The 72,089-nt window shown below is 40.9% G+C and overlaps 1 long non-coding RNA gene across 1 annotated transcript; it reads left to right on the forward strand.

Annotated features, from left to right (window-relative positions):
- Window positions 1–25,510: 25,510 nt before the first annotated feature.
- LOC140483530 (uncharacterized) lies at window positions 25,511–35,336 on the forward strand. Its single transcript, XR_011962006.1, has 3 exons — window positions 25,511–25,727; window positions 30,197–30,310; window positions 32,201–35,336. It is a non-coding gene; the product is annotated as an uncharacterized lncRNA (long non-coding RNA).
- Window positions 35,337–72,089: the final 36,753 nt, after the last annotated feature.

The following is a 72,089-nucleotide window of genomic DNA, read 5'->3' on the forward strand; positions in this document are numbered from 1 at the left end:
CAGCTATGGAGGGGTTGTCTTTTTTCTAGATAGATTAGGTTTCCCACAGTGTGGAAACAGGTCCTTTGGCATAACAAGTCCATACTGACCCTTCAAAGAGTAACCCACCCAGAGCCATTTCCCTTTGACTAATGCACCTAACACTATGGGCAATTTAGCATGGCCAATTCACCCAATCTGCACATCTTTGGACTGTGGGAGGAAACTGGAGCACCTAGAGGAAATCCTTGCAGACTAGGGGAGAATGTGCAAACTCTACACCGAGAGTCGCACGAGGTTGGAATCAAACCTGGGTCCATGGTGCTGTGAGGCAGCAGTGCTAACCACTGAGCCACCGTGCGACCCACTTATGATGAGGAGTTGAATAGGTTGGGCCTGTAGTCATTGGAGTTTAGAAAAAAGTTTATACATACAAGATTCTTAGGGGATCAACCGTTATTTCCCTTGTGGGGATATCTAAAACTCAAGAGCATGATCTCAGAATAAGATGCTACCTATTGAAGATGACAATAAGGAGAAATTTCTACTCTCAGAGGGTAGCAAATCTATGGAATTCTTTACTGCGGAGGGCTGTGGGAGGATTGGTCATTAAGTGTATTCAAGCTGAGATAGACAGGTTTTTAATTGGTAAGGAAATCAAGGCTTTTAGGGAAAAAGCAAGAATGTAGAGTGATGTATTTTAGATTAGCCATGATCCAATTTAATGGCAGAGCAGACTTGATAGGCTGAATTATCTACTTTTACTCTTATGTCTTATGGTCTCATCACATCAACATGCCTTCTCTTCCTCCAATGCACTTCGCATTTCAACTTTTCAAAACTTTACTTTGGAGCCTGGGGACACCAATAACTTACATCCTTCTGCCAAGTCACTTTACATGCAGAGGCACACATGCATCTCATATCTGTATAAGATGCACTATATGGCTTATAGCTTGTTTTCTTAGCACACAGAATGTTAAAGTGTTCAGTTACAAGCTGCCAGCTTCTGTGGCTTGCATTGTTCTTTAGAGCTAGAGAGTGAAGCAGGCAGCTTGTCACAGTGGGCACATTGAATTATCAAAAGGATGGACATGCTCCTACACACCATCAAGCTAGTCAATATCACACCTGCAACATATGCCAGCAGTTTATGTGACAAATACATTTGCATATATTTTGAACAAATGCCCTTGTGTGAAAGACAAACGGCAGTGGTCTGAGTGGGTGAATGTGGATTATTGTCACTTGGATTCCAGCCTCAGTCAATCGAGGGGCTCATCTGATTCTAGTTCAGACGTTTAGCCTCGGTCAATCAGGTGCTTAATCCTACTGCTGTCCTTATATCCATGTCTTTGCAGGAATTGGGTCCATGTCAGTCCTGCAGGTCAAACACAACCACTCCAGGGATTGAGGTAGGCCAGTTGGAGGTCTATGGAGACATCAGTGCAGGGGATTTATCTTGCTTTAAGACAAAGGACATGATTGAGTCTGACATGGAAAACCGGTTAGTGAGGATGTAGGTGTGGAAGAGGTGCTGCGGTGTACCCAGTGAGTAAACAGGAAGCACAGAGAGCTGGAAAGTTTGGTCATTTGGGAGAGTGAAGTGAGTGAGGAATGTTGAATGGACATGTCACAACAGTGCGAGTTGTAGTCCATGAGCCTCTGTTGGAGGTGTGTGCCGAGGCACAGTTAGAGTGAGCGATGGCCTTGTGAGTATGAGGTAGCAGAGAAAGATACTTCCCATGGGGAGAACAGAAAATCACTGACCTTCATCCTGCACTGCTGGGCATCTTGATTCACCCAGGATGTAGTAGTAACCTGGGCTGCAATTTGCGTCCAAGCTGGTTTAGTCTGGTGGTGTAGTCTCCTGTGGCAGATCAAAGAAAGATTACCCTCCATTCTGCCATTCAGTCTACTAAGACCTCCGCACCCCTATCCACAAAGAGGGGAGTGAGCATTCCTTCCTTCTGTACCATGCTGTCAGTGATAATGATTGAACATCACAACACGTCGGCCAGTTCCTTGCAGTATTTGAAGTGTTGAAGTGACTGGGTTTCAAATTTGGCACCGGCATTACGAAAATTGAAATGTTCCAACAATGGCAGCACTTCCACTTCTCCTGCCAAGCGATTCCATGAGATCTATGCCAAAGAGACCTGTTAGATGATTGTTGATATGAAGAGCTGATGAATGCATGAGAAAAGTAGCTGTGAACAATGGCAGACCAGAAATAATCTCCCTTAACAATCTCACACTTTAACAGATAGTGGGAAAATTCTGCTCTCTGTTCCAGGCATGTCACAGCATGGGAATCTTTAGTATACATCACGCGTGAAACTGCTGGCAGTGCTCTGTATGTTAGTGAAAAAAAATGATCTTATCTACTTGAAAATAGGATCAGTTTAATAATATCATCTTATCCACGCCATCATCCTAGGTATGATAAACATAAAGAGGGCTGGAGTTTAATTTGGCTGCTAATTATTAATGATTGCTGGCTACCTGTTCATGTAATTATGCAGTACAAAAGGAAATGATCATAGCTTCATCCCCAGGCCAAATCTTTGCAAGAACGGTCCAATTGGGTCCCACTCCCCAGGTATTCCCTCATATTCTGTGTGCAACATCTTCTTCTCATTTCCCCTCTACTTATCATGGCAATCATTTTAAATCATGACCTCTAGTTATTGATCCATTTGCCAAAGAGCATATCTCCCAATTGTTCAATCAAAAGCCTCTTTAAATTTGAACACTCTATCTTCTGTTACACCCCATCCCCTAACACCATGACAATTTCTCTCTGAGGAGAATGATCTCAGTCTTTCTATTCTCACCACATAATTGAATTGAATTCTCTCATCCATAATCTCATTCTGGGAAATCTCCTCTTTACTCTTTCCAAAAGTTGATATCCTTCCCAGAGCATGGTGCAATATTTCAGCAGTTATTCTTAAATGCTTAATCTAACTTGCTTATTTACATATTCAGTGCTCCCAATTTATAAAAACAAGTATCTCATCCACTTTCTCAAAGTTTCTCAACTTGCAGTGTTATGCATAAAGATTTGTGAAAACGTCGACCAAATTTCCCCAAATAGTACCATTTAAATTGTACTGTCTCTCCAGGTTGTTTATCTTAAACATCACTTCACACATATTCATTAAATGTTTGTATCTGCCATGTGTTGCCCATTTCACAAGTCAGGCTATGGCTTCCTGAAGTCTACTACTTTCATTCTCACTCTTTAATATATTGTAAAATTTTGTGTCATCTGTAAATATCAAAATTGAATTCCTCAAACTGAGGTTCTGATTACTTATATATAACCAGAAAGACTACACACAGCAGCAACTTTCATTTATAAAGTAGCTTTATGAAAGTAAAATGATCCAAGGCACTACACACACAATCAAATGAGATTTGACAACACATTGCATAAGGAAATATCTGAGCAAAATCTTGATCCAAGATGTTTTTAAGGTGGATCTTAAAGAAGGAATGAGAGTTAGAAAGATGAGGACATTATGGAGGTAATTCCAGAACTTAGGATCATGGCAGTTGAATAGCGATCAAAGATGGGCCAATTGAAATTGGAAAACATCTGTAAGTGAGAATTAGAAGAGTGCAAAGGTATGGGCGAGGGGTGATACTGTGAACCTAGAGGATATCACAAAAAAAGGAAGGGTATGGTCATGGAAGGGTTTGAAAAAAGATAAGAATTTGAAAATGGAGATGTTCCTTAACTGGACATCATTGGAAATTGGAGAAAGTAGAGGAGGTTCAAGAGTGGACCTTAGTAACAGTTATTACATGTACATCAGAATTTTGATCAGTGTTAAAATTGTGAATGTTATAACTAGGGAGCAGGCCAAGAGTCATTGGAAATCAGTCTCGAGACCACAAAAGGTTTGCCTGGGGTTTCAACCACAACAGCAGAAATGAATCAGGGATGTTATGGGATCAAATATGACATCAATATTGCCAACGGTCTTTTCAGCCTCTGATATTTGAAAGCGAGGGGAGGACAGGGAATGGAAGGCCTAATCTTACATTTATTTTTGGTTAAGTCCAATTCACATTGGGGTTTTTTGGAGGGATTTTTGTTGTGAAGCCTAGTGAGATTGCTCACTATATCTTACCAACCCCTGTGGCATCCGTCATGTCCAATTCCAACTCTGCACCAAGCACCAGAACAGTTCATCACTCAGCAGATACCCATCCAAAGACTGTCATCTCTTGCATCTGTGCCATCTTTGAAAGAAAACTGTGTACTACCCTGATAAGTGCTGGCATTCCAAAGCTACCCTGCTCAGTTACAGAAAGAATCCAAATACGTTGGAGAAGATGAAGATGAAATTGTGATTCTCTGGCAAGGACCTGAAGGACCTGGTGATTTGGGTGGGGAGTGGGGTCCTCTTCCTGGAGGACTGGCTGTGGAGGCCACAACACCATATCCTATAAGCCTGGTCCAAGATCTCCACTTAGGTCAGTACTATTCCCACAGTTTGGAAGAGCAGCCAGAGGTGCATTAAGAAGGTCAATGACATTTTCTACTGTGCCACAGCTAAGTGCCACATGCTCCTCTCTACAGCCTCACACTACTGCACACCCCTCCCACTAAGGGTCATGGTCTGCTATTCTCACTACTTTCTGCAACATCTTCCCTCACTCAGTCTTAACTATCTCCCTAAACATCCCACACCACTAACCCTGCATGCTCTCTGCACCGCCTACTCACTTCCTCAGAATGTCTCACCACCTTTCAACCACCAGGACTAATCGCCCTTTGAGGAGAGAACCCCAATGGGCAGAAAACCACAGGAAATGACTGGCACTACTGCTGTGGAGATGTAGTGACATCAATATCCCAAAACCCAAGCATGTTCCACTACTCATTCCACTGTATTGATTGCAATAAGCCCATTGTCAGTCTCATTTGCCCACCACATCTAACCAATGGCCACGATGTCTACTCCTTCTATATCTTTCAGATACCCCCAGCATGCCTACCACCACCATAGTGAAACAGCCAACTCTCCCAGAGGTCACCTCTGAGGACCAGAGTATCAAGGCCTCAGAGGAAGTATCAACACGGCTGTCTCCTGAGCCTTCTACCACCTTAGACACTCTGTGGGAAATTAGGCTTAAGTGTCTCATTTTGAAGAGCACATCATTGGCACAGTTCTGCAGCTAGCCAAGAAAGAAATATTCCAGGCTGCTGGCACTTGGAACACGGCCATAGATCATCAGTCTCTTTAAAAGCAGTAACTTCAGTAGGGCCTGTAGTCACCTTCCCTCACAGATTGTGTCACTTGCCCAGTCCACTCAGTGTCATCATACACTTTCTTCTCTATTACACATTTCAATTTTTAGCATGATGGAAGATGACAGTATTCACTCCTGAGCCAGTCGCTCGCGGCATCCCCATCATTATATCGATCTCCCCTCCCATCCTCAAACATCTAAATCCCTTGTCTGGTTGCCCTTCCCATAAACCCCATAGGTTTCTCACCTCCCCAAGTCCCCACGCAAATCATATACATCAGCCTCTATCTGCCTACTTTTCCCCCTCAGTCCCAGGCATGTGAGGTGACCATTCCAAAGGGGCAGTGATTCACTGAAGCAGGGGTGTTCCTGACCATTGACAAGTAGCGTTCCCCCATGCCAACATGAGCCCCCTAGCAGGTATGGTCATGTTCCTTCACAATTGTCATCCTCCCTTTGCCCAACCTCCCAGCCCATTTCTGAAGCCTTTGTGTTAACTATGGGCCATCCCACTGAGCAAACTAGCCAGACAACCCAAGATGTTCACAAAATCTATCTTTAATTGGCAACATACCACCGCTTAGTAAGAAACTTGCCACACTATTTGTCAAAAGCTTGTTGAGATGCTTCTGATATGGACATGGACCTCTCGTCATATTTTGCCACAAACTTGCCATAACCTAAATCACTCAGACCCGAATGAGATTCCACCTGAAGCTTTTAATAGAGATTGAAGATCCTAATCCTTCCGTCTTCCCAATATAGAGTCATGCAGCATATATTGTACAGGGGAAGGAATTGGGACACGGACAGTAGCACAAATGGGCCATAGGGATGGGATGATATCAGGCAGTGCTACAGATGTAAGCTTTTAAATCCTGCACTGGGATTTTGTTTCAATGTTCTTGATGAGTGATGTATGAATGGTCCAGTTAGATTATCAGGAGACATCTTAACTAAATTTATTCTGAAAGTCATAATGATCCTTTGTATATATTATATGAAAGACTCTTACACTCTTCACATGTTAGGTGCCTTTGATGTGTTGGAATCGTTAGGCTGCCATACTTAATAATACAAGAATAGCCAGAAGATGTTGTTTAATGTAACTGATACCTAGCATTGCCTTAGTACTGCATCATGCAACATCTTTTTGGATAAATACAGCTTATGAATTTATCATGTTGTTTATCTCTCATTACAGTTACAGCCATCATATAACAGACTGAGTTTGTGATTACAGGAGTTTAGGAATGAATTACTTCCATATGTTGTCCTATGATATCCAAAAAACAAACAGTTTTCCTTCACTAAAATAATCAGAAAATTCCATTGAATTGGACAGAAAATTAAGTGAACAGATTTTCTATTACTCTTAGGGTATCGTTACATTGCCAATTTCATGTCAATGCAAATAGGTTTTGAGTGAAAATGCTCTGAAAGTAGTAATGTAACCCTGGAGACTGATCCCATGTGAAAAACAAGCAGTGGAAAATCTTATTTATTTTTCTTTCATGGAAAGTGGCCAGCATTTGTTTCCCATCCCTGAGCTGTTTGGTCATATCAGAGAGTAGTTAAAAGATTACTGTGGACCTGGAGTTGCAATTAAACCAGGCCAGATAAGGACAGTAAGTGGACCAGTTGGGCTTTTGGAATAATTGACGATAGTTTCATGATCATCACTACTGAGAATAGCTTTCAACACCAGATAGTTATATAATTCATTTCAATGTAATTTTCACCAGCTGCCATGATCACATTTGAATTCATGCCTTCACACATCAATTAGATGGATGTATTACTTGCCCTGTGATATGGATGCTCAGCCATTGTCTCCCCTCCTCTGGCAAACTAACCCCATCGCCACCTCAACGCTTTCCCCCACCCTCCACTTGGGCTTGGCACTGTAAATCCCAAGTGTAGAAAATAGACAAGTTTTAAAAGTGTTAACTTAGTCTGAAGGCACTTTACAAGTTACTGGAAAGTCATTTTAATATTTTGAGTAAGTAGACCTACTCACATCCTCAAAATATAAAGAGCCGACTGGCTGGGAGCAAAACTGTGTGAGATTCTTAAAATACATTCATGTGATATGGGCATCGCCAGCGAGCCCAGGATTTATTGCTCATCCCTAATTGCCCTGAGGAACTCGGTGGTGAGCTATCTTCCGGAGCAATTGCAGCTCTTGGAGGAACACCCATAATGTTGCAAGGAAGGGAGTTCTGAGATTTTGATCTAACTATTCTAATTCCATTTTGGCCCATAACCTTGTTTGTCCTGGCTTCCCAAGTGCACATCTAAATACTTCTTAAATTTTATGAGGGTTTTTTCCTCAACCAACTTTTCAGGCAGTGAGCTCCAGATTCCCACCACATTATGGGTGAAAAATACTTTCCTTACATCTGCTTGAAACTCCTGCACCTTATCTTAAATGTATCCTTCCTGTTCATTGGTCACTCCTATAAGGGGAAAAGTCTCTACTTTGTCTATCCTGTCTGTGTCCCACATAATTTTATACATGTCAATCATGTTCCCCTCAATCTCCTCTGCTGCAAGGAAAACAAGGAGTAAGTGAGGACTGCAGATGCTGGCAATCGAAGTCGAAGAGTGTGGTGCTAGAAAAGCACAGCAGGTCAGGCAGCATCCGAGGAGCAGGAGAATTGACATTTCGGACATGAGCCCTTCATCAGGAATGAAGCTTATGGGCTGGGGGCGGGGCTGAGAGATAAATGGGAGGGGGGCAGGGCTGTGGGGAAGCAGCTGGGAATGTGATAGGTTGATGAAGGTGCAGGTGGAAAAGGTAATAGATCGGATAGGAGGGTGGAGCAGAAAAGTGGGCAGTAAGATGGACAGGTCAAGAGGGTGGTTCTGAGTTGAAAGCTTGGGGCTGGGATGAGGTGGGGGGAGGGGAAATTAGGAAACTGATGAAATCGACATTGATCCTGTGTGATTGCAGAGTCCCAAGATGGCAGATGAGCCATTCCTCCTCCAGGTGTCGGGTGGTAAGGGTTTGGCGATGGAAGAGGCCCAGGACCTACATGTCCTTGATGGAGTGGGAGGGGGAGTTGAAGTGTTCAGCCACAGGGAGGTGGGGTTGATTGGCACACGTGTCCCAGAGATGTTCTCTGAAAAGATCCGCAAGTTGATTTTCTGTCTATCCAGTGTAGAGGAGACCACATCAGGTGCAACTATACAGTACAGTCATATAGTCATAGAGACATATAGCACAGAAACAGATCCTTCGGCCCAATGTGTTCATACTGACCAGATATCCCAACCCAATCCAGTCCCATTTGCCAGCACTTGGCCCATATTCCTCAAAAACCTTCCTATTCATATATCCATCCAGATTCCTTTTAAATGTTGCAATCGTACTAGCCTCTACCACTTTCGCTGGTAACTCATTTCATACACGTACCACCCTCTGCGTGAAAACGTTGCCCCTTAGGTCGGTTTTATATCTTCCCCTTCTCACCCTAAACTTATGCCCTCTAGTTCTGGACTCCCACACCCCAGGGAAAAGGCTTTGTCTATTTATCCTATCCATGTCCCTCATGATTTTATAAACCTCTATAAGGTCACCCCTCAGGGAAAACAGCCCCAGCCTATTCAACCTCTCCCTTATAGTTCAAATCCCCCAACCCTGCCAACATCCTTGTAAATCTTTTCTGAACCCTTTCATGTTTCACAACATCTTTCTGATAGGAAGGAGACCAGAATTGCACACAATATTCCAACAGTTACCTAACCAATGTCCAGTACAGCTACAACATGGCCTCCCAACTCCTGTACTCAATACTCTGACCAAGAAAGGAAAGCATACCAAACACCTTCTTCACTATCCTATCTACCTGAGACTCCACTTTCAAGAAGCTATGAACCTGCACTCCAAGGTCTCTTTGTTCAGCAACACTCCCTTGGACCTTACCATTACGTGTGTAAGTCCTGCTAAGATTTGCTTTCCCAAAATGTAGCACCTCACATTTATTTAATTCAAACTCCATCTGCCACTTCTCAGCCCATTTGACCATCTGATCAAGATCAGGTGACGTGTGCATGGAAGTATAGGTACATTTCTGTCAGATGCGGAAAGATCTTTTGGGGCCTTGGATGGAGGTGAGGGGTGAGGTGTGGATGCATTTCGCATACCCTGCAATGGCAGGGCAAGGTACTGGGGGGTTGGGGGTGGGGAGTGAGGATCTTATGAGGGAGTCATAGAGGGAATGATCTCTCCAGAATGCAGATAGGGGTGGGGAGGGAAATCTATCCACCACTTGGGATATATTTTTCTCCCCATCCCTTTCTGCTTTCTGGAGAGACCATTCCCTCCGCATCTACCTTGTCAGGTCCACGCTCCCCAGCACCTTTTAATAGCTTCTTCCCTTTGACAGCTGTTAAACTAATTGACCTAAATTTCCTGCTTTCTGTCTCGCTCCCTTTTTTGAATAAAGGAGTCACATTTGCTATTTTCCATTCTAATAGAACTTTAATTTGGAGAATTTTGGAAAATTAAAAACCATGCATCAACTCATTCATTAATCACTTTACCATAAGAGTTCTTTAGGGAAGCATCCTCAGTTCAATTTACTTTAGTTGCTTCATCAATGACATTCACTTCCTCATAAAATTAAGTGTGGTGTTACTGTTCACTATTCCTCTTACAATAAACCGAAGCCATTCCATAGTGGACCCTGAATAACAGTCCAGATTTGGGCTGACAAGCAGTGGCAAATAATAATGCCCCACAAATATTATAGAATGATAACCTTGTAGAACGGAATGTCCAGTAATACCATCAATCACAAATACTTCATCAACAACATCATGAGGTATGGCATTGACCAAAAACTCATTCCCATGACCACTAGAACAAGGCAGTGACTGGGTGCTCTGTGATAAGTGACTCAAAATCCTGGCCATTCAAATCTTATCCACTATCTATAAGGTTTAAGTCAGGAGCTGCAAAACTATTCAGAAAACTGAACATAGGACAGGGAAAGTCAAGCCTGCTCTGCTATTCAATGTCATCGTGGCTTCAACTCCACTTTCTTGCCCTCTCTTTACATCCCTTGAGCAACCAAAAATCTATCTGTTCCAGCCTTAAATGCATTCAACAATTGAAACTCCAGAACTTCTACATTAGAGAATGCTAAAGGTTCACACATCTTTATTTGAGTGGCAAAGTTGGACTTCAACTCAGTCCTAAATGATCAGCTCTTTACCCTGAGATTGTACCCCCATGTTTTTGATTCCCTGACTAACAGAACAGTCTCTCAGCAGTTACCTCATCAAGCCCTTTCAGAATATTGTATATTTCTATGTGATCAACTCACATTCATCTAACCTCCAGCGAATAGATCTCATTTGCTCAGTCTCCCATCACAGAGCAACCCCATCATGCCAGGTGCTAATTTAGTGAACATTGCTATACTGTCTCTGAAGCAAATATATCTTCTATTAAATGTGGAGGCCAAAAATGCACACAGAATTGCAGGTAGAGTCTCACCAAAATCCTGTACAATTATAATACAATGTATTTATTCCTGTACTCTAAACTTTGAGTAATAAAGGCCAACCTATCATTGCTTTCCTAATTGTTTGCTATACCTGCATACTAACTTACTGAATGCCTTGTATAAGTACAATTGTTGAACATCACAATTACATGCCACGTGTTTAAAATGGGAACATATATTCCAATGCAATGTGCTGTTATCCATTTACATATATCACAGAGATGTCATCAAAATCAAATGAATTTCAAGCCAAAGAGACAGCTACATTAGCATTGGACACAAACACAAATTTTAAAAATTACTCTGCTTTGCTATTCTAATAACCAAAGTGAACTGCCCTTCATTATAATCCACCAGCCATCTTGTTGCCCATCCCCTTAACCTGTGTACACCTCTTTGCAGCTTACTTGTGTACTTTCCACAGCTTACCTTTCCAGCTAGCTTTGTATTGTCAGCAAACTTAGATACTTTGTGTTTCTACTTCAAAGTCATTAATATCAATAATAAATAGCAATGACCTGTGTATTGGTGCAATGTTTTGTGATACTTGCAGAATCTACTGCAGTAATTGCCAAGATTACGACAGCAACATATAGTCTGCCTTGCTCCAACCTCTAACCACAAGAAGAACAAAAGCAGCACCATCTCTAATTTTCCACTGAAGTCACCCGGTACTCTGACTTGGTCATCTATCTTTTTATTATTATTGGATCAACATTCCAGACTTCTCCAATTGTGGGACATCACCGGGAGTTCTACGGCGATTCAAGGAATGTGTGAACTACCATCTTCTCAGACCCTGCAGAATAAATGAATATACATATAAGTAAATCTCAAACTAATAGTTCAAGGAGCATATGAACAAGAATAGGCCATTCATCCTGACTGATCATCCACTCCAATGCCTTTTCCAGAACTATCTCCTTTATATCATTGCCATTTAGAAATTGGTCAATCTCTTCTTCAAACATACTGAATGACACAACTTTCAGGTTGAGCTAGAGAATTAAAAAGGTTCACAATACTCTGAGTATAAACATTCTCCTCATTTCAGTTCTAAGTGGCTTTCCCTACTTTTGAAATTATGTCTCCTAATTCTGGACAACGTATTTGCATCTACCTTGTCTATTCCTTTTAGTATTAGATTAGATTTGATGCCCTACAGTATGGAAACAGTCCCTCCGGCTCAACAAATCCACGCTGATCCTTCGAAGAGTAACCCACCCAGACCCATTCCCCTCCCCTATATTTACCTCTAACTTTGCAATTTAGCATAGCCAATTCACCTGATCTGCACATCTTGGGATTGTGGGAGGAAACTGGAACACCTGGATGAAACCCACGCAGACACGGGGAGAATGTCTATTATAAGTAGTATAACCAACAGAAACAATTTCTTAAGTAAGGAAAACCACTTAGAACTGAAATATGCAGAATTCTTTTAAAAATATTTATCCATTTAAGCATTTTGTTTCAATGAAATCACCTCTCATTCTTCGATATCGCAGATGAAGTTAGCCTAATCTCTCATCATGGAATAGGATTACCAGGAAACTTAGAGAATAGGAGCAGGAGCAGGCCATTCAGCCCACCAAGCTTGTTATACCATTCTGCATGATCATGGCTTCTATCTCAACACCATTTTCCAGCTTTCTCCCCATACCACTTGGCACTTGCAGCTTTTAGAAATCTATTGCTATTTCACCTCCACTGCTTTCTGAGGTAGAGTTTTCCACAGTTTCCCTATGAAGAAACTGCTCCTCATCTCAGTCTGAAATGGCATATATATCCTGAGACTGTGACCCCCTTGCTGTGACTCTGGGGAAAGCATCATCCCTGCATCCAGTCTGCAGCCTTGTTAGAAAGTTACATCTTTCAATGAGATCACCTCTCATTCCTCAAAACGCTCATGAATTCAGGCCCAGTGAACCAAATATTTCCTGTCATTCCAGGAATCTGTCTGGTGAACTTTTGTTGCACTCCCTCTATGTCATGTATATATTTTCTTAAGTTAGGAGACCAAACTAACACACAGTACTCCCAGTGTGGTCTCACCTTGCCCTGTACAGAAATCTCAGTAAGACTTCCTTGGGCCTATACTCAAGTATTTCTGTAGTTAAGACCTGTACACCATTTGACTTTCTAACTGTTTGTTACACCTATGCATTCAATGACTGATGTACAAGCACTCCATTTTCGTATCAACATTTCCCAACTTGTCACTATTTAAATAACATTCTTTCAGTCTGTTTTCCCTACCAAAGAGGACACCTTTATATTTCTCAACATCATATTGCATCTATTATGTATTTGTGCATTCAACTTGTCTAAATCGCCCTGAAGCTTTTTTATGTCCTTTTCACCACTCTCACACCTACCTATTTTTGTCATTGGCAAACTTGGAAATATTACATTGGATTCCTTCGTCCAGGTACCTGACGTACCTTCACCTTCCACTCTGAAAATGACACTTTCAGTCACACTCTTCATTTCTTGACTGTTGACTGAATCTTATTCATATTTTGATTTTGCATGATAATCTTTTAAGTCATACTTTATCAAAAGCTTTCAGAAAATTCAAATACACCACATCCATGGATTCTCCGTCATCTACTCTACATCTATTGATGTCCTTAAAAAGCTTCAGCAGATTTGTCAAATACAATTTCCCCTTCAAATACCCATGTTGACTTTGTGTAATATTGGTGGTATTTTTTAAGTATTCTCTTATCACATATTTTATGACAGACTCCAACATTTTTCCTACTACTGATGCTAGAATAAACATTCTGTAATTCCCAGTTTTCTCCTTTCCTCCCTTTTTTTAAACAGAGGGGTTACATTTGCCACTCTTCAATCCGTCTGGACTTTTCCAGAATCTACAGAATTTGGAAAATGGCAACCAATTTATCCACTAATCACATGGCCACTTCCTTTAGTACAATGGGATGTAAATTTCAGGAGTTTCATCACCTTAATGTTTCCAGCACTTTTTTTCAGCAATATTAATTTCCTTCAATTCTTCCTTCACAAAGGACGGCTGCCTCCATAGCACTTCTAGGAAAGTTTTTGTGTCTTGTTCAAAATTATTAATTTCCTTGTTCTCCATTATCAATTCTCCTATTTTAGACTACAAGGGGCTTATATCTCTCTTCACTAATATTGCACTTTTTACATTCTTAACAAAGTTTTTTGCACCTGCTTTTATGTTCATTGAACACTTTATTTTTCTCTTCGTATGCAACCTTTATATCCACGTGTGCTGAATTCCAAAGTTTGCCAGTCCTTAGACTTGCTCCATTTTCTGAGCAAATTTATATTTTCACTTTGAATCTGATAGTAGCCTTAATTTATTTTATCAACCATAGTTGGGCCACTTTTCCTGTTATTGCTTTTTTTGCCGACAATGAATTTTTAACTGCTGCAATGCATACATTAATTGCTTAAATATGAAGTTTTGACTGTCTGCTATCATGCGTTTTAATGAAGTTACCCAACCTCTTGTATTCAACTCACCCCTTATGCCTTTGTAGTTTACTTTGTTCAGATTTAGGGCCCTAGATTTGGATTGGATTGGATCAAGGAATTTGGTTTGGAGCAACTTCAGTGAACCTTCATTGCACTCCCTGTATAGCAATAGCCAGACATAGAGAGACTAAAATTGCATGCAATAGTGCAAGTGCAATCCAACCAACATTCTATCTATTTGAAGTAAGAATTTGCTACTCCTCTACTCAAACTTACTTCCTAATTGCTTGCTGTACCTACTCATTGGCTTTTGATCACCAAAACACCAAAGGCGAAATCTTGAGGGCAAAGCAAAAGTGAACAGTTGGACCCTGAAGGTAATAGTAGGAAATATGTTTATGTTGCGGATATTGGGGTATGTGAGTTTGCACCAATGCCACATCAATTCTACATACAGAGGAATCTCGATTAACTGGCATTTGATTCTCCAAATTTCGGATTATCCGGCAAGATCACAAGGTCCCGATGCTTGGCTAACCCATGTTATTTGACATTCTATTAACCGAACAAAATACTACCCACCCATGTCCTTCGCATATTTGAGGTTCCTCTGTATATGTTTAAAAGTAGAGATGACTAAGGCAGTATGGTGGCCCAGTGGTTAACACTGCTGCCTCACACCACCAGGGACTCAGGTTCAATTTGACCCTCGTGTGACTGCGTGGAGTTTGTACATTCTGCCCGTGTCTGCATGGGTTTTCTCCAGGTGCTCTAGTTTCCCCCTGCAGTCAAAGGATGTGCAGGTTAGATGGACTGGCCGTCCTACATTGCCCATGGTCATAGAGCCATAGAGATGTACAGCACAGAAACAGACCCTTTGGTCCAACTCATCCATGCTGACTAGATATCCTAAACTTCCTGATGAAGGGCTTTTACCTCAAAAGTCGATGTTCCTGCTCTTCAGACGCTGCCTGACCTGCTGTGCTTTTCCAGCACCACACTCTCGACTCTAATCTCCAGAATCTGCTGGACACTTTCGCCTAGACATCCTGACCTAATCATATCCCTCTAAATCCTTCCTATTCATGTACCCATCCAGATGCTTTTTAAGTGCTGTAATTGTATCAGCCTCCACCACTTAGTCTGGCAGCTCATTCCATACACACACCCAGGATAGATGAATTTACCTTGGGAAATGCAGGACTACAGGGATAGAGTTGGGGGGATGGGGAGTGGGGAGCGGTCGTGTGGTAGGTCTGGGTAGGATGCTCTTTGGAGAGTCAGTGTGGACTGAATGAGCCAAATGACCTCTTCCACACTGTAGCCATTCTATAATTCTATGTCGAGGACAATGAAGAGGAATATTGCACCATAGTAACACAGAATGCCTTTGGGGACTTTGCCCATAAGAACGTATGAACTCGAAGCAGGAGTAGGCAATTCAGCTCCTTGGGTTTGCTCCATCATTCAATATAATCATGGCTGATCTCACCTCGACTTCAAATCCAATTTCTTGCGCACTCACCATACTTGTTTACTCTATTACTAAATAAAAGTCTGTCAATCTCCTCCTTAAATTTATTCACTGTCCTGACGTCCACTGCTCTCTGGAGTAGTGAATTCCACAGATTCAAGATGCTTTGAGAGAAGTAATTCCTCCTCATCTTTGTTTTAAATCTGCCATCCCTTAGCCTAAAACTATGACCTCTCATTCTAGATTACTCCACAAGGGGAAATATCCACTCGATGTCCACTTTGTCATTACCCTATAGCATTATATACATCTCAAAAAGATATTTCATTATTCTAAACTCTGGTGAGTATAGGCATCAACTGCTCAATCTTCCCTTATAAGACAAACTTTTCATTTCTGGAATCAATCTCGTGAACTTTCTCTGAACTGCCTCCAATGCAATTACATCCTTCCTCAAGTAAGGGGACCAAAACTGTATGCAGTACTCCAGATGTGGTCTCACTAATGCTTTATACAATTGCACCAGTACTTCCTTACTTTAATATTCCACTCATTTAGCAATAAATGCCAAAAATTCCACTTGCCTTCCATGGTAATCTAAGAGCTCTGAGCATTACATAAGCCAGACTGACATTAAACAGTCGTCCTGGAGTTGCATGGTAATGATATTTGCAACATGTTCGAAAGAAAAGGAAACTGTGAGTTCTGTTATTTGATTAGAAGAACTGAAAGGCTAAAGATTGAATGTTTAAGGAATTGAATAATTAGAGCAGTTTGTAAGGGTGGTACAATTCCTAATAATAGGTAGCAGTCTCAATACATTGGATATCTCTGACTAGAAAAGAAAACCAGTTGGTTTCTACCTGCAATAGCAGAGTAGGTTTATTATGACAGCAGACTCTGGCTCATAAGCCCTGATGGTATAGCTTTACTAATGTCAATCTGAAACATTATTACATGTAAAAGAAAAGTTTATAAATTCAATTCATAGGAAAGGAAGTAAATCTGAGTGTGCTGAAAAATAGTATTCACATATGTTTATCAATAAAAATATCTGCAACCAATCAAGTCACCCTGTCCTAAACATTTTTACCTCCAACTCCTTCAAGCCAAGATAAGATCATCGCTCATATCAATGAAAGACTGCGAACATGCGCTTGATACCACAGTCACCTTGGTCATTGATTTCATCTCCTTTACCATTAAATGGCAACAGCATGAGCTGGCTGCCCAAGTTTACTGGACAACTGCGATTTTCACAAAACAGTAAGTCACTGAAGCAAGTGCAGGTTAGGTGAATTGGTCATGCTAAATTGCCCAAAGTATTCACGAATGTGTAGGTTGAGCGCATTAGTCGGGGTAAATACAGGATAATAGGGCAGGGGAATGGGTCTGGATGGGTTACTCTTCGGAGGGTCAGTGAGGACTTGTTGGACCGGAGGGCCTGTTTCCACACTGTAGGGATTCTATGATCTGACTGTTAGGTTCCTTCCTTTCATCTGCACTACCAAATGCTTCTCTTCATCTATGGTCTACCTAGGCACACACACTAAGTGTATCCTGTACATGGGTTGCAAACATTATTGCTAGGTTCTAGCTCCCTGTAAAGCATCACTATTACTATCTGAGTGGCTATTTGGACATCCAATAACAGGAAAGGAATAAACTTAAGAATATTGGGTCCAAGAGACCCCTTCATAGAGGTCTTCCCTTGCAATACTATGCAATTTTTTTTTGTTGTTTGTTTCTAAGTTGAGTAAGGAAGGGAACAAAACTAAAAGGAGCAGATTTTCATTAATGTTGCAGCTTATTCTTCATATATTATTCAGGGCTGTTCACGAATTCAAAATAGAGTTGGTATTAACAGCTATATCTTGAAAAGGCCTGCCCACCAAGTGTTTGCAGTGTGGCCTGCTTCAGACTGTATATCCCATTAATATTGAAATCATGGCAGTAAGAGCTATATTTAATTGTTGTAAAACCCCATTTGGTTCATTAATATTCTTTAGGGAAGGAAATCAGCTGCCCTAATCCCATGTGGCCAATGTGATGCCAGTCCTACTGTAATATGATTGACACAAGGATCCTCTCAAATGATCTGGAGAATCACTCAATTAAGAGTATGTTTGCTGGATAACATGTTCTGGCCTTATTACAGGTGCCTTCATCCAATGAGAGAATAAATTTACAAAAATAACTCTAACTTGTCATTTCAGATTCTAATTGGTTAGAGTGTGAACACTTCAAACTGTTCCAGTGCCAATAGAATGGGTGAGGCCCAACAGAAGAATGGTTGAAATATTTTTATTCCAACAAAATATTCTGGCTGCTCAATTACCAGGAACCCAGTCTTGTGGGTGGCTCGGAAGCTCAGTGGTTAGCACTGCTGCCTCACAGTGCCAGGGACCCAGGTTCGATTCCTGCCTTGGGTGACTATCTGTGTGGAGTTGGCATATTCTCCCCATGTCTGCATGGGTTTCCTCTGGGTGCTTCAGTTTCCTCCCGCAAAAGATGTGGAGGCCATGTTAAATTGTCCATAGTGTTAGGTGCATTAGTTATGGGTAAATATAGGGTACGGGAATGGTGTGGACTTGTTGGGCTGAAGGGCCTGTTTCCATACTTTAGGGAATCTAACCTCTGCAATGGTACCACACCATCCCCTCCAGTTTAGCTTTCCTGGCTGGTGATTATCCCATTTCAATCTTGAGGCGTGTTGGTAAACACAGATATTTGGTCTATGGTGTTACTGGACTGCGTTATCTTATTGTCAGGGTAACTGAGAAGGGGTAGAACGGTTTTCCTTTTTTGACTGCAACAAGCTTTTTTTAAAAAATTCTCTTTTCAATTCAGTGAGTGCCGTGCTGTATAAATAAACACTATAACGGCAAATGACACACGCAGCAGGTTTTTTTGTAAGATTTTTTTAAAAAGAGAATGGTATTGTTAACTGACAACTGATCTGGATAAAAATCATAAATTCTTAGACAGGTTCAGGAAAGTTTAATTGATTGGTTTTGGTAGACTGATGTTTTGGAAACTTTAGATGGGTCTCAAGGATTTCTCTGAATTCTGGATTTGCAAAGTTGATGTTTAATTTCTATTTAGTTTTCTGGAGTCAGCAGTTGTTGGTTGATTCTTATAAACACTGCCCAAGGTATATGAATAGTCAAACAACAAGTAGGAGTCAAGCTTGCAGGAAAGCTCAAGAGTAAGAAAGAGAAATCTAAGTATGGAGAAAGCAGCTTTGTTAAAAATCCAAAAGACAGTTCATTGGCCGACCACATGACACTTCACCACTGACCAGATTCCCAAACATGGTCATAGTAAATTGATTCCAAATCTATGGTATGGATATGATTAGATTATGGCTCGAAGTGTTCCTTTCTCAAGTATGGTTCATTGTCAATTATTAATTGTTCATTGCCTAATGGCTTGTTGCACACTCAGAGGAATACAATGACTTAATAACACATACTAATGTTCCTGAGTTTGCCATTTTCTTCCACGTTTGTTCAGAAACCTTTCAGCTATTGTACATAGAATGAACACTAACTCTCATCTTCTGCCAAGTATATAGTGCTATTCTCTGAAAAATATGACTTCATTGCCACAAACATCAATCCTCCTTATGTATCCCATCAAACTGGATGACATTTACGTCTTTATTAGATTAGATTACTTACAGTGTGGAAACAGGCCCTTCAGCCCAACAAGTCCACACCGCCCCGCTGAAGCGCAACCCACCCATACCCCTACATCTACCCCTTACCTAACACTATGGGCAATTTAACATGGCCAATTCTACCTGACTTGCACATCTTTGGACTGTGGGAGGAAACCAGAGCACCCGGAGGAAACCCACGCAGACACAGGGAGAATGTGCAAACTCCACACAGTCAGTCGCCTGAGGCAGGAATTGAACCCGGGTCTCTGGTGCTGTGAGGCAGCAGTGCTAACCACTGTGCCACCATGCCACCCACCGTGTCGTAACATCATTCTATTTGGCATTATGTGGTTTGGTTGATAGTTTGGTGAAAGTGTGCATTGACTTTTATGTAGGGTGTTCTTTTGGTCAGATTACCTCAAAATGCTACTGTTCATCAACTGGAAATGATTATGCCAATTGCAGTTGATTAACAAGTAGACCTTCCGTTTTTGGTATCTTTTAAAATGAGGTTTTAAATGAGTTTTAACAAAGTTGAGTTTCTCTTTAAAGGACTTATCAAAGAATTAGAATTTTCGACTCACCATCTCGCACTCACCAAGGCACTGAAGACAAGACCAACTGCCAGGACACAGTCTCCCCGCAAATGGTTAGTAGGCCCAGCTTGCTGGCCTAACCACAGACATACCTCACCTGGAAAAAGAAAAACTGTCTCATGTGCAACAATGCCCTACAGTTGTATAATTTCTATTCATGATTCGTAGCCTAACCCAACCTATCAAGTTTGAAATAATTTATTGTCAGGAACAGAAATTTGCCACCCTTACCTGGTCTTGCCTCTATATGACTTCGATGTGTTGACTCTTAATTGTCCTCTGAAGTATTCTACTAAACTACTCAGCTGCATAAAAAAACTGCGACAATGTCTAAAGCAAGGAATGAAACTCATAGACAACACAGCATCAGCCTAGGCACTAGAAATAACAATGGGAAACTCAACCCTACCAACCCTACAAATTTCTCCTCATTAGTATCCAGGAGCTTGAGCCAAAATGGAAGAGTTGTCCAACAGACCAGTGCAGCAACAACCTAACATGATCATAGTCATAGATTCATACCTTACAGAAAATGTCCTAGGCACCACTATTATGATCCCTGGGTATGCCCTGTCTCACTGGATGGATAGACCCAGAAGAGGTAGTGGCAGAGTGTTATGCAATCAGAGGGAATTTCTTGCTGATTACCACATACCATTCTTCCTTCAGCAGTTGAAGAACAGTCTTCACTCATGCTAAAAACTGCCTGGGAGCAGCATTGAGGATGGTAGGTCACAGAATGTACTCTGGATGGGAAACTTCAATGTCCATTACCAAGACTGGCTTGGTAGTGTCATGACTGAGTCAGCTGGTCTACAGCAAGTGGTGAAGGAACCATCCAGGGGCAAAGACCTACTTGACCTCATCCTCACCAATCTATTTGCTGCAGATGCATCTGTCCATGACAGTATTGTTTGGAGTTACCTATGGACAACCACTGTGGAGACAAAGTCCTATCTTTACATTGAGAATAGCATCCATTGTGCGGCGTGGCCGTACCAGCATGCTAAATGGGCAACCTTCCATCAGATCATGCAACTCAATATTGCATATAATGAAGTGCCATGGGCCATCATCAGCTGTTGAATTCTATCCAACCAAAATCTGCAACCTCAAAGACTGGCAAAAGTGAGGACTGCAGATGCTGGAAAACAGAATCTAGATTAGAGTGGTGCTGGAAAAGCACAGCAGATCAGGCAGCATTCGAGGAGCAGGAAAACTGATGTTTCAGGCAAAATCCCTGATGAATGCAGCATGACCTGCTGTGCTTTTCTAGCACCACTCTAATCAACTTCAAAGCCTGGCATATCCCCCAGTCTATCATTATGATCAAGTCATAATGTCAATCATGGTTCAATGAAGAGCAGAGGAGGACTTCTAGGGATATCAGTAAATCTGATAGCACCAGGCATACCTAAAAATGAGCTGTCAACTTGGTGGAGCCATAACACAGAACTATCTACATTCCAAATAATGGAAGAAGCAAGAAATGGACGGGGCAAAACAATCCCACAATCCACAGATCAGATCATTGCTCTACAGTACTCCCATATCCAGTCATGGATCGCGACAGCAATAAACAGGCAGAGGATACTCCACAAATGTCTTTATACTCAATGATGGGGGAGCCTCTCACATCAGGGCTGAAAACAAGCATTTGCATCCATTTTCAGTAAGAAGTTCTGAGCAGATGAGTCATCCTCCTTCTGAGGTCCCCAGCATTATAGATGCCAGTATTCAACTAATTTGACTCACTTCTGTAATATCAGTAAATAGCTTCAGATGGTGGTGATTATTAATGTGCTATTGTATTCACTCAGCAACAATCTGCTCACTGATGCTGAGTTGGATTCCGGGAAGGTCAACATCATCAAGAGTAAAGCAGTCAGGTTCATTAACTCCTATCTGTCATATGCAACATTCACTCCCTTCAGCACTGATTCACAGTAGCACAACTTGTACCATTAATAAGATGCATTTCAGGAACTTAGTAACTCAGCAGTTTCTAAATCACCTAGAAGGACAAAGGCGGCAGATACATGGGAACATCACCACCTGCAAGTTTCTTTCCAGGCCATTCACCACCCTAAATTGGAAATATGTCATTGTTACTTCATTGTTGCTGGGTCAAAATCCAAGAACTTGCTCCCTAACAGCATTGCAAGTGTCTCCACACCCCTGGGACTGCAGCACTTCAAAAAGACATTCACCATCACCTGGAACTGGAAATGGGCGATAAGTGTTGGCCCAGCTAGAGACAGCCACATCCCATGAATTAATAAAGAAAATCTAGTGCTTTTGCTATTTTCTATATTTCTATTAAAACACCCTTCTGTACCCATTTACAAAGCAAATGGACACACTTTTAAACTTTTCTGAGTAACTGACACTGATTACTTTGGATCATTGTCGTAGTCTTCCTCTGAACCATTTTCAATATCTTGATTATACATTCCATTTGAAGAAAACAAAACTGGATGTATATTCTCAATACAATCTAACCAAGATTCACTTTTGGTTTGGAGAGTTATATTTGTCTCCGAAGTCTGATGGTATGTTAACTATAATTTCTCCATAGACACTGTATGTCCCACTCAGCATTTCTTATGTTTTTTGATTTTATTTCTGACTTTAGTCCTATGATGCCTCTGCCTGTCAAGACCATTTATGCAATTGCACTGAAATGTCTGTGCCAGGATGTCACAGGTGCATACACACAGAACAGCTTGGAAACCTTAAAGATGGCCTTGTGGAGCCATACTTTACATTACAAATTTAGCAAAAGAAGGAAGTGTCTTCTGCTTTGCAACATCTTTAGTTGGCACTTTATGGCATGGTGCTTATGTCAGGTCACAGCATCTGCAGGGACTGGATAAGAATTTTTGGGACTGGTAGACTCAAGCTGCATGGCAAAAACTGCTAGAGAAACTCAGCAGACCTGGCAGCATCTGTGGGAAGAAAGCAGTGTTTCAATGTGGTGACACCAGTTCTGATGAAGAGTCATCTGCTCTGAAACATTAATTCTGCTTTCTTGCCACAAATGTTTCCAGTCCTGCTGCAGCAATTTTTGCTTTTGTTTCAGATCTCCAGCTTCTGTTTTGTTGCTTTGCTTTGATTCCTTCTTTGGCCTTTTACCCATGTTACATGGGGTCACCACAAAGCTGGTTGTTCATATCACCAAAAGCTGGTTGTTCATATTTGCATTTGATAGGCAACTCTACAATGGAAGCTGCCCTTCCACCCATTAACTCTTTCCATTTTTCTAGAATGGAGACCAATACCAACATATGCTGACTTGTTAGCAAAAGGGGCATGTTAATCCTGGAATGAGATTTGAGCCTAGTCCCTTCCATCTCAGAGGCATGAGAGCTAGCCACTAAGGCTCTCCAACTCTTTGTTTTAATTTTACATTATGTTGTGTAAATTCAATGTGGTGCTGAATTTGGAGTGCAAAGTTGAAGTAGTCATTTCCTATTAAAATGAAACTGGAATGGGTTAAATGAAGGATATTGTTGTTTTATTCTCTCACGGGATATAGGCATTGCTGGCTTTAGATACCCTTGAGAAGGTGGTGGTGAACTGCCTTCTTGAAACACAATAGTATCAGTAAATCCACAAAGCTTGCAGGGAGGGAGTTCCAAGACTTAAGTCCAGTGACACCGAAATTGCAGTTATGTTTTTTCAAGTGACATGGAAGGGAACTTGCAAGCAGTATTCCCATATATCTGCTGCCCTTGTCTTTCTAAATGATGGTGATCTTGGGTTTGGAAGGTGTTGTCTAAGGAACTTTGGTGAGTTTCTGCAGTGCATCCTGTAGATGTTACATACTACTGCTACTGAGCATTAGTGGTGGAGGGAATGGATCTTTTTGGATGTGGTGCCAGTCAAATGGGCTACTTTGTCCTGGATATTGTCCTGAATGAAGTCTAATGCAGCTGCACACTTTTGGTTTCAAATGCAGATGAGGTTAGTTGGTCGCCATCAGTGCTCTCAACTCTCATTTAGGTCCCAAGCAGACATTTCCTCATACATTATTTCCATGGCCAGTGAGCTATATTAAGAGACAACATCATCAGCTTCATCTGGTGTGGATAGGGACATCATCCCTCCAGGTGGATGAAGTCTGGAACAGTGGAAGTGATAGATAGTCCCAGCAAGAGGACAAGGCCCCTGAAGACTAACACTAGCAAGATGTAGAACACACCCAGGGCACTCTCCTGACTAAGCACACCTGTAGCCTATGGACCCTGAACAATATTGGCGCTCACTAAGTATCATTCCATTGTTTGTTATCAAACTTAGTGACAAAATAGAAATGACTGACAGACTACCAACACAAAGGAAGAAACCTGAAGAAGATGGAGTTTTGTAATATTAATTGAGCCTTTCCTCCCTGTTATGTGTAATGATCACTTTAAATACTTAGGATATCTGACTACTTTTAAAAATTTTAATATTTTACTAACTCAATAATCAATACAGGGATCACTGTCACCATTTTAGAGATTAAAGTGGGTGGAGATTTGTTTTGCCCTGTTCTGAACATGTCTGATATTTTGGAAGTTATGATGGATAATTTTGTTAAAATTGTATTCTGAAGAGCATATTAAATGGCCAAATGTTGGGATTTGGATTTCATAACTTTGACTGCTTAATTTAATTAGATGACTATCTCTTCAAAATTCATCAAAAAAAATAGAGAACACACAAGCAGTGGATCGGGGACTCAAAGCATTCCTTCTTGGGTCTTTTGCTGTGGCGAATATTATCAGCATCTGAATTATGGTATATGTGCATTGAGTTATAATTGACATTTTAAAGCTTCCCTGTGAATGTTATTTTACAATGAAACATAGCAACGTTCGACTAAAACTAAGTCAACTCAATTATATTTCTTTGTGGTTAAAGTTAGGAATAGCGTTCTGAGCTACTGAACCCTGTGGAAGCAGTAAATGATAACATTGCTCCGATTAAATTATGTCTCATTTACATTAGTTAACTTGCAAATTAATATGTTTATCCCTTTACAAGTTACCCGCACTATATTAATGAGAATATATTAAACTGGCAAGGAATACAAACTCTTTGTGACTTTATATAAATTTCTAACTGGTTTGTACACGGGTAGATTTTTCCCCTAAGGGAAGCACTACCCGAAGCACTGTTTAGCTCCGCGCTCCCACGGGCCCAGTGTGGGCCTTGTGAAACAGCCAAATATTTATCTGAAAAAATGTTACCAGTACAGTTGTTTAAATGAATTTCTCTGTTGGAAAATCTTACTGTCGAACCAGTTATTTCGTTTCTAAAAGTGCGCAAGAATACCTCTGTGCACGCCTTTTAATGAGTGAATAGAGATTAGCATGCAACATTATACCCAGGTAGAACGCTGCTAGAAGTTCGCTACTTTCTGAGACATTTAGAAACGTTGTTTCTTCTTTCCAATATATTTGCTATTGATAAACACAACGGTGTGTCAGCCCTCTGAAAGTTTAGATTGACGACTTCCTGTTTCTGGGATGTTGTAAAAACTCAGGACATTATTGCTGGAGAGGGGAGCAGCGGGTTCAGTGCTTAAACCCTTTGATAAATATCATCAAATAACTGCGGCAAGGAATAGGTATCTTACTCCCACTGCAAGCGAGCGGGAGTGGCGGAGATATCGACGGGAGGGCTTATGCTCAGTGAAGGACAGAAGCAGCGAACAATCAATGCGCTCGCCAGTTTACCTCAAAGATTGACACTTAAAATGGCTTCAGAGTTTTGTAAGTAATCTGCTGTTAATGTATGGGCGGCCTGTTACTGTAAAACTGAGCTCGGCGCTGCCCTTCCCCATTCCCAGCCCGATGCCAAGCTAGAAAATCCTCAAATTGGGTGACACTGAAAGAGGCAATCCTGGTCAAAGTGAGGGAATGAAACAATATGCCAGCTGCTGATACAAAGCCTTTAAGACGTCCCGAGCTAAACGACAGCAAGTCAAGGCTACATTAAAACTAAGATGAATTCTTCCATCAATAACCCGGGGAATTTGTTTCAAATTCGGAATTCTGTGTCAGGGACCATCCGGCGTGTCTGCGATGTATTTATAAATAGTTTTCACCGTTATCTCAGCAGGATGAGTTCCAACCACCTCTCTTCAAACACACCACCGTGCTCCGAGTCGGTTGATGTGGTGCCTCAGCGCCCGAGAACGTGATCACGGGATCAATGGCGCAAAAGGGAATGGGTGGAAAAAGATCAGAGAGAAAGGGCCACATTTATATATTTCAAGTCCCTAGTGTAGACTCAAAACAAAAACAAGCCAGCACAGAACTTCTCTCTCCGGTAAACAAAAGAATAGGAATGGAAGTGTGATGTTTAATTGTTCTTTGCAAGGGAATGCTGCTTGTTATCTTACATTAGGCAATTTACTTAATTACTGAACATTGCCAACATGAAACTCATGCCTCACAAGGATACGCTTAGTACCATCTTAGTATAACAACGCCATGTTTAACGAAATTTCATGTTAGCAAATTACCAGATCCAGTATATTGTTTTAGAAATAACAGCGTTCACTTTGGTGCCTTTGGTTAAATTTACTGTCAGCTTTATAATAGCATCAGAATCACCTGAAACTGTCATTGTTTTGACAGCAATGGGAAGGGCAGTGATACTTGGATCTGTGTCCCTCGACTTTATTGCACAAACTTTGCCTTTTTATTTGAAGGTCTGGTTTGCTAGTTCCTTGACCACCTCTTCATTATATATTTTGCGGACTTCGCTTCAGAGACTTGGAGTTGTCAGGTTACACTCTAAGCACCATTTCCAATTTCTTTCGGGCTTGTTTGAATCCCTCAGTGGTCACACGCGGTTACTTTACTGCTCTCCGTCTTTATTTTGTTTAAAACAGTCTGCTAACTTAGTATTTTTATTCTTGCTCTAACATCACATCGCGCAAAGGGGCACACTGTAGCTAAACCCTTATAAACTTTCAGTCCCATGAGACCAAGAGAATATTTGTAATGCAGAGTAGGGAACAGTTGGTTACAGAAATACTCCATACGGCGGCGTCCAGGATGTGCAGGAGCCTGTAACAATACATTCAAGAACTAGTTTCAAGGACTGAGAGTTGAATTTGTCGATTGTTCTACTTCCACACACAGCCAACCCATTTTACATTTGATAGGTGTTAGTCCAGCCGGAAGTTTGGAACATTTGTCTTTGAAAGCAGCAATGTTTATACAGTTCAGAGGCAGGGCTGAACACCTTCGCGCTTGTGTGCAGTTACCTGGTACAACAGAGTGTAATGGTTCCCTTTACTATCTTTAGCGTTTTGGACAAACGTCCACCAGTTCCTGGATATATTTAAACCGTGATTACAGAGAACGACGGAATAAGTCCTCAGCTCTAAACTATAGTTTTACTTTGGAATTATGAGGTTACTCACATTAACCACAATCATGATAAATACCTGTATGCAAAATGAAGCTTCAAACAATTCAAAAATCCGCGAGAAATCTCATATTTATTACATGTTGCCAGTGGATCTTCCGATAGTCCTTGCGTGGTGTTTGCATATTTTACTGGGTCATCAGTATGTGGGACATTTAGTACAGTCATAGATCAGGCCTTTCATCTTTAACTACCCTATACTTCTGATGGATTTGATCTGTCACATCGAGATTTTCAATTACTCGATTTCCCCTCCACAGCCACCTTTTCTCAAAAAAAAACCCCAAGGTTTTATTTTATTTGAAACAGTTTGGATCAAAATAACATTTCATAAGATGCCATCTGCAATGGCTTCTGATGACCCTTCCCAACCATCAACACAATTACTTAGTTCATTCGGGTACTTTCAGACCATTCAAATGGTAGCAAAGCACAGCCTTGTCACTCCCACCCACCATGAGAAACATCACAATGTTCTTACTGATTGCTCTTGCTGATGCAATCCTGTACTTTCTACCATAGTGACGGTGCTTTTGGTTAAGGTGTAACAACCAAGTATAGATTCCTTTGCCACCTTTTGTCCATCACTTCATTTCACTATAAATCATAACGTTTATTTTACAATTTTAATCTTGACGTTATTATGCAAGTAAAATCATGCTGCAGTATTGGCAACTTGAAAGGAAAATTCGGCATATATAAACATGATTTACTGGTGATGTAATAATTTCTCTCGGATAGTTTAAATAAACACATTAGCAAAAGAATTTCAGACATGCCCAGATGCACATTGAAGTTGACTGGCATGAAGCAGGGTTTGAAAAGTGGTGAAACATCTCACTATTTAATACATGTCTTTGCTCCCATACCGTGTAAATTACAGGATAATAGTGTGCAGACGATAGCAGGCTCTGTTTATACAATCTATTTCTTCACACAAGTTCCCATTGCTTTTTGTAGCCTTTGCTGTATGTGGTGGTTCTCTGATCCTGCTGACCTCAGCCATGTGTTTTCACTTTTTGTTCTGATCTCAATTCCATGACCAGCGGGGAATGAAATACAAATTGAATAGTAGCCATTCAAAGGCTAGTCTTTTCAAACTGCTTTTAAGTCTTCTTTGTCTTGTCTATGAAGCAATAGTCTAGAACTAAATGCGATGGACTTTACAGACTCAATTACCACAGCTGTTAATGTACACGCTATAGCGAAGGAACATCACTCTCGAACGCAATCGCACTATATGGTATATACAAAAGAACAAATAGCCTGTAGATTGTTTCATTAAACTCGGGGCTACCTTACCTTTCAATCTCACCTCCATTTCGGCATTTTACGTTCGAAAAAAGTACTTTTATTTGCTTTGGTGTAAACTGGATGCGTCTGTCGTAGTTAATTCTCCTCCTCTCCCCTTTTGCAGTTGTAACATGTTAATCGAAACTTAAGGCAAAACTAGCAACAGTAATTTTCAAAAAGTCGCACCCCGCAAAAACGAAATAACATAGAACCAATAATGGTCAAAGTCAGTGTATTTTTGCGGGTGACATTATATTAGTGTTACAGATGTATCTTCGTGAGCTCCCCCCCCCCCCCCCCCCCCCATGGAGAACTGCTTTGCGTGTTATACAAGAGGCAGGGTTTGTTTATTCAGCTTCTTTCCTGGAAGGGCAGCTTGGAGAAGTTAAAACATTCTTTATGTTCACTGCAGGCATGGTTTTTCTCTTTCCCCCCACCCCACCCCCAGTTCTTCAGTTCTGGTAAGGAGCTTGTAAACGAACAAACACTGACATTTACCCACGGTTGTTGGAAATACTGAAATAACAATATTTCTAAACGCTAGCAGTACAGAAAAGGCAGCCGCCTTTCTCTCAGCAGGGAGTTTGGTACGATTCGCTTCATTACAAACGTCGAATGGAGTTGCTCCGAATCAAACAGCTCAAGTTACTGCTAAATCCATGACACTCTTTTGAACTGCTCTGAAGAAACGATGCTCGAAATTATTAACCACGAAACGAAAGCGCTGGTTTATTTTGAGTAAAATTCTCCCATAGCCTAAGAAGTCTCCTTTAAGGATGTGAATGTGCACAGGATTGAGGGAAGAATTTCCGAAGATGAAGATGATAGTGCGAAATAATTTAAATTTGTTGATCAGATTAGTATAGAGGCAAACATGCAGCCATATGTGCGGTTGTAACCTGAGCTGATTAACGTAACGAATAACGAAGGGGTTATGACAGTCACTAAGATGTGCAGCTAATGTTTGGAAAGCCCACAGGCTTAACTTTAAAATTTCATGCAATTGTTTCTTCTGCACAACAGTCATGTAAACTTCCCTTGGTTTATGTAGCCTGGTTTTCATTGCTTTAGCTTTGCAAGGTTTGCTTTTGTTTAGTTTATTAGCCCAGAGGGATACCCAAACTAAACATCTGGGATGAATATTTTGGAGTCGGATTTCGCAGTTATCTAACAACATTATTCAAACCCACTGGAAGCTGCACAGCTTTATGAACCAGTTTACTACAGAATTGTGGCATTGAATTGGGGTGGGGGGGGGGGTGGTTCTTGTAAACTAAATGATCTATACTGAAACTATATTCATGCACAGAGTACCGTTGCACTTTGGACAGTTTGGCCGGAAGGTCGCAGAGTAAATTGTGATTGGGGAAATTGCACCTTGAAAATCAAATTTCAAATCGCTGGGTGTGATTTATGTCTATCCATGTCAAAATCTCGTCTTTTACACGTAAATGCCTAAATATACAGGCACGTACTGTTTATGCTGTCTCCTGTATTTGCCTTGCAGAGAAAACACAAACCATTGCAAATTAGCTGTATCGCCATGCTCATGTTCAAAAGCAGATGGTGCGACTGAAATAATGAAATTGTAATTGAACAAGATTTTCTGAATTTCCCCAAGGTAAATGTTTTATTTTAATTGTCATGCGCTTCCGGTGTTGTTTCTTCCGCTAGATAATTGTGCCAGTTCATCAACTGAGAGGGACCTGCACTGTCCCAGTTCCAGTTCTTAAAGGTCTAAAGTGATGTGCCACAGCCCCCCATCTCCCAACCTTCCAATGTGTGGGCTTGTTTTCAGCAAAGAAAGGGCAGTGCCCTCTGTGGGAGAAATTAAGTCTTTAGCGTGGTCTGCAAATTTTAAATAGTCCATGCAGATTCTTAACTGGAGGGGTGTCGTCAAACACTGAGCGACGTATGTCCTGAATATGAAATCAAGTTATTTGGAAACAATTTGGTAATTAACTCTCGTTTCAATGCTCACTCAGAAATAACGACATATCAGAGCACGAATGCGCGATACATAATGAATTTTAAATTTAATTTTAAAACCCTGCAATTTAAAATTAGTTTAATGGCAAATATGTAATCACAATCGATTTTTATTTCAAATATCCACCTGGTTTACTAATGTTCTGTATAGAAAAAATCTGTTGTCCTTACCTGGTCTGGTCTTGATGTAAATCCAAACCCAAATCAATATATTATACTGTGATAGAAAAGTCAACATGAAGGCGTCAATCTTACTCGTGGACTTTAAATAGACAGGCGCTTTGACTTCGAATGGATACAATGCACAACTGCATATGAGATGGGAATGAAACAATTAGTAACAGAGGACTTTCATGCAATGGAATAACTTTACAGTAAACTGGTTGGTAAGGCCAGATTTGTTGATTCCATTGGTTCAATATAACCAGTAAAAACCCTACTCGTTCATTACTGTCCTTCAGGGAAGGAGATCTGCCAGTCTTACCGGGTCTGGCCTGTATGTGACTCCAGACCCACAGCGATTTGGTTGAATCTTAAACTCCCTCGGAAATGTCTTAGCAAGCTACTCAATGACAAAAAGATGGGCACAAATGCTGGCTTAGGTAGTCATTCCCACATCCAATAATTTTTTTAAAAAAGGCTTACTTATTCCTGATTAGGAAGATGCTGATAAAGTAAATTCTGACACTATTGTGCGTTAAGAGACTATCCCAAGGAACGCAGAAACAGGACAGTCCATTGATGCTCGATTACATCGGGACTCGTCAGTATATGAACTCCTCTTCTGTGTTCCTTAAATTCTTTAAAGCCTTTACCTGACACAATTTCGTCTAACAATCATTTCACGTCTGGAACCTGAATTCACTCCAGATTGAACGAACGGCTCCTATTCTACAAGGATACAATGATTTTCTAAAATCGAGGTTTAGAATTAAATTTATCATTGCAAATGTGGTGATTTCGTTAAGTAAACGAAACCTTTAGGTATTGTCACTGAACTGGCAACCTAGAAATCCAGATTCACTTTCTGGGAACACGGGTTCGAGTCTCGCCATGATACATCGTGAAATCTAAATTTAGTTTTAAAACCCTGCAATTTAAAGCAAGTTTAATGGCAAATATGTAATCACAATCGATTTTCATTTCAAAAGTCCACCTGGTTTACTAATGTTCTGTATGGAAAAAATCTGCTGTCCTGAGCTGGTCTGGCCTTAATGTAAATCCAAACCCAAATCAATGCAGCCCTCTGAAACTGCTCGGCTATTCTGTTCTAGGGCAACCAGAAGTGGGCAACAAATTCTAATCTTCCCAATAGCACCTACAACTCATGTTTTTAAAATATTTTTAGAAGTCTTCTGATGTAGAATTCTGGATACCTTAAGCACGGTTCGGTGCTAAGGTAACAGCGGGTGATCTAAGGCAAAAGTGCTGGGATCCAAATTAAGTGATTTAGTGATTCATGACAACAGTTATCACACGGGTTCTTCCAAATGTTTACTTACAATTGTCTGTTCTTCCACAGGAATCCCCTCACTCCCCCGTCACTGACATACGGCATTATGCATAAAGTGGACTGAGCAGAAAGCTTTTTAAACGTTAAGGAATGCATTGGAGATGATATTGGATCGCACGGTGTTCGCCTGATCTCTGCCAGCTGTTGGCAAAATGTCACGGTAACAGATTGCCATGACATTCAAGGCTCAAGGCTATGGGCCTAGTCCAAGAAAGTGGGACCAATGTTGATCGTAATATTTTGGTGGTACATTTGGATGGGCCAATAGCGTCTTCTGTATTGTATGATTCCTTGAGTTAGATAACTGATAACATATAATTATATACTACGTTATACAGTCTCTGTTTATAAGTTATCTTCAAAATACACATAAATATACAGAGGATACTTCCCACTTAGTCTCCAACCACACATCTAACTTGCCCCTATCCTCAAAAAAACCACAGCTAGGAAAGGGGTTACAGCTTCACTGTCTTCAATGGTTTGGTAAAATAACAAATGGCTAACATTGAGTGCATTGCAGTTATGTGAGAATCGCAATCAATCAAATTGCTTATTTATCCCGTGTACTGGTTGTAATTTTTGAACATTTCAATGGCGTCAAATAAGGAAAGGTGACTATTCACGACTCATACGGCAGACTTCTTCATTTAGTTACTACTCTTTTGACTGTTTCAACTCTTTCCTTAAACTTCATTCCAGATTTTCTTATATCTTTCGTTTTCATGGCCTCTCAAAATATACGTTTTCTGTATCGCTGTACACATCCATCCCGTCAAGCTAGTTATCTAACTCGCCAACTTACTGAGTTCTCTGAGATGTTTCCTTTTTCTGGGGGAGAAAGAACAATGCAAGTTGCTATCTTTGTTTCTCTAACCTTAATTGTGCAAGTTTCTTATACCTCTGCCCATTCAGAACTAAGAAATAAGGTATTGGGGCTTTATTCTATACTCAAGTCATACAAATGATATAGAAGATGGGTTAATGATACAGAAGATGGTATTAGTAATAACATTAGCAAATTTGCTAATGATACTAAGTTGGGTGGCAGGGTGAAATGTGAGGAGGATGTTAGGAGATTACAGGGTGACCTGGACAGGTTAGGTGAGTGGTCAGAGGCATGGCAGATGCAGTTTAATGTGGATAAATGTATGGTTATCCACTTTGGTGGCAAGAACAGGAAGGCAGATTACTACCTAAATGGCATGCAGGTACAGCAGGTAATGAAGAAGGCTAATAGCATGCTGGCCTTCATAACAAGAGGGATCGAGTATAGAAGCAAAGAGGTTCTTCTGCAGCTGTACAGGGCCTTGGTGAGACCACACCTGGAGTACTGTGTGCAGTTCTGGTCTCCAAATTTGAGGAAAGACATTCTGGCTATTGAGGGAGTGCAGCTTGGGTTCACGAGGTCAAATTCTGGAATGGCGGGACTACCTTACACTGAAAGACTGGAGCGACTGGGCTTGTATACCCTTGAGTTTAGAAGGCTGAGAGAGGATCTGATTGAGAGATATAAGATTATTAAAGGATTGGACACTCTGGAGGCAGGAGACATGTTTCTGCTGATGGGCGAGTGCTGAACCAGAGGACACAGCTTAAAAATACTGGTAGACCATTTAGGACAGAGATGAGGAGAAACTTCTTCACCCAGAGAGTGGTGGCTGTGTGGAATGCTCTGCCCCAGCGGGCAGTGGAGGCCCAGTCTCTGGATTCATTTAAGAAAGAGTTGGATAGAGCTCTCAAAGATAATGGAATCAAGGGTTATGAAGATAAGGCAGGAACAGGAAGCTGATTAAGGATGATCAGACATGATCATATTGAATGGTGGTGCAGACTCGAAGGGCCGAATGGCCTACTCCTGCACCTACTGTCTATTGTCTAAATGCAAGTTATTATTGTGCGAGATGCCTTTTTTTCCACTGACCATAATGTTATTGATCCTAAGCACCTACAACAAGAAAGACATTTCATTTCGCAAAAGACAACACAAATTGCGACTCGTTCCCTTGAGGCGGAGAGCAGTTGCCTTAATTTGAAGCTGTCTCCCTTCTCCACTATCTGAGTATGTCGCTAGTTTTATTCACCAAATTAAAGGACACCAATAAGTGAATGAAATGATCATGATTTAATATTTGTGAGGTAGCTTCAATCGTTATTACTTCGGCCAGAAATCCCAGGCTGTCCAAAATTAGATAGAGAACGTCTGGTTCAGAAAACGCCAAAGTGTTTTTACGACTCTGCATAAAAAAAAGCTTGGTTCTGAAGTCGTACTCGTTGCAGGTTTTATAGATCCTGTAACAGTGATGATCTAAAAAAGGCTGGGTTAGTGCACTCGGTTATTGGAGGATTTTAGAGATACGTCTGTTTACATTAAGTGTACTTGAACTTTTATTGCCTTGTTTGCTGACTGCCTTGCTTCAGGGAGAAAATCAGTCAAGCAGCTGATGGTAAGAAAAAATATGTGGGCGAGGATTTACTGCAATGAAATCTGGTAAATCAGTAACGGATTGCATTAGTCATTTTACTTCGCGTCTTTTATTGATAAACGAGGGTTTTACTGTGGAAATACCACAGTCCGTGACTGCTCAAGATGTCACACTCCTGCTCTGAACGATTTGGCACATCTGCCTGGGTCAGTAACATCGCACACTTGTGTTTTATATACTGGGGACTTGTTGGCTGATATGGTGGCACCGCCGCTATTGGCATTATCAAATCGGCAGGATTTTACTAGTACAATCACTTTCTGGTATTTAAAAAAAACACACACACACTTAGACTTCACCGATAGAACAAGACCGATAGGATCTGTGAGATTAGGCAATGTCATCATGTGATAGCATCCATCAAGTGCACTTTATAGAGAAAGCAGAATTTATGGCATGTTTCAAATACTCACCACACGAACCCAAACACTGATGAAAGAAATCATAAGACAATTTCCAATGTATTTCTACAAAATAGGGACTGTCTCCGATTCTCTTTGTGTAATGAGTTGGTATTCATTAAAACTCACCGTTTATGACGTCAAGGTTTGAAAATATTTTCTCTATCGGGTATAGTCCAAGTACTAGTCACCTGCACATGATCTTCTGCAATCCCGTGTTTCGCATACCTTGGATCGGAAATCTGGTCTGATCTTGATAATGAGCAATTTTCATTTTATTCTCGCGTTTTAGGACATGTGGAGTATAATACAGATCGTTACAAAATACAGAACACTTTATAATCTGAAATTGAGACTCGCACTGAACATGTGTTCTAAAGCTGTGATATTTTAGTTCAAAGTACTAATATTAATGAAGAAATCTTTATCATTTATTTTGATTACTCATACGATTTCATGCAAACTTAATTTTTTTTCTTCTATTCGTGAGATGCGAGCGTCGCTGGCTGTGCCAACATTTATTTCCCATTCCTAGGTGTTGAGTTACTTTCTTGAATGCTGCATTCCATGTGCTATAGCCAGACAATGTCATCAGAGAGGGACTGCCAGCTTTTTGACCCAGCTACCTGGAAGAAACAACAATATGTTGCAAAGTCAGGACGGTGACTGGTTTGGAAAGGAACTTGTAGATGGTGGTGTTTTTCTGTTGTCCTTGCCCTGTGAGATGGTGGTTTTCGTTGATTTGGATGGTGCTATCTGTGTAGTCCTGGTGAATTTCCACTGCGTATCTTGTTGATGGTACAGACTGCTGCTACAGGGTATCAGTGGATGTGGTGCCAATCCAGCAGGCTGCTTTGTCCTTATTGAGTGTTGCTGCTGCTGCATTCATTCAAACAGATAGGAGTATTCTGTCACAGACCTTCCTGACTTGTGCCTTGTAGGGTCCGGAATTGAGTTACTTGCGCAGGATGCCTAGTCCCGCGACCTACTCAGAAACTGTAGCATTTATAAGATTAGTTCAGTTCAGTGTCTGGTTAATGATAGCTTCCAGGATGTTGACATTGGGGGATTCAGCCATATTGATGCTATTGAACTTCGCGTACAAATGAATACATTATGTCTTGCGAGAGATGGCCATTGCCTCCCACTTGTGTGGCACAAATATTATTTGGAATTTATCAGCCCAAACTTCAATATTGTCCAGGTCATGCTGCAGATGGATATTTCAAAAACAAATTATATCTGTTCTGCTGTTTGCAGAAAATAGGAACTCTGTTTCTTTGTAGAGTAGCAGTAATCCCCAGGGCTATGCTCAGTTTGCTTGTCACAGCGCTGTAACAGTGAGCGTGGGTCTTCAGTGGTCCTGGCTATGAGGCACAATCCCTTTAACAGCTTCGATAGCCATTAAGGCAAACTGAAAGAGCCAAGTGCACAAGAGCGACTGAAAGTATATAACCACCAGCAGAAAGGTGTCCCTGGGAAAGAAATGTATTTCTGGCGTTTTAGTTAACTCTGATTTTTTTTCATGTGAAAATTATGAATTCCGCGTCCCCTCCATTATAAAAGTTTTGCCCGTTGCTTATTTGGGAAATTAGCAAATTAAGCATTTGATTAGCCCAGAGAGCTACATCGCCCTCTGGTAAGTCAGACCAGCTCACTAAATAAAGGCGTTATCTCCAATTCGGAGATTGGCAGTTTCGTAATGCAGTTAAAGGCGTAGCACTCTGGCAGGGGAGAGCTTCATTCTTCATAAAGTTCATGCTCTTTCAGGAAACGTTTCTCCGATTTTGGATCCCTTCTGCAGCTCTGATGAATGTAGGTGTTGACATAGCACGGAGGGCAGCTCCCCCCGACCCCCCCGCGCCCCGGAAAGATTTAGAAGGGTACGGGAACAGGACCTCTGACGTCAGATAAAAAAGGATGGTAAGAGTTATGGAAATAGACTGTCATAGCTGCCACCTCACAGAATCTCCTACAGTGTGGAAGCAGGCCATTCGACCCATCGAGTCCACACTGCCCTTCTGAAGAGCAATCCACCCACCCAACACACACACACACACCTATCCCTGTAACCCTACATTTCCATGGCGAATCCACCTAACCTGCGCATCTCTGGACACTATGGCCAAACCTAGCCAACAGCAGAAGGAACGAAGGTCAGTTCAAGGTATTAACACAAACATAATGGATCCCAGCATTGCTTTGCCGATGCTATCTTTCTGCCCAAGTTAAGTCTTGGAGGTAAGGGCAAGAAAGATTGATTAACACACATGTTCTGATTGAACTTCTGCATGAAATAATATAGACTAGGAAACAGCAAACATCTCTACAGATTCAGGGCTACAGAGTTGCTCTGTCTACTGGTCAGCAACACATGAGTTAATACTATTACATTACCAGTTACAAGGAGCTATTTCTTTCCATTTGGAAGGAGTAGGTCCCTTCCAATAACAATCTGATAAATGCTGACAAGAGTGGAATAGATGGTGCTTGGAGTATCACCATTCAATCCCTATCCTATATCTAAAACAGGCATCATCCAATGTCGCTGGCAAAAACAATCAGTACAAATTTATAGCTTCAGCATGGTTAAAACCAGTGAAGTTATCAACACAGCTTTCAAGTTTTCAAAGGTACTTTGATGTCCTTGAATTCACTCAAAATTTCTGCCTTTGTTACAAATACTATAACAGCACTGAATTTCGGAATAAACTTGCAACAAAATCTACTCATGCCAACATATCGCAAAATTTTGCATTTTGTCCTTGGCACCAGAAATTCCAAACTCGCCCTCTCCTACACTCCTCTGGGTAATACTTGGCCGTGTTGCAAAATTGCAGAAATAAGTCACTTTTCCTTGGCAAATTCACTCCTGAAGAAGGGTTCATGCCCGAAACGTCGATTCTCCTGCTCCTTGGATGCTGCCTGACCTGCTGCACTTTTCCAGCAACACATTTTCAGCTCTGGTCTCCAGCATCTGCAGTCCTCACTTTCTCCGAGCAAATTCACTCTTAGTCAGGATTTAGAACCAAACTGGCTTTTTGTAGCCAATAGAATAGCTCATTCAAGTGGTGTCAATGTTCTTCCCCGTTTGGACTAAAATCAACCAAAGGACTGATGTAAATCACACAGTTATTTGTTTTGAAGAAATGTCCATTATCATTAAATGATACTGATTCCTATTCCAGGTTTAAGGCAGGGCTCCTACACAACTTGTAAATATGCTGAAAACCAGTCCTTTAAAACTTATATTGAAATTAAAGGCACAGATTTAGTTGACGGTAGGAGTGACATGTAGAGTATGTCCGGCAAAATGTTACCACATTTGTAAGTAATCCTAACCATAAAATTATTACAATATTTGAGCTTTTACTAATAAGTAAGTGACCTACAATTGAAATTTCGTGAGCCACTTGTAAAAGGTTGCTATGATATTCAGATGGAACTGCTACCTAATGGATCAGTCCCATTCCTCGTCGCTTAATATTTGAGGTGGTCTTCATTTCCTCATTTATACTTTGCTTTTCAAATAATAATGCTCAGGTATTGTCTCTCATCCAATATCTGAGTACACTCTTTGGTATGACTTGAAATGATGACAATCCAGTCAGAAAACAATCCAGAGTGTCCTCCTGTAGCTTATCCTTTCCATTTACCTCCACTAGTTGTTCCTTCCCCCTTAGCCAATATTCTTGAACCTGAAATGTAATTTCCCAAATAAAATCAATTCCTCATCTTAGAATTCAGAACTTCAATCACAAATTCTTCATTTGTCTAGTTACTCCTTAATCTAACAGTGTAATAAGACTCATTTGTAAGCTTTATGAATACCTCTAATTTATATTTTATTTTTCATTAACCCTTCTAGAAGTTAAATTGCATCATCAGTCAGCATCAGTAACTGACTTGTTCCACTGTCTCTCAAGTTTGTTATTGGGTTAACTCCTGATTCAAACCATAGTGAAATAACTGCCTTTTTGAGATAAAATACTGACAATTTCCAGTGATCTGATACTCTTTGTAAATTTCCAGAGAAAAGTTCTTATGATTGTTCAAAGTCATTGCTTCTTTCATTGTATTTTCTAAGAAACCATGCTCTCTCTATGTTCCTGCCAATACTTTTTTCTCTACGTATTTCCTTTCCTGATTTCTCCTTTTCTTAAAATTTCTTGAACATTCCTACTACTATAATCAGTCTCCCGTCAGTGTTCCCATAAGCCCTGAAACTTCACAGCCAGTCTGTGGTTCAGTGCATGCTGATTGAGCAATCTGCCAATGCATTGACATCTGGTTTCGGAAGTCATTGCTGTGTACGGATCTTGAAAAATATAATTAGATGAAGTATTGCTTCCCATTTAAATTCCAGCAATTGGTTTTGGTATGTCCAGTCTTAATACAATGGAAACATGTTTCTTTTCTTATATCATATTTTTGTTCTAGACTTTCTCCTTTATTATTTTGACAACATTTTGTTTGTTTTCTGAAACTATCCACTAGATTTTTTAATTCCTACAATTTTTCTGTGGATTTCCATATGGCTACTTCCCAGTGAAATGATGTATTTGAGATACCATAGGTGTCTTCCAAAGCCGCTGCTTCCCTGATCTTGATTGCTTGATGTTCACCTAAACAAGCTTTTAAGTTTGCAGGAATACTATTTCTGAATTCTTCCATGATCACAATTTCCTTTACATTCTCTCAGTTTTTTCTTGAGTTTGAGTGATCTAAACCACTGGCCTGTAGCATTTCTTTCTTCCTTGCAAATTCGACAAATGTTTAATTAGTTTCTTACTTGTGTCCTAAATTTTAATTGATTAGTTTCAGACACAAGCTCATCAGCATTGAGGATTCTCTATTTGACATTTGGATGATCTGCAAATTACTTTTCTGACAAACTGCCAAACATAGTCATAGCTGTGCCTATCAAAACATTTTGGAACATTAAAGACCAAACATCTTTTGGCCACTTCATTTCATTATGATCCCAGCTGATATTATTCCTGGACAACTCAAAACCCAGACTGACATCAGGCTTGATACGTCTTTTTTTATTTCACAAGATAGACTTTTTTTTATTTAGCAAGGCAATCTTTCATTGAAACACAAGGGTGTAATGCGAGTTTGGTTTTTAACAATAAAACAGAAGTTTATTATGCAAAAGAAACAAAGGTAAACCAGAACAAAATAAGCTATTTACATAGGTCACAATTTGAAAGATTCTGAAATACATGGTATAAGTACAATCGCATCTGTCCCAGTGACATCATGTCACAGTACTTGCACATCAAACCATATTTGCTTCTCTGTCACATCTACAGGTTTAACTTTATCATCCTTTCAATTTCAAACCAAGAGAGTTTGGTAGCCTCTTCCTTGATTATTCACACAACTGAGTTTAGACTTTCACAGTTTCAAATAGCCCCTTCAAAATTCTAACCAAACACTTCTGGTTTGAAACTAAAGTCCTTAGGCTGAAGTAACCTGTTGCCTAATTTTCCAAAAATAACTAATTTCTCTCAGAGAAATTACTTCATACATCCAATTTCATGCAGGATTTATGCAAACTGAAACACAAAATCTATAGGATATTTCCCCTAAAGAAAAGATTCTTCTAAACAGCAAGCAAGCCAATGCTTCTCAATATTTACTCTGCTCATTCTTAACACTCTCCTGATACAAACAGGTATACATTGTCATGTCAGTGGCTCCTTTACTCATGCTGCTTGTAGGACAAAAAGTCTCTAGAAGTACTGAAAAGTTAAGTATTAAACCTCTCATTCAACCAAAATAAAATGATATTATATATATAAATAACATGCATTATACCACAATAAGACCATAAAATATACAGTGCAGGAGCAAAAGTAGACCATTCAGCCCATCAAGTCTGCGCTGCCTTTCAATTAGATCATGGCTGATCTGATAATCCACACCTCCACTGTCCTCCCTTTTCCCAATAACCCTTGATTCCCTTAGTGATTAAAAATCTGTCTATTGCAGTCTTGAATGTATTTAATGATCCAACATCAACAACCCTCTCCAGTAGGATATTCCCAGAAAGTTAAAAACTGAGAAATAAGAAAGGAATGATCACCTTATTGGGATTGTATTAAACTCCTCCTAATAGTCAGAGGGAAATTGAGAAACAAACTTGTAAGGAGATCTCAACTATCTGTAGGAATAATAGGGTGGTTATGGGAGGGGATTTTCATTTTTTAGACATCGACTGGGACTGCCATAGTGTTAAGGGTTTAGATGGAGAGGAATTTGTTAAGTGTGTACAAGACAATTTTCTGATTCAGTATGTGGATGTACCTACTAGAGAAGGTGCAAAACTTGACCTACTCTTGAGAAATAAGGAAGGGCAGGTGATTGAGGTGTCAGTGGGGGAGCACTTTGGGGCCAGAGACCATAATTCTATTCGTTTTAAAATAGTGATGGAAAAGGATGGACCAGATCTAAAAGTTGAAATTCTAAATTGGAGGAGGGCTAATTTTGACGGTATTAGGCAAGAACTTTCAAAAATTGATTAGACGCAGATATTTGCAGGTAAAGGGATGGCTGGAAAATGGGAAACCTTCAGAAATGAGATAACAAGAATCCAGAGAAAGTATATTCCTGTCAGGGTGAAAGGAAAGGCTGTTAGGTATAGGGAATGCTGGATGACTAAAGAAATTGAGGGTTTGGTTAAGAAAAAGAAGGAAGCATATGTAAGGTATAGACAGGATAGATCGAGTGAATCCTTAGAAGAGTAGAAAGGAAGTAGTATACTTAAAAGGGAAATCAGGAGGGAAAAAAGAGGACATGACATAGCTTTGGCAAATAAAATTAAGGAGAATCCAACAAGTTTTTACAAATACATTAAGGACAAAAGGGTAACTAGGGAGAGAATAGGGCTCCTCAAAGATCAGCAAGGCAGCCTCTGTGTGGAGCCGCAGAAAATGGGGGAGATACTAAATGAGTACTTTTCATCAGTATTTACTGTGGAAAAGGATATGGAAGATATAGACTGTAGGGAAATAGATGGTGACATCTTGCAAAATGTCCAGATTACAGAGGAGGGAGTGCTGGATGTCTTGAAACGCATAAAGGTGGATAAATCCCCAGGACCTGATCAGGTGTACCCTAGAACTCTGTGGGGAACTAGAGAAGTGATTGCTGGGCCTCTTGCTGAGATATTTATATCATCGATAGCCACAGGTGAGGTGCCAGAAGACCGGAGGTTGGCAATTGTGGTGCCAATATTTAAGAAAGGTGGTAAGGACAAGCCAGGGAACTATAGACCAGTGAGCCTGACGTTGGTGGTGGGCAAGTTGTTGGAGGGAATCCTGAGGGACAGGCTGTACATGTATTTGGAAAGGCAAGGACTGATTAAGGATAGTCAACATGGTTTTGTGCATGGAAAATCATGTCTCACAAACTTGATAGAGCTTTTTGAGGAAGTAACAAAGAGGATTTATGAGGGCAGAGGAGTAGATGTGATCTTTTGGACCTCAGTAAGGCGTTTGACAAGGTTCCCCATGGGAGACTGATTATTAGCAATGTTAGATCTCAAGGAATTCAGGGAGAACTAACCATTTGGATACAGAACTAGCTCTAAGGTAGAAGACAGAGGGTGGTGGTGGAGAGTTGTTTTTCAGACTGGAGGCCTGTGACCAGTGGAGTGCCACAAGGATTGGTGCTGGGTCCTCTACTTTTCATCATTTATATAAATGATTTGGATGCGAGCATAAGAGGTATAGTAAGTAAGTTTGCAGATGACACCAAACTTAGTGGACAGCAAAGAAGATTACCTCAAATTATGACAGGACCTTGATCAGATGTAGCAGATGGAGTTTAATTTAAATAAATATGAGGTGCTACATTTTGGGAAAGCAAATCTTAGCAGGACTTATACACTTAATGGTATGGTCCTAGAGAGTGTTGCTGAAGAAAGAGACCTTGGAGTACAGGTTCATAGCTCCTTGAAAGTAGAGTCACAGGTAGATAGGATAGTGAAGAAGGATTTTGGTATGCTTTCCTTTATTGGTCAGAGTATTGAGTACAGGAGTTGGGAGGTCATGTTGCGGCTGTACAGGACATTGGTTAGGCCACTGTTAGAATATTGCATGCAATTCTGGTCTCCTTCCTATCAGAAAGATGCTGTGAAACTTGAAAGGGTTCAGAAAAGATTTACAAGGATGTTGCCAGGGTTGGAGGATTTAAGCTATACGGAGAGGCTGAACAGGCTGGGTCTATTTTCCTTGGAGCGTCGAAGGCTGAGGAGTGACCTTATGGAGGTTTACAAAATTAGGAGGGGCATGGATAGGATAAATAGATAAAGTCTTTTTCCTGGTGTTCGGGAGTCCAGAACTAGAGGGCATAGGTTTAGGGTGGGAGGGGAAAGATATAAAAGAGATGTGAGGGGCAAAGTTTTCACACAGAGGATGGTACATACATGGAATAAGCTGACAGAGGAAGTGGTGGAGGCTGGTACAATTGCAACATTTAAGAGGCATTTGGATGGGCATATGAATAGGATATGGGCTGGGTGCTGGTAGGTGGGATGAGATTGGGTTGGGATATCTAGTCGGCACGGACCAGTTGAACCATAGGGTTTGTTTCCACGCTGTACATCTCTATGACTCTATGACTGCATAAATCATGGCTTGGATTCTTGAACCTTTGAGCAAATAGAATCCTCCTAAACTCTGTTTAAAGTGAGTGATCCCTTACTCTGAACGTATGCCCTCTGGTCCTGTATGCTCTGCATCTACCTTGTGAAGTCTCCCAAGAAGCTTGTATGTTCCACAAGTCTTCAGTCATTCTGCTATGCTCCATTGTGTTCCAGCCCAACCTGTCCAAATTCTCCTCATAAGAAAATACCTCCATACCTGGAAACAGCCTCGTGAAACTTCTCTGGACTTCCTCCAATGAAAGTATATCCTTAGATAAGAGGCTCAGAACAGTTCACAGTATTCCAGCTGTGGTCTGACTAGTGGATTATATAGTTTTAGCAAGACATAACTATTTTCATTGTCTATTCCCTTTAAAATAAAGGCAACGATTCAGTTGTCTTACCTATTACTCAGGAACCTGCCAGCTTTTGTGATTCATGCTTGAGGGCTCCTAAATCCCTTTCTGCTATGGTTTTCTTCAATCTTTTCCCTTTTATAGAATATTCAGCTCTTCTATTCTTCTTGCCCCCATAATCTCACATTTTTGCACATTCTATACTATCTGCTAGGTTTTTGTACACTCACTTACTTACTCTGCCTATCCTCAATACTTGCCTTCCTACTTATTTTTATGTCATCTGAAAACTTGGCAAGGGTAATTCACTTCCATCTTCTAAGTCATTGATATATATTGTAAGTAACTGTGGCTTTAGCATTGATCCTCAAACCACTCTGTTTTTTACACACTGTCATCCTGAAAATGCCACCTTTGTTCCAACTGTCTATGTTTGACTAGTCAGCCAATCCTCTATCCATGATCATATACTACTTCCAATATGGGCTCTTATCTTACTAAATATCTTCACATCCAGTACCTTATCAAATACCTTTTGGAAATCCAAATAGTACATCTAAGTTCCTCTTTATCCATCCTGCTCAAGGATGCAATCCATCAGACCCAAGGGACTTGTTGGTCTTTAGCTCCATTAGTTTCCATAGTAGTTTTTCCCTAGTGACTGTTATTATTGTGTTTATTTACCATTTAGCCCCTTGATTATTTAGTATTTTCAAAATGGTATTCGTGTCCTCTGCCATGAAGACTCAAGATATTTATTAAACTCCTCAACTATTTCCTGGTTCTCCATTACTAGGTTCTTCAGTGGGCCTATGATCACTTTTCTAGTTTGCTATCATAGTTTAATTCCTACACTTTATTTTTTTCTGGTCATCTTTTGTTGATTAGATTAGATTACTTACAGTGCGGAAACAGGCCCTTCGGCCCAACAAGTCCACACCAACCCGCCGAAGCGCACCCACCCAGACCCATTCCCCTACATTTACCCCTGCACCTAACACTACGGGCAATTTAGCATGGCCAATTCACCTAACCTACACATTTTTTGGACTATGGGAGGAAACCAGAGCACCCGGAGGAAACCCATGCAGACATGGGGAGAATGTGCAAACTCCACACAGAGAGTCGCCTGAGGCGGGAATTGAACCCGGGTCTCTGGCGCTGTGAGGCAGCAGTGCTAACCACTGTGCTACCGTGCCGCCCAGAAATTGTTCTCTATTAGCCAAATAAAACTGATAGCGTCTTAGGATTAGAGAAGGTTCGGGTCATAATATTTCTTAACTCAGTCAGTTTTTGGAGAATTTTAGTGTCTGGTGCCTCTGGGAAAGTTGAGCCTCTGATCATTAAAAATGCTGCGGGTCCACGTGCAGTCAGAAGGATGACTTGTTGCTTAAATACTGTATTCTTTCTACATACTGGGCCCAGTCTTCGACAGCAGGGCCAAATGAGTTAAACTTCCCAAATAGAGGCATGGTGCCAGAAATGCTTACCACAACTCCAAGATGACTGTTGCAAGCGAATTTGACTTTTCAGACTTTCTAAATATTATGGCTTACAACTCATCGTTGCTATGTTGTATGCTTCTTCTTTCAATTTGATGCGAACCTTAACTCCCTTGGTTAACTAGGGTTGGTTTATCCCTTCCCTAGAATCCTTCCACATTAAGATAAATGTTTTCATTTCTAATTGTATCTTACTAATTCTAGCAGCGATGGCCCAAATTTAGATTTCTCATCTTCTAATTCTAAATATTGGTCTTACTTTATCTCAACCTGACAAGATACTGCTTTTACTTCAACCATCAAGTTATCTGCTAACTCTCCCAACTTAGCTTCATTGAAGATTTCAAATAATCCATTATTATATTTTCAATTTCCAGGAATCTCTTATCAACGTTCAAAGCCATCTTCAAAATCTGTGCAAGAAACTTCATCACAGCACAGCTGTCTTATTTCCAGAACTACTCATTTATGTTGTTTCGAACAAAATGCAAGGGTCCCTCTTAATTTCAGTGAATTCAAATTCCATGAATTCTCATTTGTAATGAATCCAGCTGATAGTGCTACTGGACAAGCCAGATCTGGCTTGATAGATCATGTTTTGTTTTCTTAACATCTAACATTTCACTGAAACTTAAGTACACAATGTTATAGACTTGGCTTTGACAATAATACAGAATTTTGAAAACAGCTTTTGACAAGCTCCCACATTGGAGACTGAAAAAGAAGGTAAAAGCACATGGGATCCAGGGTAACTTGGCATTTTGGATCCAATATTGGTTTAGTAGTAGGAGACAGAGGATGATCCTGGAAAGCTGTTTGTGTGACTGGAGGCCAGTGTCCAGGAGTGCATGACAGGGATTAGAGCTGGGTCCATTATTCTTCATGATCTAGACATACATATACATCTGTGTGTATAAATAACATAGATGAGAATGTGGAGGGCTTGATAAGTATGTTTGTGGATGACACAAAGGTTGGTCGGGTGGCTGACAGTAAGGAAGAAGGTCTTAGGTTCCATGAAGATTGGTTTAATAGGCAAATCAATGGCAGATGGAATTTAAATGATAAATGTGGACTGATGCGTTTTGGAAGAAGTAACAAGAGAAGGGAGTACTCAATGAACAGCAAGACACGAGGAAGCTCAGAGGAACAGAGGGGGTTTGGAGTGCTTATCCACAGATCCCTGAAGGTGGCAGGATAGATTACCAGGGTAGTCAAGAAGGGCTATGGGACACTTATCTTTATCAGTTGTGACATAGATTCTAAGAGCAGGGAGGTTATGTTAGTGCTATACCAGACTTGGGAGTACAGCTGGACTGCTGTGTGTGGTTCTGGTCACCGTAGTATAGAGGAGTGTGGCTACACTGGAGGGGGTACAGAGGGGATTCACTGGGATGTTGCCTGAGTTGGAGCAATTTAGCTATGAAGAGAAATTGGAGTAGCTCAGGTTGTTTTCTTTGGAGCAGAGAAGACTGAGAGGAGTTGCATAAGACTATGAGGGGCATGGACAGAGTGGATAGAAAACAACTGTTCCCCTTAGTTGAAGAATCAATAACAAGGGGCATGTAATTTGAAGATGAGAAGCAGGAGGTTTAGAGGGGATTTGAGGAAAAACCTTTTCACCCAGTGTGTGGTGAGAATCTGAAGTGACCTACCTGGGAGAGTAGTTGAGGCAGGAAACCTCACAACCATTAAATAAGCACTTAGATAAGCACTTGAAATGTCATTGTATTCAAGGCCATGGGCCAAGTACTGGAAAGTGGGACTATTGTGTATTCAGACTAGTTTTTTGTTAGTGAAAACATGATGGGCCATTTGTGTACTTTATGATTCTGTAATGAGGAAAATGAAGATAAAATAGAACAAACCAAGCTTTTCCATTTAACAAAATTCGGAAGATTTCAAACCACATGGCAAGCAAAAACCCAGCGATTCCAGCATCATCACTTTACAATACTCAAATACCAGAGAGAAAGTACCTTTATCTGTCACAGTTGGAGGTTTACTCTTCCTTTTAATCCCCCATCTGAGGGCTTCTTCCTTGATAGTCATACAAATGAGCTTAAACTTTCTTAACTTTAAATAACCCTTTTAGTTTTCTAGTCACACGTATCTATTCTGGAATTTCCAAACTAAAACCTTTAAACTGAAGTAACCTATTTCCCAACAATTTTAAACTGTCTCCTTTCTCCAGGAAAAAAAACTGTTCTTATACCCAACATCAATCAAACCTTCAGTGAACGTTATACAAAGCTTTCCAATCTATTGGTTTTCCTCTCAGCAAAGAAAATTGATTCCTTGATTCTTGTTAACTGAAAATGAAATGTTTATTCTCTTCAATGCTTTTCAATGTTTATTCTCTTCAATTGTAAAACTCTCACAAAACAAATAAATTCTTGTGAACACTCCAGAAACTGCTTTCTCACACATGCTGCTTTACTAAAAATCATGGCTGCAGAAATACTGGCAAGACAATTACTAAAATCCTCACATGCATATAGACCAAACACACGTGCCTTTAGTTCTAAAAGCCAAAAATAAATAAAATAAATTATACTAATATACATATCAATCACAATCTTTGTGTCATTACAGCACACCTCACAATCACACACACTCTCAGCTTAGAAATGCATCATTGTTCCTTCATTTTTACTGGATCACAATTCTGGAACTTTACTCTTACAAAACTAATGATTATCTATGCCACATAGATGAAAACAGTTCAAGAAGACAGCTCAAGGGCAATTAGGGATAGACAATGAATGTCCATGATCCTCACAGCCAAAACAAAGAAGATTGATACTGATAAACAAGCTTAGTACTGAAAAATAACATTTACATGAAGGCATTTTATTTGTTTAGATTTTACTATTTGTTGAAGATTTTAAAACGCAAATATGCATAAACCAAATCATCCGCTGACATTTCCGCCATCTCCAAAAAGACCCCACCACCAGGGATATATTTCCCTCCCCACCCCTTTCCGCCTTCCGCAAAGACCGTTCCCTCTGTCACTATCTGGTCAGGTCCATGCCCTCCTACAACCCACCCTCCCATCCTGGCACTTTCCCCTGCCACCACAGGAACTGTAAAACCTGCGCCCACACCTCCTCCCTCACCTCCATCCAAGGCCTTAAAGGAGCCTTCCACACCCATCAAAGTTTTACTTGCACATCCACTAATATCATTTATTGTATCCGTTGCTCCCGATGCGGTCTCCTCTACATTGGGGAGACTGGACGCCTCCTAGCAGAGCGCTTTAGGGAACATCTCCGGGACCCCCGCACCAATCAACCACACCGCCCCGTGGCCCAACATTTCAACTCCCCTCCCACTCTGCCGAGGACATGGAGGTCCTGGGCCTCCTTCACCGCCGCTCCCACACCACCAGACGCCTGGAGGAAGAACACCTCATCTTCCACCTTAGAACACTTCAACCCCAGGGCATCAATGTGGACTTCAACAGTTTCCTCATTTCCCCTTCCCCCACCTCACCCTCGTTCTAAACTTCCAGCTCAGCACTGTCCCCATGACTTGTCCGGACTTGTCCTACCTGCCTATCTCCTTTTCCACCTATCCACTCCATCCTCTCCTCCCTGACCTATCACCTTCATCCCTTCCCCCACTCACCCATTGTACTCTATGCTACTTTCTCCCCACCCCCACCCTCCTCTAGCTTATCTCTCCACGCTTCAGGCCCACTGCCTTTATTCCTGATGAAGGGCTTTTGCCCGAAACGTCAATTTTGAACTCCTTGGTTTCCAGCATCTGCAGCCATTGTTTTTACCTTCTTCAGGAATGTTCACTGTTGACTGAAAAGACTGGCCATTGTATCTGACGGACGCAATTTTTTTGCTTCCTTATTCTCTTTCAGATAGTTATGATGTGACATGAATTAGCATAAAACATTCTGGTTTTGCAGTATTATAGAATAGCTGAAAGGCTGCAGATCGCAGGTACATCTGCCTCAAACACAGAACACCTCAGCAGTAGCTGGACACCGTAAGCACCAGAGACAAAGTTGAAATATTTAAGCTGAAGTTCAATTCACAGAACCCAGGGGAACATACAGGAATGTAAAGGGCAATTCTTGCAGATATTTCAAATATTCAGTGAATATTTTTTTTAGATAGTTACAGTTTATCTCAACATTTAACAACGTTTCTACATATTGGGTATAGTCATAGGAACCTACAGCATAGAAAAAGGCCCTTTGGTCCATCGCATCTATGCCAGTCAAAGAAACACTCTTAACTATTCTAATCCCACTTTCAGCACTTGACCTATAGCCTTGTATGCCTTGGCATTGCAAGTGCACAGGTAAATACTTCTTTAATGTTAAGAGGATTTCTGCTTCCACTATTTTACAGAGATTTCCAGACTTTTACTACCCTTCCCTTAAAACTATCACCCCCAGTCATTGATCCATCGATTAAGGTGAAAAATTTCTTCCTCTCTACCATGTCTATGCCTCTCAATATTTTATACTTCTCAATCATGCCCTGTCTCAATCTCCTCTGCTCTAAGGAAAACAATTGCTATCTGTCCAATCTCAGTACGTATGTAATGGCAGACTATTAGGATCTTGGGATTCAAGTCTATAGCTCCCTGAAAGTGACCACACAAATAGATAGGGTGGAAAAGAAGACATATGACATGCTTGCCTTTACTGATCAGGGAATTGAGTAGGTGAGTCAGGATGTTTTGCTGCAGCTTTATAAGACTTTGGTTAGGCCACACTTGGAGTATTGTGTTCAGTTCTGATTGCCACATTACAGGAAGGATGTGGAGGCTTTGGAAAAGGTGCAGAAGAGGTTTACTAGGATGCTGTCTGGATTAGAGGGCATGAGCTATAAGGAGGCACTAGAAAAACTCGGGTTGTTTTCTTTGGAGGGATGGAGGCTGAGGGGATACTTTGTAGAACTCTATAAAATTATGAGATGTATCGATAGAGTTGGCAGTCAGAATCTTTTTCCCAGAGTTGAAATGTCAAATACTAGGGGGTATGCATTTAAGGTGAGAGGGGGATGTTCAAAGGAGACGTGAGGGGTAGGTTTTTTACACAGAGAGTGGTAGGAGTTTGGAACCCACTGCCAGGGATGGTGGTTGAGGCAGATAAAATAAGAGCATTTACAGGACATTTAGATGAGCATATGAATAAGCAAAGAGTGGAGGAAGATGGATAAAGAGCAGACAGACATGATTAGTTAATTTTGCATCGTATTCGGCACAACATCATGGGCTGAAGGATCCGTTTCTGTGCTGTACTGTTCTATGTTCTATTTTGCATGTCACTGAAACTCTCCAGTGCAGGTAACTTCCTGGTAAATCTCCTCTGCACTCTCTCCAGTGCTATCACAATTTCTTATATTGTAGATTCTAGAACTGTACGCAGTACTCTAGCTGCAGTCTAACCATTGTTTATACAGTTCGAGCATAACCTGCTCTTAAATGTTATGCTCCAGCTAATAAAGGCAAGAGTTCCATCTGTCTTCACCATTTTATCCACCTGTCCTGATACATTAAGGTGCACACCAAGATCCCTCAGACCCCTGGAGCTTCTCAGGTCTTGCTGTTCATCATGCCTTACTTGTGCTCGCCCACCTGCATCACCTCATATTCATCTAGATTGAATTCCATTTGCCACTGATCAGCCCATCTGACTGGACCATCTATATCCTCAGGTAAACTAAGGCTATTCTCCTCATTAATTACTCACCCACCAATTTTTGTATCACCTGCAAATTTACTGATCAACTTCTCTACATTGAAGTCTAAACCATTTATGTAAACCACAAACAGCAAGGGCTCAAAACTGACTCCTGTGGGACCCCACTGGATATAGACTTGTAGTTGGAAAAATAGCCCTCAACCATCATCCTCTACTTTCTGCCGCTCACCCAAATGTGGATTCGATTGGCCAAATTCCCTTGGATCTCATGAGCACTTACTTTTACTATCAGTCTCTGAGTATTTTGGAAATGTTACTTTAGTTATAAATAGTGACTTGAAAAGCAAAATATTGCTAATAACAATTTGAGAAAAAATTGACAAATTAATTATCGATTAATTTTCCGTTAGAATGTTTGGGCTTGAAACATATGAAATGGCTTGGATTTTGCATTTGGCAGTGAAACAACAGAGCCTGCCTCTTTAGTGGAAGGAAGCAGCATGTGAATGTCTAGAAATCTCTGTGGTCTGAATTTTCTCCTTCCCAGTATCAGTTTGAATTTGTTATGAAGCCAAGGAGTTCTCCAGGCATTATTCTCACTGACATCACAAAGGTAAAAGACATTGATTATCCTGTGCTTCTAGGATGTTTTACAGCTAGAGAAATAAATGATTGAAGCATACATGTGGTAGAAATGGGGATATCAGAAATGAACTTCTATAACATTATCTGAAAATGTGGAATTTCATCATAAAGAAAACATTTCTTGATCAGGAGGGGAATCAAGGTTTATGGGGAAAGGACGGGAAAGTAGACCTAAGGAATGTTGGATCAATTTTGATCTTATTGAATGTTGGAACAGGCTCAAGAAGCTGAATGGCCTCTTCCTATTCCTGTTCCTTACTGTCTTATTTGACATTGCACAAATAAAACTCAGTGACTTTTAGGGCCCAAGAGGCCAATCAATCTATTACAAATCCATTTAAAACTTATTCAACAATTGTAACATTTTCAAATACTTTTACTGATAACATACAAGGGTGGGTTTTCATCAGTTCATCTGCATAATCAAGACTTCAACCACATGGAGAAGCATAAATCTTTGACATATCCTTCTGGATTTCCACTTTAACTGTGTCTGTGATTGCTGTCAATTTAAGAGGAGTAATGGTGAGGAATATTCCATTATCATGATTGCCATAAAATCTGGCGCCATTGATTTTAATTGGAGGGCAACATGCAATATTCTTGCTGCTGATTAGTAGCATTATCTTTCATCTTTTGTTGAAATATTTGAGTTAAATGAACAGATCCTCATTATCCTGACAATCACTAAAGCTTGACATTTGACTGTGGAGTATTATTTTCAGGATGAATATTCGATGACTGACTGAAAAGTTAGAAACATGGACAAGATGGAAGAAAAATCAAATGTTTAAGTGATAAGGGGAAAACAGGCATGGAAAATAATGAGGAAAACTGTATTCATTTGCAAACAATTTTAGATTTTTTGGTAGTCATAGTTGCAGAATCATAGTCACAGAGATGTGCAGCACGGAAACAGACCCTTCGGTCCAACTCATCCATGCTGACCAGATATCCCAACTCAATCTCGTCCCACCTGCCAGCACCTGGTCAATATCCCTCAAAACCCTTCCTATTCATATATCATTCCAGATGCGATTTAAATGTTGCAATTGTACCAGCCTCCACCACTTCCTTTGCAGCTCATTCCATACATGTATCCCCCTCTAAGTGAAAAAGTTGACCCTTAGGTCTCTTTTATATCTTTCCCCTCTCACTTTAAACCAATGCCCTCTAGTTCTGGACTCCACCATAGGGAAAGGATATTATTTATTTATCCTATCCATGCCCCTCATAATTTTGTAAACCTCTATAAGGTTACTCCTCAGCCTCTGACACTCCAGGGAAAATAGCCCCAGCCTGTTCAGCCTCTTCCTACAGCACAAATCCTCCAACCTTGGCAACATCCTTGTAAATCTTTTCTGAACCCTTTCAAGTTTCACAACATCTCTCCGATAGGAAGGAGACCAGAATTGCACGCAATATTCCAAAAGTGGCCGAACCAATGTCCTGTACAGTCGCAACATGACCTCCCAACTCCTGTACTCAGTACTCTGACCAATAAAGGAAAGCATACCAAACACCTGCTTCACTATCTTATCTACCTGCGACTCCACTTTCAAGTCGATAGTTAATGTGAAATAATGAAAATTTGTGCCAGAACAAAAAAGAGGTGATATGTCTTAAATTGAAAAGTAATACAGTGTTTACCAAGAGAGAGAACTGAGAATATATTGAATGAATATATGAAGTGTATTAGTGGTTTGCTGTTTTACAAAGGTAAATTGCAAAGTTATAAAATTTGATTCAAAGTATTTTATACCATAGCTATGTAAATTACTGTTCAGGCTGTCTTCATGCTTTTGGCCATCTAATTATAATAACAATACACTTCTGCCATAATTTGGAGGTTCTGGTGTTGGACTGGGTGGACAAAGTCAGAAGTCACATGACACCCGGTTATAGTCCAAGAGGTTTATTTGAAATCACAAGATTCCGGAGCACTGCTTCTTCACCAGGTGACTTCACCAGACGAAGGAGCAGCATTCTAAAAGCTTGTGATTTCAAAAAACCTGTTGGACTATAACCGGGTGTCGAGTGACTTCTAATATGTTTATGCTTAAGAGGTTATAAAGTTTTAATAGGTAGCACAATGACAGGTGTCAGAACCAATGTGTTGGAGATGTCAATGCAATATAGCTGAGTTATCAAAATGTTTAGGAACTAGTTCCAAAATGATGAAGCTTAGGGAATGGGACCACAAATAGAACAGCCTTGCCGAATCAAACTGGAAGTTATGAATTAGGCAACCTTTAAAGATGAACGATAACCTAAGAGTTAATAGGACCTTTCATGAATCTGCAGTGCTGATATAATAGCAATAGAGGACTAATTTGAAAAGCAGAAAAGACCACCTGTCCTAGGGAGAGGCTAAATCAAAATCAGCTCCAAGTGAAGAAATATTGTCATGGGAAATTGAAAAACAAGCATTATGAGACTGTCATTTCAATGATGTGCACATGTAATAAGTTGGGAGGACTCACAGTATTGACTCAAAGCAGGGTTTTTGGCAAAAATAAGAATTGGTATTTGTATTAGTAATGAATCTGAATAGAAGATGGAGGTAAATTAATGAACAAATCATTGAAATTGAAGTTGGAGGAAAAAAGCAAGGCAAAAAGGCAGCTGTACTTTATTGAGACTCTTTCTGCTTGGAGCCATTTTGTGGTATTGACAATCCAGGGCTGTCCTCTCTCTCTTTGAGGAAAGCAGGAAGAATACAAACAGCTGTGTAAACTCTTCATTGGTGGTCTGAGCATCAAAACCACAGACAAAACTCTTCAAGACCACTTTGAGAAATGGGACAGATTGACTGTGTGGGACCCACATATGAAATGCTCCAGGGCAATTGGATTTTCTTACATACTCCTGTGTCTCTGAGGTAAATGGTGCAGTGCCTGCCAGACCTCACAAAGTAGGTGGATTTGTTGTTGAACCCAAAAGGGCAGTATTATGAAGAACTCCATCATATCTGGAACTCATTTGGCTGAAGAAATCTTTGCCCACGGCATAGAGAGAGCATTTTTAAAAATCTGTCATATCAGAATTGTTAAACTAGTGTTGAATCAACAGAGCGGAAGGAAGAAGAGTTTTGGTTTTATCATCTTTGATGATCATCATATTGTTAACAAGTTATTCAAGTCAATAGTCAAAAAGATGATCCGTGGAAGGTATTGCCATGTGTGGAGTTGCAGATTTCCACCATGAAGCAGAGATTCTGGATTATAATGCTTGTGGGAGCAGCACTGGTAATTCTAGACATGACTAAGAAAAGGGCAAGGGAAAAAAGAAATTTGAACAGATAGCTCAAGTTGGAGAATAAACATTGATACAGGGTCTGATTGAATGGCCTTCAATGCTGTAACATCTATGATGTATCAGTTTGCTCTTGACGAAGGATCAGACTGCAAGAGCTACGGATAGAATCATGCACAGGTATTCTGAAAGAGACCTTTGGACAGTAACCTGAAACAACAAGTCCATGAGGAGAATGACAGTTGCCAATTCTTGTCAATAACATTTGGCTTATCAGTTCAAATGATGAATTGACAGAAGATGCAAAGAGAAAAATTTAGTTCAATATGTTTCAGACCAATGTTATACATAGTAGACAGAATTTATACAGAACAACGGTAAAGGAGGCTACCATTGAAAAGTAACCTAGATGCAGTGAGAAGGCTGGGAGGTGATTTACAAGAGACCAATTTGTTGTACATAATGTCTATTTCTTGTTCCTTGGGATGTTTACATTCTAAAAGAAATCAAATCTGAAAACTTAATTCAACAAGAAACATTGAGATGTAAGTCAATACTTGTTGGACAATAGAAGTTAGATGAGCTGTTTGTGGTCATTTGTGTGCACTTTGCAAATTCTACAGCAGTTGTAACAGTCAAAATTCTAGGTTTGGTTAAATTAACATAAAGAAATGCATCAAAAGTAGATCTAATCTGTTTAACATAATCACAATGGGGGCAGGGAGTGGGTGGGGAATGGCATCCCCTCCATGCTCCTCCAGTTCCACCCCCAGAGGAAACGTTGATCTTGAATGAACAGACATTAAACAAAGCCATCCCATAGCTGTGGTGCAGAGAATGTGAGAGGAGCTAGGAAGGTGAGGGATGGACTTGCATTCTTGAGTGAGCTGTTTGTCAATTTTATTGACTGCTGGGCCTGCAAGGGTAAAGTCCTCAACTGTTTGGCAAGAAAGGTATTGAAGAACCTAGGGAGATGTTGAATTGAGTAGCTGGTGTATTTTGGGGTCTAGGTGAGAAAAGACAAAGTGACTGGGTCACATCTTGTGATTGAGCAATTCCAGTGCATATAGTGAACCCCCAGAAGGATATATTCACCCCCCTTTCTTACCATGCTCTGTAAACACTTGTATTAAAAAAAGATAGCCTTCCAATTCCTAACCACCTTTCCATGCCAACAGAATAATTTTCAGGTCAATTGACTTGTTAACAAGTTCAACTGTCCATTAACCTTTTCTTTTAATGGATGGGGTCTGAGTCTTGGGTGGACAGGGAGCTGAAGAGTTAGTCATCTAACATATTGAACATGTCCACTCACCCTGACAAAACACACCCAGCAAGGTGACTGTAAATCCAGCCCTTAAACTTCATAGAGAAAATAAGGACTCCTTGATTTTTAAAATAATTTATTTGTGGCTATGATTGCAATATGAGCTAACATCTTTGTATGATACTGAGAATTACCAATATAGAAAAAGTACATATCACTCCAACATTCGAATTTGCGATCGATCTTATTGAGTCATGTGGTTGTTGACTGTTGGATTGACTGACAAGTTTTGGTGCATAATATAGGACTGGATGTTGAAAGTAAACTTCGAGATCTTCTATAGGTTCATGGCCATTATGAACTGCTGAACACAAAAAAATTCACTAAATCAGCACTTAAAGTGCACAGGGGAATCTGATCAGCACTTTTACAAAATGTAAATGGCGAGAGATTTTTGCTGCAAAATGAATGGTTTGGGATGGGCTGCCTGATATGTGCAGTGTTTGACACTCAATGAATAGAATTAGAGCTATAGAGTCATACAGCAATAGAAACAGACTCTTCGGTCCAACTCATCCATGCCAAACGGGTTTCCTAAATTAAACTAGTCCCTTTCGTCTGTATTTGGCCCATCTCCCTCTAAACCTTTCCTATTCAAGTACCTATCCAAATGTGTTTTCAGTGTTGTGATAGTACTCTCCTCTATCAATTCCTCTGGCAATTTGTTCCATATATGCACTACCCTCGATTTGAAAAAGTTGCCCCTCAGATCCTTGTTAAATCTTTCCCTTCTCACCTGAAATCTATGCCCTCTAGTTTTGGACTCTCCTACCCTGGGAAATAGACCTTGGCTATTCACCTTATCTATGCCTCTCATGACTTAATAAACCTCTAGAATCACTCCTCAGCCTCCTAAACTCCAGGAAAAAAAGTCCCAGCCTATCCAACCTCTCCTTGTAACTCAAACTCTCCCATCTCAAATCCTCCTATTAATGATCTGGAGGAAAGTAGAGGTGGTCTGTTTAGCAAGATTACAGATGACACTAAGATTGATGGAGTAGCAAATAGTGAAGGGGACTGTCAGAGAATGCATCAGAAAATAGATAGAGTGGAGAGCTGGGAGGAGAAATAGCAGATGTAGTTCAAGCTGGGCAAATGTGAGATGATGTATTTTGGAAGATCCATTTCAAGAGGGAACTATACAGTAAATGGAAAAGCCGTGGAGAAAATTGATGGTGTTCAGGCCCATTGTACCCTGAAGATGGCAATGCAGGTTGATAGAGTGATCAAGACGGCATACAGTATGCTTTCCTTCATTGGTGGGGTATTGAGTACAAGAGTTGGCAGGTCATGTTACAGTTGTATAGGACTTTGATTCAGCCACATTTGGAGTACTGTGTACAGTTCTGGTCACCACATTACCAAAAGGATGTGGATGCTTTGGAGAGGGTCCAGAGGAAGTTCACCAGGATGTTGCGTAGTATGGAGGGCACTAGCTATGAAGAGAGGTTGAGTAGATTAGGATATTTTCATTAGAAAGATGGAGGTTGAGGGGGAACCGAATTGAGGTCTACAACATCATGAAAGGTATAGACAGGGCGGATAGCAGGAAGTTTTTTCCCAGAGTGGGGAGACTCAATTACTAGGAGTCACTAGTTCAAGGGGAGAGGGGACAAGTTTAAGGGAGATATGCATGGAAAGGTCTTTATGCAGAGGGTGGTGTATACCTGGAACGGGTTACTAGCAGGGCCATGGACTGCCAGGTAGAGGCGGGCATGATAGCAGGATTTAAGATATATCTAGACAGATACATGAATGGGCAGGGAGCAGAGGGATACAGATTCTTAGAAAATAGGTGACAGGTTTAGATACAGGATCTGGATTGGCACAGGCTTGGAGGGCCAAAAGGCCTGTTCCTGCTGTAAGTTTCTTTGTTCTTTGTTCTTTATCTCGGTGACATCCTTGTAAACATTTTATGCACCCTTTCAAATTTAGTAACATCCTTCCTCTAGCATGGCATCCAGAATGCGTGCAGTATTGCAAATGTACAGTCGCAACATGACATTCCTACTCCTATGCTCAATGCACTGACCAATGAAGGCAACTGTGTCAAATGTCTTTTTCACCATTCTGTCTACTGTGAGATCAGTTTCAAGGAACTATGTACTTGCACCCCTTGGTTTCTCTGTTCAACAACACTCCACAGGGCCCTGCTGTTAACTGTGTAAATCCTGCCATGGTTTGTCTTTCCAAAATGCAACACCTCACATTTAGCTAAATTAAACTCCATCTGCCAATCCTAAGCCCAGTGGTCCAGTTGCTGAAGATCTTATTGTTGCTTTAGATAACACTCTTCACTGTCCACTATACCATCAATTTTAATGTTACCTACAAGCTTACTAACCATGCCTCATATATTCTCATTCAACATCCAAATCTTTTATATAAATGACAAACAACAATGGAGCCAGCAATGATCCCTATGGCACAGTGTTGGTCATAGGCCTCCAATCCAAAAAACAGCCCTGTCCCTCCACCCTCTGTTTTGTACCATCAAGTCAATTTTGTATCCAATTGATTTTTAAAAATCTCAATCAAGTTTGTAAAGCACAATTTCCCACACACAAAGCTAAGCTGACTATTCATAGTCTAAGGAATTGTATATTTTGGCAACTGATTTGACACAAATTTATGTCACGACCTAAGATGATTTTCTTCTCTACAGTCTGTAGCTTTTGAAACTCTGATGTTTCTGGTTTTTAAATTCACAACTAAGTAAGACACTTTTAATAGTGAAATTCATACTGGCTAATAATTGTATTAACATCCTATATAACTAATTCAATGCAAAACAATTGTCCATTTCATTTGTATTGACTCCAGATTTCTCCCCTTCTCACATCAAATTGAATGTATGATTCTTCCAATCTTTGACTCCTTGTCCAAATATCTGCTGAATATTTGAAGAAAAAGAGTGCTTATGTCAGATGTCAGGTAGTAAATTGAGAACTAAGCTGAATACAGGAGGTTCCAAATGAATTTGAGAACAGCAAATACGAGAAGCAAAGAGGAATTGTGAATAAAGTCTGGCAGCTAACATAAAGCACATTAAATGTAAAATAGTGATAAAAGCAAGAGTAGGGCCAATTAGAAAGCAGAAGGGAATTTATACATAAAGGCAAGAGTCACAGCTGAGATGTTAAGTTAATACTTTGCATGTGTCTTTGTCTATGAGGTAGATGCTGCCCAAACCATGGTGACAACGAAGGAAATTCCATCACTAGAATGGTTTTACTTTGATCAGGAGAAGGTATTAAATAATCTGTCAGTACATAAAGTTGATAAAGCTCCAGAACTTGGGGAGACACATCCAAGAATATTGATGGAAGTGACACTGGAAATTGTAAAGGCACTGGCCATAACCTTTCAATCTGTCCTGAATTCGGAGATGGTGTCAGAGCACAGGAGAATTGCAAACAATTTGCACTTTTTCAAAAGGGTTGGAAAGATTTTCTCAGCAATTAGAGACTCTGTCAGTTTAAATATAATAGTAAGGAAAATTCTAAAAGTAATCACTCAGGATAGAATTAATCATCACAATGAAAACTGTAGGTCAATTTGAAAGAGCCAGCATGGATTTTTTGCAGAAAATTATGCCTATCTAACTTTCTGGAATGTTTTGGACTGAATAGAGAAGATTGATGAGAAGGCTGTTTTGTGGTGTACATGTACTTCTAAAAGTTAAAATGGAAATTGCTGGTGAAACTCAACAGATCTGGCAGCATCTGTGGGGAGAATGTAGAGTTAACATTTCGATTCCAGTGACTCTTCATCAGAACTGAGTTCCAAAATGTGTTTGATGTATACAATAATTTTGTGAACAATGTTCTAGGCCATGGAATTAAAGGGATAACAACAATGTGGATACACTATTAGCTGAGGAATAGAAACAGAGAGTAATGTTTTATAGGCACTTTCTCAGCTGGAAGAGAGATTACAGTGAAGTTTCCCAAGCGGTTCTGTGTCATAACAATTCTGTGATTCTGTGAACTTATTAAAGATGGCAGGATAGATTAAGCGATGTTAATAAAGCACACATAGACTCAACTTCATGTAGAGGGGCATAGAACACAAGAGCAGGGAGGTTATGATGAACTTATATAGGACACAATTTAGACCTCAGGTGTTCCAATGTATACGATTTTGGGACTGTATTATGTGAAAGACGTGCATGCATTGGAGAGACTGCAGCAAAGTCATATGAGAATGGTATCAGGATGAGACACTTCAGTTATGAGGAAAGATTGGAAAAATGGGTATTGTTTTCCTTGGAGAGGAACAGGCTGAATAGAGATTTGATAGAGGTTTCCATAATCATGAGACATCTGAACAGAATAGATAGCTAGAAACTACTCCTACGTATAAAAGAATCAACAACCAGAGGATACAGTTTTAAAGTAACTTTCAAAAGTGGCAAAAGCGAAGTGGGAAATAAAACATATTCACATTGTGAGTAATTCAGGGCTGGAATGTATTGCCTGGAAATGTGATGGGGGCAGATTCAAGTGAGCCCATTCGAATGGATGAGTGTTTTAAAAAACATATATCAATGGTTAAATGGTGTGAATGCCCCCCTCATGCACTGTAATAATTCTATGATATTTGGGGATGGGATCAGAACTTGGTAACGCGTGCACTTTCCAGCAGAGGTCTCTGGGTAGCTATCAAAATGGGCCACATTAAAATACCCATAATATTGTTACATTTCATCAACAAAGGGAGAAAATTAATTATATTAGTTTTAATTTTCACAGTTAATTCACAGAGTGATTTTGTAGCATTCCCAGAGTAACTCATATCATAATGTCTTTAAAAAGCAACACATTTTTATGGCATCAGTTCATCAACACAGGCTGCTATGATTATAAAATGACCCATTTGCTATTTGAGATTTATTCAACAAGATCACAAACCAGTGTCCATATTTCTCTAGTGTCTCACCATCATCACGAATCAGTTTGCTCCAAACCACCCACCCTCCCGATTTGGAAATATGTTCCCATTCCTTCACTGTCGCTGGTTCAGAAATTCTAGAACTCCCTCTCCGATGACATTGCTGATTTACATACAACCCATGGACTGCAGGGATTGAGAAGGCAGTTCACCACCATCTTCTCAAGGGCAACTAGGGTAGCCCCCACATCTTATGAGTGAATAGAAAGATGTCATGTGTTCTAAATATTCTTAAGGGTCCTCCAGGAAATATCAAAACTTGTATGGGGGGTGCAGTGGTACTATGGTTAGTAAAACCAGGTTAATGTTCTAGGGATATGAATTTGAATTCCACAATGCAAGATGACTCAATAGAAATTACGTTACAATTAGTATTAAAAATTTATTTACTTCTTAAAATCTTTCTTGCACTCTGCAAGAAGGCGCTTTAGGGAACATCTTCGGGACACCTGCACCAATCAACACCACTGCCCTGTGGCCAAACATTTCAACTCCCCCTCCCACTCTGCCAAGGACATGCAGGTCCTGGGCCTCCTCCACTGTCATTCCCTCACCGCCGGACACCTGGAGGAAGAACGCCTCGTCTTCCGACCCTCTAACCCCATGGCATCAATGTGGACTTCACCAATTTCCTCATTTCCCCTCCCCCCACCTTATCCCTATACTCTCTTGCTGAACTTAATCAATGTACTAGTTAGCAGCTAGGAGGATCTTGCATGACAGCGACAGGCAATAGGTAGCCTCACTAACTGATGCTCATCTGACTGCGGTGCTCATGTTGGGACAGAGGTCAGACTCAGGAAATGATGGCCAGGCCATCAGTGGAGTAAGCTCAGCAGCAGCAGGAGGGGCAAACATTGGCTGAGGAGATGGAGAAACAGTGGGACCTTCATCTGAATGAAATCTCCTGCCTGACTCTCAAATTCTTTGAAGACACTGGCACCTTGTTCTATGGTCACCTTCTAGGAAGACCTTTGATTTTGACCCCCTGAGCAGCTGTGGAGGGGGGGGGGGGGGGAGTCAGAATGATATTTGGAGAAAGGGGTGTTGGGAAGGCCTTCTGCACCAAACAGGAGGCAATCCTTCAAACAGTGAACAATCGGATAAGAGTTTGGGTTGCCCAGTGAATCAAAGCTTGTGGTACACCTTAAGGCATAAAAGAGGAGAAGTAGGCCATTCAGCCCTTTGAATCTGCTCTGTCGTCATTGAGATCATGACTGATCTGATAATCCTCTACTCCATTTTCCAGCCTCTCCCATCATTCCCTGACTCATTAAAAATCTGTCTACCTCAGCACTGAATATACTTAACAACCCAGCCTCAACTGTCTTCTTTGGTAAAGAATTTCAACAACTTGCAACTCTCTAAGATGGTGCTGTTGCCTGTAATGATTCTGCAAACATTCACGTCAAACATCTTTATTTAATCTTTCATTTATATTTTTTCCATAACAAAGTAAGCAGATGGCCAGGAGGTCAAACGCAGTGGAAAATGACCCAAAGCGGACAGGGTTAAAAGCAATGCTCGTGCTGGAATTGGTTTGCTGCATATACTTCAATAAATATTAACATACTTGGGCTCTGTGGCAAACCTGGGGCTGCTCCCAGGACCTGCGCTACTGGTCAGTGTGTAAGGTCTGGGCCTGTCTAAGAAAACATTGAACATTGCAGTAACAAGCGGACATGCCTCTATAAGGAACTCCTTAAAGAACTTAAGATGCTGTTTATTTGCAGTGACCAGCTTTCCAGTACCTCCCCACCATCACCCATCTGCCCTTTGACAATCCAAAATAGATCTGAATGTGTAATTTTGTATTCCCATTTTGACTGTTCCAGGCTCTGTGATCCTTTGTAAATCCAGTCCATGGAGAAATCAGACAACAAAGTTAAAATAAGTTGTTTCAGTTCCTGACCCATTTGATACATTTTTTAAAAAATCATTCAGTTCAGATGTGTTACGATACATCTTTGTGATTTGAACGTCAATACTATTGCACCACAAGAGCACTAACTAGATATTTTATAATTGCACAGAATTGTACAGAACACAAATTGGTCATTTTGCTCAACTACTTTACGGTTGTATTCATTCCAAAACGTTCCGTAAAGTTATGAAGTAGGTAAAAGTGAAAAGTGAAAAGAATACAATGAGGCTTCTTAACAAAGTCCACTTTAACTGCTGATGCAGAGAAAGGGACAATAGAAACAAAACCAGAAATTGCTGGTGAAACTCAGCAGGTATGTGGAGAGAACACAGATACTACCAGGACCTGCTGAGTTTCTCTTGCAATTTCTGTTTTTTACCTTCAGATTTCTAGCATGCACAATTTTTTGAAGTGAGAATAGAAATTGTACAAATCATTTGGTTGTCCAAAACTTTAATATTGCTGAAAAGAGATGTACTGCCAAAGTTTTTCATTTTGCCTTCATCAGAACAAAGAAAAGAATGGCACATCTCAAGCAATCATAAAGATTTATACTGGAGGAGTCAAGGCTAGGTTGATAAGTTGACTCTGATTAATCAAGGTATTATCATAGACAAGACAACAGGGAACTGCAAGCTCCTGTGCTCCAAGTAAATTAAAAAGAGTTTGAGACTTGAACATATTCCTTTTGTTTGCAGAGTACATATTTCCATGTATTTATGTATGCTGCTCCTACCAAGCGTAAATAAGCCACTTAGGTACTTAACTGATTATCTTAAATTGATTAGCAGTGTAAATTAGCAGACTCATAATTGTTCAGGAAGTGCTGCTAGTGGGTTCTTCACTACTGTCCACTACATGTTTGCCTTCACAAATCAATGTATGCATCATGATTAGGTGTACCCGAGAATTCTGTGGGAAGCTAGAGAAGTGATTGCAGGGCCTCTTGCTGAGATTTGTATCATCGATAGTCACAGGTGAGGTGCCAGAAGACTGGAGGTTGGCAAACGTGATGCCACTGTTTAAGAAGGGCGGTAAAGACAAGCCAGGGAACTATAGACCAGTGAGCCTGACCTCGGTGGTGGGCAAGTTGTTGGAGGGAATCCTGAGGGACAGCATGTACATGTATTTGGAAAGGCAAGGGGACTGATTCGGGATAATCAACATGGCTTTGAGCATGGGAAATCATGTCTCACAAACTTAATTGAGTTTTTTGAGGAAGTGACAAAGAGGATTGATGAGGGCAGAGCAGCAGATGTCAGCTATATGGACTTCAGTAAGGCGTTGGACAAGATTCCCCATGAGAAACGGATTAGCAAGGTTAGATCTCATGGAATACAGGGAGAACTAGCCATTTGGATACAGAACTGGCTCAAAGGTAGAAGACAGAGGGTGGTGGTGGAGGGTTGTTTTTCAGACTGGAGGCCTGTGACCAGTGGAGTGCCACAAGGATCGGTGCTGGGTTCTCTACTCTTTGTCATTTACATAGATGATTTAGATGCGAGCATAAGAAGTACAGTTAGTAAGTTTGCAGATGACACCAAAATTGGAGGTGTAGTGGACAGCAAAGAGCATTACCTCAGATTACAATAGGATCTGGACCAGATGGGCCAATGGACTGAGAAGTGGTAGATGGAGTTTAATTCAAATAAATACGAGGTGCTGCATTTTGGGAAAGCAAATCTTAGCAGGACTTATACATTTAATGGTAAGGTCCAAGGGAGTGTTGCTGAACAAAGAGACCTTGGAGTGCAGGTTCATAGCTGCTTGAAAGTGGAGTCGCAGGTGGATGGGATAGTGAAGAAGGCGTTTGGTATGCTTTCCTTTATTGGTCAGAGTATTGAGTACAGGGGTTGGGAAGTCTTGTTGCGGCTGTACAGGACATTGGTTAGGCCACTGTTGGAATATTGTGTGCAATTCTGGTCTCTTTCCTATTGGAAAGATGTTGTGAAACTTGAAAGGATTCAGAAAAGATTTACAAGGATGTTGCCAGGGTTGGAGGAATTGAGCTATAGGGAGAGACTGAACAGGCTGGGGCTGTTTTCCTTGGAGTGTCAGAGGCTTAAGGGTGACCTTATAGAGGTTTACAAAATTATGAGAGGCATGGATAGGGTAAATAGGTAAAGTCTTTTCCCTGGGGTGGGGGAGTCCAGAACTAGAGGGCATAGGTTTAGGATGAGAGGGGAAAGATATAAAAGAGACCTAAGGGGCAAAGATTTCACGCAGAGGGTGGTACATGTATGGAATGAGCTGCCGGAGGAAGTGGTGGAGGCTGGTACAATTGCAACATTTAAGAGGCATTTAGATGGGTATATGAATAGGAAGGGTTTGGAGGGATATGGGCCAGGTGCTGGCAGGTGGGAGTAGATTGGGTTGGGATATCTGGTCGGCATGGACAGGTTGGACCGAAGGGTCTGTTTCCATGCTGTACATCTCTATGACTATGATGCTATAACCATTCCTCATAATACAGTCCTTCATGCTTGGTATCAACCCAGTCTCTGGACTGTCTTAAACACCAATACATCTTTCTTTAGATAAGGTGTCCAAAACTGTTCACAATATTCTAGCTGGGGTCTGATGTGTGCCTTGTAATGGTTTCATAAAAGCTCCCTATTTTCAGACTCTATTCCCTTTGAAATAAAGGCAAATATTTGCTTTCCCTACTACCTGCTGAGCTTGGATGCCAGGTTAATGTGATTCATGTATACAGGCAACTTGCCACATTCTTGGCTTGGTTGTAGTGCTTAGTTTTACTAGAACAGCCTGGTTTATGTTGTAAGTCATTCTGAGCCACAGATTGTCAACACCACAACCAGACTGTTGTCAGGGCTCATTGTCTTTGTTGCATCCAATGCACCCAGCTATGTCTTGATGTCATGTGAAGTGAATCAGGTTGGCTGAAGATTGGCATTAATGGTTATGGCAATAGAGGGAAGAGAGTGAGAAATACAACATTTAAGAGGCATTTGGATGGGTATATGAATAGGAAGGGTTTGGAGGGATATGGGTCGGGTGCTGGCAGGTGGGAGTAGATTGTGTTGGGATATCTGTAAACATGGACAGGTTGGACCGAAGGGTCTGTTTCCATGCTGTACATCTCTATGACTCTATGATTGGTATCGCTCCATATGCTGTAAGATTGTTTTTTTTCAGCAACCTTGTAGATTGGGCCTAGCCATTTGCTCACCGTGCAAGCTTGGCATAAAAATTGAGGCATCATATTGGATAATGGCTATCCTGATCCAATTGTTGTTTGCTGTTTGTTGTGAAAACTTACAAATGGGATGAAGGCTATCACATTTGGATATGAAAATTGCCTGTACTGGATTAGTGGTGCTGGAAGAGCACAGCAGTTCAGGCAGCATCCAACGAGCAGCGAAATCGACGTTTCGGGCAAAAGCCCTTCATCAGGAATTACCCTAAAAAATCAAGGGATCTCAAAAATTTCAACAATACTTTAAACAATCCATTCAGATTGCTACTATTTTCTGATTCAGTAAGTGGATGTACCTACCAGAGAAGCAGCAAAACTTAACCTACTATTGGGAAATAAGGTAGGGCAGGGAACTGAGGTGTCAGTGGGGGGATGGGGGTGGGGGTGGGGGTGGGGATGGGGGTGGGTGGCACTATGGGGCCAGTGACCATAATTCTATTAGTTCTAAAATAGTGATGGAAAAGGAAAGACTGCATCTAAAAGTTAAAGTTCTAAATTAGGGGAAGGCCAATTTTGATGATATTAGGCGAGAAATTTCAAAGTTGATTAGGGTGGATAATCAGAGGTGAAGGGATAACTGGAAAATGAGAAGCCTTCAAAAATTAGACAATGCGAGTCCAGAGACAGTATGTTTTTCTTAGGGTGAAGGGCAAGGCTGGTAATTGTAGGGAATGCTTGATGACCCTTTGATAAAGCAAAAGAAGGAAGCATATATCAGGTATAGACAGCAGGGATCGAGGGTTCCTTAGAAGAGTATAAAGGCAGGAGGAGTATACTTAAAGAGGGAAATCAGGAGGGCAAAAAGGGGACATGACATAGCTCTGACAAATAGAGTTAAGGAGAATCCAAAGGCATTCTGCAAATACATTAAGGACAACAGAGTAACTAGGGAGAGAATAGGGCCCCTTAAAGATTGGCAAGGCAGCCTATGCGTTATACTGCAGGAGGTCAGGGAGATACTAAATGAGTATTTTGCATCAGTATTTACTGTGGAAAAGGAAATGGAAGATAGAGACCTTCTGGAAATAAGTGACAATAGCTTGAAAAATGCCCACATTACAGAGAAGGAAGTGCTGGATGTCTTAAAACACTTAAAGATGGATAAATCCCTAGGACCTGATCAGATGTACCCTAGAACACTGTGGAAAGCCAGGGAAGTGATTGCTGGACCCCTTGTTGAGATATTTGAGGTGCTGGAAATTGGCTAATGTGGTGCCATTATTTAAGAAAGGTGGTAAGGAAACTCCAGGGAACAGGTGAGCCTGACACCAGTGACGGGCAAGCTGTTGGAGGGGATCCAAAGGGACAGGACTTATAGAGAGTCACAGAGATGTATGGCATGGAAACAGACCCTTCGGTCCAGCTTGTCCATGCTGACCAGAGCTAGTCTCATTAAGCTAGTCCCATTTGTCAACATTTGGCCCATATTCATCTAAACCCTTCCAATTCATCTACCCAGTCAGATGCTTTTTAAATGTTGTTATTGTACCCAGCCTCCACTACGTCCTTTTCCATACATGTACAACCCTTTCTGTGAAAAAGCTGCCCCGTAGATCCCATATAAATCTTTCCTCTCTCACCCCAACCTATGCCCTCTAGTTTACCCATCCTGGGTAAAAGACCTTGTCTATTTACCCTATCCATACCCATCATCATTTTATAAATCTCTGTACGGTCGCCCCTCAGTCTCCGACGCTTCGGGAAAACAACCCCAGCCTACTCAGACTCAAACCCTCAACCTTGGCAACTTTCTTGTAATTCTTTGCTGATCCTTTTCAAGTTGCAAAACATACTTCCTTTAGCAGGGAGAGCAGGATTGCACGCAATATTCCAAAAGTGGCCTAAGCAATGTCCCGTACAGCCGCAACATAACCTCCCAACTCTTACACTCACTACACTGATCAATAAAGGCAAGCATACCAAACGTCTTCTTCACTATCCTGTCTACCTGGGACTCCACTTTCAAGGAACTATGAAACTGCACTCCAAAGTCTCTTTGTTCAGCAAGGCAAGGACTGCTTAGAGATAGTGTTGAGAATGTGTTGCTGGAAAAGCACAGCAGGTCAGGCAGCATCCAAGGAGCAGGAAAATTGACGTTTTGGGCTGGAGTCCTTCATCAGGAATGAGGCTGGGAGCCTCAGGGGTGGAGAGATAAATGGGAGGGGGGGGGGGTGTGGCCGGGGAGAAGGTAGCTGAGAGTGCAATAGGTGGATGGAGGTGGGAGTAATGGTGATAGGTTGGAAAGGAGGGTGGAGCAGATAGGTGGGAAGGAAGATTGACAGGTGGGACAGGTCATGAGGGTGGTGCTGAACTGGAAGATTGGAATGGGGGTAAGGTGGGGGGAGGGGAAATGAGGAAACTGCTGAAGTCCACATTGATGGACCCCACCACCAGGGATATATTTCCCTCCTCATCCCTATCTGCCTTCCGCAAAGATCGTTCCCTCCGCGACTACTGGTCAGGTCCACACCCCCTAGCAAGCACCTTCACCTACCACTGCAGGAATTGCAAAACCTGCACCCACACCTCCCCCCCTCACCTCCATCCAAGGCCCCAAAGAAGCCTTCCACATCCATCAAAGTTTCACCTGCACTTCCACACATGTCATTTATAGTATCCGTTGCTCCCAATGCGGTCTCCTCTACATTGGGGAGATTGGACACCTTCTTGCAGACCGCTTTAGAGAACATCTCCGGGACACCTGCACCAATCAACCCTACTGTCCCATGGCCGAACATTCCAACCCCCCCTCCCACTCTGCCAAGGCCATGCAGTTCCTGGACCTCCTCCATTGCCGCTCCCTCACCACCTGACACCTGGAGGAAGAATGCCTTATCTTCTACCTCAGGATGCTTTAATCCCAGGGTATCAAAAAACCTCTGATTAGAGATAGTCAACATGAACTTTGTGCATGGAAAATTGTGCCTTGCTAGCATGACTGAATTTTTTGAAGAAGAAATGAAGAGGATTGATGAAGGCAGAGCAGTGTAAGTGATCTATACAAACTTCAGAAAGGTGTTTGACAAGGTTCCTCATGGGAGACTGGTTAGCAAGGTTAGATCACATGGAATACAAAGAGAACGAGCTGTTTGGATACAGAACAGACTTGAAGGTAGAGACAGGGTGGTGGTGGAGGGTTGCTTTTCAATCTGGAAACCTGTGACCAGCAGTATGCCACAAGGATCGGTGTTGGCTCCACTATTTCTCATTTATATAAATGATTTGGATGTGAACATAGGAGGTATAGTTAGTAAGTTTGCAGGTGACACCAAAATGTGAGGTACAGTGGACTGCCAAGAAAGTTACCTCAGGGTACAATGCCATCTTGATCAGATAGGCCAATGGGCTAAGGAGTAGAAAATGGAATTTAGATTAGATTTCCTACAGTGTGGAAACAGGCTCTTCAGCCAACAAGTCCATACCAACCCTCCAAAGAGTAACCCACCCAGACCCAGTCCCCTAACCTATACTTATCCCTGACTAATGCACCTAACACTATGGGCAATTTAGCATGGCCAATTCACCTGACGTGCACATCTTTGGATTGTGGGAGGACACCAGAGTACCCGGAGGAAACCCACACAGACACAGGGAGAATGTGCAAACTCCACACAGACAATTGCCCAAGGTGGGAATCAAACCCAGGTCCCTGGTGCTGTGAGGCAACAGTGCTAACCAGATAAATTTGATTCAGATAAATTTGAGGTGCTGCATTTTGGAAGCACAAATCAGGGCAGGACTTACACACTTAATGGTAAGATCCTGGGGAGTGTTGCCAAACAGAGACCTTGGAGTGCAGGTTTATAGTTCCTTGAAAGTGGAGTCCTAGATAGACAAGATAGTACGGTATGCTTGCCTTTATTGGTCAGTGCACTGAGTATAAGAGTTGTGAGGTCATTTTATGGCTGTACAGGGCATTTGTTAGGCCACTTTTGGAATATTGTCTGCAATTCTGGCCTCCCTCTTATCGGAAGGACATTATGAAACTTGAAGTGTTCAGAAAAGATTTACAAGGATATTGTCAGGGTTGAGCTACATGGAGAGGTTGACTTGGCTGGGACAATTTTCCCTGGAGCATCAGAGGCTGAGGGGTGACCTTATAGAGGTTTATAAAATCATGAGGGACATGGATAGGGTAAATAGCTAAGATCTTTACCCTGGGGTAAGGGAATCCAAAACTAGTTGGCATAGGTTTAAGCTGTGAGGAGAAAGATTTAAAAGGGACCTAAGGGGCAATGTTTTCATGCAGTGTTTGGTGTGTGTATGTAAAGAGCTTCCAGAGGAACTGATGGAGGCTGGTACTATAACGACATTTAAAATGCAGCTAAATGGGTATATGAGTAGGAAAGGTTCATAAGAATATGGGCCAAATGCTGACAAACGGGATTGGATTAATTAGGGATATTCTGGATGAGTTGGACTGAAGGGTCTGCATCCATGCTGTACATCTCTATGACTATGTGGCAGCCATGCACATAGTACTTTTCATGAATAGGATGTTGCCACAAGTGAAAAAGACATCCTGGCAACCACACAGTTAAGTAACACCAGAGTGAATTTCAGGGCCAGGGTTAGCTAGCTACATAGGTTCAAATGTGTGGCTGATTAAACAAAACAACATGGACCCTTGCTTGTTCATAATAGTATAATTTACAGATTATATTCAACCTAATTGCAAAACACTAACTAAAGATTTGTTGTGATTCTCTGAATGAGCTGAACTTGCTGAACAATCCTGAATATGCTTACAGCTACAGTAGCAAGCAATTTAAGCAAATCAGTTGAACACATAATATGGCTTATTTCCATTTCCTAGAATTAACAAACTTTCGTGTGTAGGGATCCTGTTTCTGCAGGAGAAATGCTTTGAACTCGTACACTTTTATGCATTACTCGAGAGCTTGGGAGCCCATGGTTCCCCATTGCTTTCTGTATGGCAAAGCTTCAGCTACTCCAAGTTGGCTTATCAACAGTCACCACCCTCTCTTCCTGTAATACCAGTCTTGTAATCATTTGAAAGTTGTACAAATAACTGCAATAAACGCCAATAAGTGCTGTGTAAAAAAGGGAATGCGGCAAATCACAAAGAATTAGGGAGACACAGGAGGAGGTAGCTGGAAGTAATTTTCTTTGGTGAGGGAGCATTGATTCATTTTGTATATTTATATTTAGAGGGGTATCCCACTGAAAGTAATTAGATCAAAGGATCTTTTGTCATTGAGCTGTTTGCATTTTCAGAAGTATTTCCAACTTACATCTTATTTCTTTCTAACGCTGTTTTGTCTTTTTCACCTTGAGTTCATGGATGCTGATACTTTTAGGGATTCATTTACTGGCTGGTGGTATCACTGTCAGGGTCAGAAATTATTAACCCTCAATAGCTGCCCTTGAGAAGGAGCTGTTGAACCTATTACAGATTTATTTAACTTACTGGGCCTAAATTCCTCAATTGCTGCGACAGGATTCGAACTAACATGTCTGAATCAGAGGCCTCTGGATGGC

This window comes from Chiloscyllium punctatum, chromosome 2 (assembly GCF_047496795.1).
Source record: "Chiloscyllium punctatum isolate Juve2018m chromosome 2, sChiPun1.3, whole genome shotgun sequence".
Taxonomy (NCBI): domain Eukaryota; kingdom Metazoa; phylum Chordata; class Chondrichthyes; order Orectolobiformes; family Hemiscylliidae; genus Chiloscyllium; species Chiloscyllium punctatum.